This window comes from Trachurus trachurus (genome assembly GCF_905171665.1).
Source record: "Trachurus trachurus genome assembly, chromosome: 16".
Taxonomy (NCBI): domain Eukaryota; kingdom Metazoa; phylum Chordata; class Actinopteri; order Carangiformes; family Carangidae; genus Trachurus; species Trachurus trachurus.
Window position 1 is genome coordinate 32,683,408 of NC_139902.1, and position 68,591 is coordinate 32,751,998.

Consider the following 68,591-nt stretch of genomic DNA (forward strand, 5'->3'; position numbering starts at 1 on the left):
AGAGCGTTGACGTGACGACATGACGACATGAGAAGCAACAACAGCGGTCGACAGGTGTCACACACACACACGTCTGTAGCGTCTGATTGGTCGGAGGGTTTCCTTAGCAACGTAAACCTAAAACATTAACAATAGTAACCACGACAACGAGGCGGGAGGAGGGGGAGGGGGAGGGGTCACGTGGCGGCGGCAGCGGCGAGGGGGGCGGAGCTTCTTCTCAGCTCGATTCAAGTCCAGTTCACCAGCTCGCCCCCCCCCCTCCCCCCTCCCCCTCCCCCACAGGAAAATCCCACAATCCCTTGCAGCGTCTCAACTCGTCAGTGCCGTCGACATCACGCCACCACGTCACCTTCATCTTCATTCGCCTCCTCGTCTTCCTCTAGGAGGGGAGGGGGGCGTGTCCAATGGGGCGGTGGCGTTGGCGTTGGGGTCGTTGAGGGGGGAGGGGTCATACCTCGTGGAAGCAGTCGCTGTGCGGGGCTTTGTCCCCCCCGCCCCTCAGCCGCTCCACCTTCTTGATGACCTCAGAGACGACGCAGACGGACGACGTGAGGCTGATCAGGAACAGCAGGTCTACACACACACACACACACACACACACACACACACACACACACACACACACACACACACACACACACACACACACACACACACACACACACACACACACACACACACACACACACAGAGAGAGCAGAATCTCAGAGGTCAAAGGTTTCCAAAAACATCAACACTGTAAATCAGTTCATTATTTTTTTATTAAAGGAATAGTTCACCAAAAAATTAAAGGGGAACTAAACCCCTCAGTTTTGGATGACGTGCTCTCAGCTTGAAATTCAAAAAATGCCTTGATTATGGGCGGGGCTCCAGGAGCACTCTCCGATCCCCCCTCCCCCCTCCCCTGCGCCCCATTCACACCCGCGAAATCACACAAAAGAGAAAAAAAAGTAATAAACACACATCGACACTTCTGCTAGCGCTAACGAGCTACTAACGAGCGACTCTAACAGCACTAGTAGTGTGGACACTACTAGGAGCCCTGACACAGTGCATCTACAGCTGATCCGCCGGCTCGTTAACGGCTCGTTAGCGCCGGCAGCCGGCCGCACTAACGATTCCCATCCAGGCAGCTGTTAGCAGCCGTTAGCCGCAGCAGAGCAGCTAGAGTGCTGATTGGTCGGGGAGCTGGTGGCCGGTGACGAAAGCTGCCTCGAAAACGTCATCTGCCTCCATCTCAGCCAATAGAAAAATGTGATTGTAGTAGCCGTGTTTCAACCCATAGAGGGCAGTCACACTGCATTTTTACTACAAAATACACCAAATTGAAATATTTTGACTAAAATGTCAAAAGTTGGACCAGAATCAACCAACAACACTACCTTATACCCAAATACATTTGTTTTCAGCAGAAAAAAGTGGTTTGGGGGTTTAGTTCCTCTTTAAATTCAGTTTTTTTATTCCTCAAAGTGCATCTGGGGACCCGGGAGGCCGGTTCCTAGTCCAACCAAACTTTATATGGGAGTAAATAGACAGAATCTCCTTGTTGTTTACTTTCTACTTCCAGGTAGAAAACCAGCACGTAAATTGAATGAGAACAGTAGTAACGCGAACGAGAGTTTAGCTATATATCATGTTTTTCACGTCATTTAAACAAATCTGAAATGATTGAAGAAACATTACTATTTCTGTGTGTGTGTTTCGTGTCGATGTGTTGTATTTATTCAGTTTGGGGGAATCACGGTGTCTAGAAAGCATCAGTGGCTGCAGCTGACAGCTAACGGCAGCTAAGCTAACGGCGGTAGCTAAGCTAACATCAGTAGCTAAGCTAACAGCGGTAGCTAAGAAACTACTCCAGTTAGCTCAGTCATGTTGGAACTCAGATATCCGCTGGAGAAAATATTTTTTCATGGAGCGTTTATTGAGTCACTGAGTTATTAAAGTTAAACAGGTAGCTAACCGTTAGCCAGGCTAATCTCTGATAACCATGACTAATTACAAAAATGTGCACACGTAAGTAGTAATGTTTGTCCAATCATTGGTTTTATAGACTTCACAAACATCAGATTTATCTAAACGGTGACATAGTGACATGAAAAATTATATATATATATATATATATATAAATATAGTGAAACTCTCGTCCGTCACTATTGTTCGAATGCTGGTTTTCTACCCGGAAGTAGTTGTAAACAACAAGGAGATTTGTTCTATAGGGCCCGACACAAAAACGTCCATAAAACTACACAAAAACATTTAATATTCCTCCACACTGCTCGTCCACTGCAATCCAAGTGTCCTGAAGGGAGATAGTCCAGAGTTTACTGGAAACTACCTCATTACTGGTACTGTAAAAAGTAGCGCTGTGTGCAGCTGTTCCTCACCGAAGATGCTGAGGCTCTCGGTCTGGAAGACGTTCTGCAGCGGAGGGAAGTAGATGACCAGCAGCTGCCCCATGATGGAGGCCAGGACGGCGTAGCAGAAGGTCCTGTTGCTGCACAGCCCCATCTCATGCACCATCCGCGTCTGACCAGCACAATGGATCAATACATCACAATGCATTCAATACGTCAATAGATCAATACATCAATACAGCAAGGATCACTCATAACCCGTCGTCATAGAGACTGACCTGCGAGCGGGAGCTGAGGGCGTTGAACATGTCGAAGAAGACGAAGCAGGTGAAGGTCATGGTGGTGTCTCGAGGAGTGATGACGTTGTCCTGCAACTGAGACAAACAAACAGACAAACAACATGTTCAGGTAAAAGACTCAGAGAGAGAGGCTCTGTCACACTTTTTGGAGAAACTTTTGGAAAAAATTTAATATTTCTGGAAAAATAGTGAACTTTTAAGTGAACTGTTTTTTTTTTTTTTTTTTACCAAAAAGTGAACTTTTTTCTTTTTACCAAAGTGAACCGTTTTTTTTTTTTTTTTTTTTACCAAGGGAACTTTTTTTTTGTTTTTACCAAAGTGAACTTTTTTTTTTCTTTTTACCAAAAAGTGAACTGTTTTTTTTTTTTTTTTACCAAAAAGTGAACTTTTTTCTTTTTACCAAAGTGAACCGTTTTTTTTTTTTTTTTTTTTACCAAGGGAACTTTTTTTTTGTTTTTACCAAAGTGAACTTTTTTTTTTCTTTTTACCAAAAAGTGAACTGTTTTTTTTTTTTTTTTACCAAAAAGTGAATTATTATTTTTTGTTTTTGTTTTTTTAACCAAAAAGTGAACTTTTTTTTCCAGAAATTTCTCTAAATTTTGGTAAAAATTTGGACCCCACTTTGAGAACCACTGCCTTATCATATACTCTTAACATGTGTGTGTATGTGCATGTGCATGTGTGTGTGTGTGTACATTGTAAAGCACCTTGTGTTGCATTTTTATATGTATTTAAGGTGCTGTATAAATAAATAAATAAAGTTTGAAGGTTGAAGGCGAGGACAGAGGACGTGTGAGGACCGACCTCCCTCCAGAAGACGAAGAGCGTCCCACAGACGATGATGAGCGCCGACACCAACACCTTGACCAGGAGGCTGCGCGTGATGATGCTGTCTCTGACGTCACGGGGAGGCTGCCTGATGACATCACGGTCCACAGGCTCCACCCCCAGACTGCACACACACACACACACACACACACACAGAGAAACACACACACACACACACACACACACACACACACACACACACACACACACACAGAGAAACACACACACACACACACACACACACAGAGAAACACACACACACACACACACACACACACAGTTACAGAGCTGAACCCATATAAACGCTGCAGCAGTCTGACAGAACTACAGTTCCCATGATGCACCTCTGCGCCGGCGGGCCGTCCATGATGATGTTGATCCACAGGATCTGCATCGCGTTCAGCGGGTTGGGGAAGTTCATCAGCGTCGCCAAGGAGATGAGCGTCAACGCCGCGATGCTCCTGGAGGGAGAGGAGGGAGGAGGGGGGGACAAGGGTGAGATGGAGGAGGAGGAGGAGGAGGAGGAGGAGGAGGAGGAGGAGGAGGAGAAGGAGGAGGGAGGAAGAGGAGGAGGAAGAGGAGGAGGAAGAGAAGAGGGGGAGGAGGAGGAAGAGGAGGAGGAGAAGAAGAAGAGGAGGAGGAAGAGGAGGAGGAGGGAGGAAGAGGAGGAGGAGAGGAGGAGGAGGAGAGAGGAGGAGAGGAAGAGGAGGAGAAGAGAGGAAGAAGAGGAAGAGGAGGAAGAAGAGGAGGAGAAGGAAGAGAAGAAGAGGAGGAGGAAGAGGAGGAAGAAGAGGAGGAGGAGGAGAAGAGGAGGAAGAGGAGGAAGAGAAGAAGAGGAAGAGGAAGAGGAGGAGGAAGAAGAGGAGGAGGAGAAGATGAGAAGAAGAGGAAGAAGAGGAGAGAGGGGGAAGAGGAAGAAGAGGAGGAGAAGGAGGAGGAGAAGAAGAGAAGGAAAAGAAAAAGAGGAGGAGAGAGGGGGAAGAGGATGAAGAAGAGGAGGAAGAAGAAGAAGAGGAGAAGAGGAGGAAGAGGAGGAAGAAGAAGAAGAGGAGAAGAGGAGGAAGAGGAGGAGGAGAAGAAGAAGAAGAGGAGAGAGGAAGAGGAGGAGTTTGTGACTCACGTGCTGAGTTGGAATCGAACAAAGTTCTTGATGTTGTTGTAAATCCCTTTTCCCTCCTCGATGGCCGACCTGCACACACACGCACACACACACACACACACACACACACACACACACACACACACAGAGACACACACACACACACACACACAGAGAGACACACACACACACACACACACACACACACACACACACACAGAGACACACACACACACACACACACACAGAGAGACACACACACACACACACACACACACACACACACACACACACACACACACACACACACACACACACAGAGACACACGCACACACACACACACACACAGAGACACACACACACACACACACACACACACACACACACACACACACAGAGAGACACACACACACACACACACACACACACACACACACACACACACACACACACACACACACACACACACACACACAGAGACACACGCACACACACACACACAGAGAGACACACACACACACACACACACACACACACACACACACACACACACACACACACACACACACACACACACAGAGTTAACCCTTCATTCCTCTGTCCTGATGACGTCATAGCGGCCGTTGCCGTGGCTACGCCCTCTGACTGACATTATGGTCTGGAAGTCGTCGTCCACCAGGATCATGTCCGCCGCCTCTTTGCACACGTCCGTCCCCGTCTGGCCCATCGCCACGCCGATGTCGGCCGCCTTCAGCGCCACCGCGTCGTTCACGCCGTCGCCCGTCATGGCAACCACCGCCCCGATGTTCTGGAGAGACTGATGGGATGGAGGGGGGAGGAGGGGAGGGGGGGTTAGTGATGTCACTAAGGGACAGCTGATGATGATGATGATGAGGTCATCGCTCTCTCACCTTGACGATCTTCAGCTTGTGTCTCGGACTGGCTCGGTAAAACACTGATATCTATAGGAGAGGGGGGGGGGGGGGGGGAGGGGGGGGGGGAGGAGGGGGGAGGAAGAGGAAGAGAGGGAGGGAAAGATAGAGAGGAAGAGGAAGAGGGGGGGAGAGGAAGAGGGAGGAGAGAAACAGAGAGGAAGGGAGGGAGGGAGAGGGGGCATAGAGAGAAAGAGGGAGGGAGGAAAGGGAGGAAGAGGGGGAGGAAGGGAGAAGGAGGAAGAGAGGGTGGGAGGGAGGGAGGGAGGAAAAGGAGGGAGAAAGAGAGAGGAAGAGAGGGAGGAAGAAAGGGAGGGAAAGAGAGAGGAAGAGGGGGGAGGGAAAGAGGAAGAGAGGGAGGAAGAGGGGGGAGGGAAAGAGGAAGAGAGGGAGGAAGAGGGGGGAGGGAAAGAGGAAGAGAGAGAGGAAGAGGGGGGAGGGAAAGAGGAAGAGAGGGAGGAAGAGGGGGGAGGGAAAGAGGAAGAGAGGGAGGAAGAGGGGGGAGGGAAAGAGGAAGAGAGGGAGGAAGAGGGGGGAGAGAAAGAGAGAGGAAGAGGGGGAGGAAGAGGGGGGAGAGAAAGAGGAAGAGGGAGGAAGAGGGGGGAGAGAAGGAGGAAGAGAGAGGAAGAGGGGGGAGAGAAAGGAAGAGAGGGAGGGAGAGGGGGGATAGAGAGAAAGAGAGAAGGAGGGAGGTTGGAGGAAAGAGAGAGGGGAAAGGAAGAGAGGGAGAGGGGGGAGAGAGAAAGAGAGAGAGGAAAAGAGGGAGGAAGAGGAAGGGAGGATGAGGGGGGAGAGAAAGAGGGAGGGAGGAAAGAGAGGGAGGATGAGGGGGAGAGAAAGAGAAAGGGAGGAAGAGAGAGAGGAAGAGGAAGAGGAAGAGAGGGGAGAGAAAGAGAAAGGGAGGAAGAGAGAGAGGAAGAGAAAGGGAGGAAGAGAGAGAGGAAGAGGGGGGAGAGAAAGAGAGAAAGAGGGAGGGAGGAAAGAGAGAGGGGAAAGAAAGAGAGAGAACGAAAGGGAGAGAGGGGAGAGAGAAAGAGAGAGAGGAAAAGACAGAGGAAGAGAGAGGGGAAGAAAGAGAGAGAGAAAGAGAAAGGGAGGAAGAGGGGAGAGAAAGAAAGGGAGAGAGAGAGAAAGAGAAGGAAGAAGAGAGAGGGAGGCAGAGAGAGAGAGAGATTATTATATTTAGAATAAAGTAAATCTTTCTAAAGTGTCTCATTTCATCTTTACAACAGTTTCCAGGTGAGAAGATGCTTTTGTCTGTGTGTGTGTGTGTGTGTGTGTGTGTGTGTGTGTGTGTGTGTGTGTGTGTGTGTGTGTGTGTGTGTGTGTGTGTGTGTGTTCTCACCCGGGACACGATGTGTGAGAGCTGCTGCAGGTCGAGCTGATCGACTTCTTCTCCAGACAAACACTGACAGCCCTTAGAGTAGAGGCCCAGGCGGCTGGCTGAGGGGGGCAGGGGGGTAATAAATAGATTTAGATCATTTCATTGAAAAAAAAAAAAGTGATTTTAAAATGAACCAAGACTTGATGGATGAAATTGGAGAATAAAATCATAATTTTACGAGAATAAAGTGGCAATTTTATGAGAATTAAGTCTGAAATTTACAAGAAAAGAGTTGTAATTGTACCAGTAAGTGGATACGGTCGGTAGCTGCTCTGGTTCTTTCTGCAGAATAGTCCTGATACTGACGACAACGTGGTGCTGATGTGCCAAAACACTAAGTGTCTCCTTGTTTGTGAAACCTGTACTGAACAACAACTTCAAATTGGGTTCAAAATTGTGACTTCATTTTCATAATATTATGACTTTATTCTTATAATATTATGACTTTTTTCTTGTAAATTTCAGACTTAATTCTCATAAAATTGCCACTTTATTCTTGTAAAATTATGACTTTATTCTTGAAATATTATGATTTTAATCTTGTAAAACTATGACTTTATTATCGTAATATGACTTTATTCTTGTACAATTGTGGCTTTATCTTAATATGATTTTATTATTGTAATATGACTTTATCCTAAAATTGTGACTTTATCCTTGTAAAATTGTGATGTTATTCTTGTAAAACTATGACTTTATTCTTGTAAAACTATGACTTTATTGTCATAAAATTGTGACTTTATCCTTGTAAAATTGTGATTTTATTCTTGTAAAACTATGACTTTATTCTCATATGACTTTATTCTTATAAAATTGTGACTTTATTATCGTAATATGACTTTATTTTTTATAAAACTGTGACTTTATTATCGTAATATGACTTTATTCTTATAAAATTGTGACTTTATTATCTTAATATTCTGACTTTATTCTTGTAAAATTATGACTTCATTGTCCTAAAATTGTGACTTTATTCTTGTAAAACTATGACTTTATTCTCATAATATTAGGACTTTATTCTTGTAAAACTATGCCTTTATCGTCTGTGTGTCTGTGTGTCTGACCTATGGACACGGCGGTCTCCTGAGAGTCTCCTGTGATCATCTTGATGGCGACTCCGGAGCTGATGAGCGTGGCCACGGCCTCTTTGACCCCCGACCTCGGGGGGTCGATGATGCCCACCAGACCCAGGAAGCTCAGTTTACCCAGCTCAGGACCTGAGGCGAAGGCCAGCACTGAGGAGGAAGGCAAGGCAATTTTATTTGTATAGCCCCTTTTTACCAACAGGGTAACACTTAACTTGAATAGTTATTCATAAGATTGACATAACAGCTGTCATAACCATCAATGAATACTTATGACAGCTGTCGTTAAGTGTCATTCAGTAAGTTATGTCACTTTTGATGCAAAGTTGACATTATTTGAGATGTCCTTGTTATGAGAACTTGACATAATCTTTTAAAGTTTGTCCATTAGGTCTGCTATGACAGTTTAAATTGTCTTTATGTCAAGTTGTCAGAACAAAAACATCTCAAACAATGTCAACTTTGCATCAAAAGTGACATAACTTACCGAATGACACTTAACGACAGCTGTCAGAAGTATTCATTGATGTTTATGACAGCTGTTATGTCAATCTTATCAACACCTATTCAAGTAAAATGTTACCGAAAACAGTTTATAGTTTATGACACAGGAGGAGGATATTGCATATTTATTTATACATATATTCATCTTCCACATTTGCTTTTCTCAGATTTGTCGATTAATTCTTTACATTAACTCTCAGCTCCATTCTGACAACACAAGACACACTGATAAACTTCATCCTCCCTTCTGCACAACCACACACACTCAGTTTTATTTTACTTACAGAGGAATTCTCATCTTCACAAAGCTAAATATCTTCATCTCTGATTAATTATTCAATTTTCTTAGTATAGTTATCATCATCATGTTCACCCACTCATACACAATCATTTCACACTTAAACACACTTTATTATGGCTCTTTTTGTCATAATAAGGAACTTGTAGGCCGGGAGCCAGGTCCACCCCTCAGGATGTTTTTTGCTATCTTTTTTTCCACTATTATTTCTTGTTATCCCATACATTGGGCCATCACAAGTTGATAACCTCCACCCCCAGCAAGGCCCCATGTAATTAACTTCAGATAGTATAGTAGTAGCCTATAACTAAAGTCTTCAATCTTGTTTAAGATACAGTTTATGTGCAAGAAATCGTGCTTAATCCCATTTGGAATGGTAATGCTGAAAGTTCAGTTTTCTCTGATTTGAGGTAGGACACTGGAAGACTTTGGTCACAGCAGGTGTAATCTTCTAGATAGAAAGGTCATTTTGGGCTTAAACTGAGGCTTACAAATGTAGGAAGTTTTTCATATCCATCTAAGGCAGTGATATGTATAATAAAATGCTTGAAAATGATCACATTTGATGAAAATTTGTCAGGCGGAAACACATTTTTTTGTCTTTTGGGATAAACTGAGGGTGATATTTGACAATAGAAAGGCAGTAAGCCCCAGAACATTATTCTGATAGTTTGCAGTATGCAGTTGCAGTGCCCTAATATATGCCATTACATCATTTCGCCAGAAGCTTTTCCCAAAAAGGGTTTTTTTTTGGCCCCTTGCTGGGGGTGGAGGTTATCAACTTGTGATGGCCCAATGTATGGGATAACTAGAAATAATAGTGAAAAAAAGGTAGCAAAAAACATCCTGAGGGGTGGACCTGGCTCCCGGCCTATTGTATAGCTGCTTTCTTTTGTTGTTGTGGTTGTGGCGTATTTTTCAGGGAAGTATTTTGTAAAGAAGCTCATTCAGGGGTTTTAACTTCTCCTGCAGTTTCTATTCTTGTTTAATTTCTGTTTTTGTGACTGTCCTCGATTCTTATGGTGCAAATAGCTAAATAAAACCTAATAAAACAGTGTGTTGTTGTCATGGTTACCTCTGAGGCCGGCCGTGCCCATGTAGCTGATCTGCTGCTGGTACAGCTCCCTCTGCTGGTGGCTCAGCTGCAGGGAACTCCCTCTGCTGTTGTAGGAGCTGCAGAACCGGATCACCTGCTCGTAGGCGCCTTTCATGAAGTACACACCCGCTTTGTCCTGAGGGGGGGGGGGGGGGGGGGGGTAATAAATACCACAGACTGAGAATCAGTACCAGAGAATATTGTAACGTCCTCGCCATGTGATGAGAGCTCATATTATCCGGGAGCTTCTCATCACAGCACCCTGCAGAGTTTGTGCTGCTGCTCAGTTTCATGTGTTTTTGATTTTATTTAAACGAAAAAAACCGAAAATGCCCGTCCCTAAAACATAAAATGCTCTTAAAGGCTGAGGAGTTGTGATGTTGTTGAGAAATTAATGTTTTTTTTACAACAGAATAACTTTAATTATCACACATACACACAATAAAAGTACAGAAAACGGACACACACACTGACCTGCTGCGTGCGGTGAACACAGCGAACACTCATCCACTTCTGCTCCGAGGTGAAGGGATGTTCCTCCAGACGGACGTACTCCTGCTGCAAACCCTCCAGACCCATCTACACACACACACACACACACACACACAACCACAGCTGGATCACAACCACAATCAAACTCTGTGGGTTGAGGGTTAATATTTAATTTGATGGGAGTCTTTATGTTATTCACAAAGTCAAGAGAGTCACATTTGAGATCCCTTTTAGTAATTTGTGACTTGATCCAGCAAAATGAGTCACAGTGACCCAAATTTCAAAATTGAGATTTTGGTATCAATGGAAAGAGAAGAAAATAAGCTTTAAAATGGTACCCTAGTCAAAGTCATATATTGGATGGTTTTCAAGATTATGGTCTTCACTCTCTTTTTCACAATGAAACCCTGAGAAAATTGCGTTTAAACATTATAGAACGTCTCTGGCCAGCGGACTCTGGTGTCTGTTCCTGTACCATGTGATTACACGCACCCTATACAGTCCCTTGTTGTCAAAGAGGCTCTATTCAATGACCCTTGGAAAGCGGAGAATCTCCCAATTCAGATGCTTTTTACAGCTCATCTCTATCATAAACGGTTTGGAAGTTGTAATGTTTTGTTGATGTTTTGTAAAAAGTAGCGTCGCTCGGTTTAGCATCTGTTCCCGTACCACGTGATCACACGGACCCCATCCTTTGTTGTCGCAAAAGCACCATTCAATTACCCTCGGAAAGCGGAGAATCTCACGACTCAGATGCAGTTTACAGCTCGTCCCTATCATGAACGGTTCAGAAGTTGTTTCATTTTGTGCTCGTCTAGAGGGTTAAAAGTTGTAAGTCAACTTTAATCGTCATTAACGTGCCTTTTCTCAATTATCTGGACTATGAAACTTTGGGAGATTGTTTTTGAACGTGATTTCTTTGAAATTAGCTAAAAAAACATTTTGGATTTTTTTATTGGTTTTCCACATTATCAGCTGATTATCTAAAAATAGAACGTTGTGACTTCCGACTCATTTCGCCAGAGCGGGTCACATTTATCTATTTTGTTGGGCGGCGCACAGAAAAGCGCTGCATCAGAGATCGGGGCAACTTTATTCAAATTAAAAACAAGTCAAGACCTGTATTTCTTAAAAATATAAATGAACTAAGCTCTTTTCCTGATAAAGAATCCTGGGCCCAGTTGTTCAAAGGTAATCCAATCGGATTTTGGATAATGGATCGAATCAAATCTTGAAAATGGGTTGTTCAAAACCAAAAACGGATTCTGAGATCGGATTAGATCACGTAATCCAATCTTGGTTTTGATCTGGATAAAACCCTCAGTTTGTGTTGTTCAAAACTTTTCAGTAGGATCGGGATAACTTTGATCCAAAAAATCAGGATTATTCTGATCCCAGCAGTTGGGTGGATTCAGGGGGGATTTCAGGGACAAAATGTAATTTAAATTAAATTCAAACTGGTCAAATAAACAATATTCATAAAGTAGTATATATACAGTTATTGATTTATATTTTGCACCTAATTTTAAACCACAACAGTGATTAGTAAATAATGTTAACTTTTGAATATTCTACAACTGAAAAACTTTTCCCCAACTACTTTTCCCCCAAACTGAATTTAATGAAATTTGAAGTTTGAATTTTAAAACTTGAAGTTTGAATTTTGAAATTTGAAGTTTGAATTTTGAAATTTGAAGTTTGAATTTTGAAATTTGAAGTTTGAATTTGAAACACATGGGGAAATATTCACAATTTCACTAATGTACTGTATATTTGCTTTTTTAAATTTATTTTAACAGCCCAACCAGATGGAGTCTGGCTGTTTAAAAGACATTGAAGAAACAACAAAGAGCACAGAAAACAATACATACACTCCGTTTTCAAATAAACACACTTTGAGGGACCTCATGCTGCTGTTCTACCTGTTAACAGACCAATCAGCCTTCATTGTGATGCACAGTCCCATCGAGAGCACTCATTATCCGGATTTGGTAATCTTGAAAATTTGGATTTGGATCAGACTGATCCAATCCAACTGTGCTTTGAACAACTGGGATAAAAGTAAAACAGATTACGTGATCCTGGATAGCAAAAAAAGGGATTTCAAAATCCGGATAATTTTTATCCAGATTACACCTTTTGAACAACTGGGCCCTGGAGAGTTAATGCCAAGCTGTAAAAAGGCTGCGCTCTCGGAACCTCAGTGAAGTGGTCGTGGTGCGTTGGTACCTTCATGGCGAGGGCGATCAGAGCTCCTTCTGTCGGCCGACCCAGCAGGGTGTGATTCCTGATCACTGAGTCGTTACACACACAGCCCACCTGCAACACACACACACACACGGTCACAGGTTGAACACACATGTTAAAAACACACACACACACAGACACACAGTTTTCCGAGCCGTCAGTGAACGCACCTCCACGATCTTGCTGACGGACGGGCAGGAGAAGCCGTGGATCATTTCTCCGTCCAGTAAAACGTCTCCGGCTCGGTTGTAGCCGACGCCCGTCACCTGCACAGTGACATCACAGGTGGAGGACCAATCACAGGACAGATTAGACAGGTTACTCATCTCCTCTTTATTTATTAAAGGACAATTCCGGGCAAATTCTCTCAAACTCAGGCTGTATGTTCCTAACATTTTAGGTCTAAAAGAAGGAATCTGAAGATTTTCAGTTTAATTGCTCCTGTTTTGCGGTAGTTGTGTCTGTCCCCGCATCGCCACGGCAACGGTGAATGGGAGCGTTTGTGTCATAAACACAGGAATATCAACTCTGGACTTACTTCAAGTAAAAAAAAATCTCTCTGCACATGTTTGAGTAGCCGTGGCGATGCGGGGACAGACACAACTACCACAAAACAGGAGCAATTAAACTGAAAATTTCTTACTTCAGATTCCTACTTTTAGACCTAAAATGTTAGGAAAATACAGCCCCGAGTTAGGAATTTGCCCGGAATTGTCCTTTAAAACTACAGATTCCTGTGTTGTGAGTTTTCTACGGCGGCCCAGAAGGCTCAGCTCACTGACCTCGGCGTGCAGCCCGTCGGACGTGAACACCTGAGTCACCGTCATCTCGTTCTTGGTCAGAGTTCCTGTTTTGTCCGAACAGATCACGTTACAGCAGCCTGAGGGAGAACACATTTATTTATTATTGATTATTGATCATCAGGTTCCTGCTGTTCATTCCAATCAAGAAAAAAAAAAAAACGTTTAAATGTTTGTTTGAATCAAAAATAATATACATGTGTAATTATGTAATAAACTAGTAAACTAATAAAGACGATAGGGATCAATAAAGGTGATCGATCGGTCTCGTACCCAGAGTCTCTACGATGGGAAGCTTCTTGACGATGGCTCTCTTCTGCACCATGCGCATCACGCCGAGCGCCAGCGTCACCGTCACCACGATGGGTAAACCCTCTGGGATGGCGGCCACGGCCAGACTGACGGACAGACATCAATAATCAATCAATCAAATAACAATCAATAATACAAGATTACACCTCATCTATTCACACATGAACCAAACACATCAGACCTCCACTTCCTGTTCTTCTGACTCTGTTTTTATTCTTTTTTAACTTTTATTATAAAAAAATGGAATTAGTTCGATGTTGTCGCTGCAATCAATCAACTCATTATTGATTATTATTTTGCTCTATAACTCCAGTTTATATTACATTTAGCTTTTTTTATTATCTTTATTGGTTCACACACACACACACACACACACAAATATAAATAATACAGGCTAACACACGCACATGGATAATATACTGTAAGTTGTGATGGGGCAAAGCTGTCTTCTTGTTTATCCATTAAAATTGAGCAAATGAAAACTATATTATTATTAAAACTGGACAATTGAATGTGATATAATTAAATATAAATACAGTTTGATCATGATTTTCTGTGACATTTCACGTCCCAGCGCTACGTTTTCCCGACGCACCTGAAGGCAACACTGCTCTGACTGTAACACACCTGTTGTGTTTGACAGTCTGAGGTGAAAGTGTTGGTGGTGACAAAGGGCGGAGTGTGTGTGTGTTTGTGTTATCAGTGAAATCTGATAATGGGAGTAAACCAGCTTCAATCATTCACACACAGACACACACACACACACACACACACACACACACACACACACACACACCTGTCTGTGTGGTCACGCCTGGAGAGAAGCAGCTTCTCTGTTTTCCCAAACTATCGAGTGACAGCGTTAATCGCGCATTAAAAAAATAGTGCCGTTCACTGAGACTGTACTAGTTGATCCGCGTTATAAGGATCATTACTGGGATGTGGGAATAAAACATGCCGGCTCTTATCCCGTTTCCCGAGCGAGCTGTTTGCTCGCGTCATCACAAAACTTGTTTGACATGAATTGATAAAGTAAAACGCATCTTTTTCCACGTATTAATATGCATATAATAGGCCTAATGTGGTTGCTGATTTGCATTGTGTAGCCGTTTGTTTTGTGTAATGTAAGCTGTTCAAAACGTTTGACATGCGCTGATAATAAATACAGGCTACCGCTATAAGTCCATCTCTTGGAGAAAATATGAAAAAATTGAAATTCAATTTTCATTCGAATATCTGTGTTTTTTAAGAGTTAAGTTTATTAGTTTAATAAGGGACAATGTGCAATTACATTAATCATTTAAAGGAAAAAATGAAAAGATGGTTGCACCAGATTTAGCTCCCAGCTAATTTCCATCTGTAGTCCCTACACATAACATAAAAGTGATACAATACACAGAATACAAGCTACTATACAAAGATGAGGCATAAAGAGGCAATATTCATTGCCATTGCCATTCATTGACAGCCCTAACACACACACACGCGGTACCTGACTCCGATGGTGAACATGTCGAGGATCCTCTTGCCCTGCAGCCAGCCCACCAACATGATGACACCTGAGAGGAGACCATGACATCATCAGAGAGACCATGACATCATCAGAGAGTGACGTCATGAGGAGGATGAGGAGGAGGAGGATGAGGATGATGAAGGTGAAGAAGGAGTGAAGAACTCACCGATGATGCAGAAGGAGTAGAGAGAGAGCTGCTTCCCCAGGAGGTCCATGCTCTTCTGGAGAGGAGTCTTAGGAGCCTGAGGAGGAGAGGAAGAGAGGAGGAGAGGAGGAGGAGGAGGAGGAGGAGGAGGAGGAGGAGGAGAGGATCAATTCAACCATCCATCTATCCATCCATCTGGTTGAACCCACTGAGGGTTATTTATGGTTCAGGCCTCAGGTTGTTGTTTGTTAGTTGTTAGTGTTGCTCAGTGTGACCTCTCACCTCCTCCGCCTGCATCATCTTGAACACCTCCCCAAACTCTGAGTTCTCTCCTGTTCCTATGACGATGCCCTGAGGAGGAGAAGGAGGAGAAGGAGGAGAAGGAGAAGCTTAATCTCTGGTAAATAGGGATGGGTACCGAATTTGGTACTTTTTTTGGTACCGACCGAACTCCCACCAAAGTACCGAGTACCGATTCACGTGAAGTCAAACGGTACCACATTTCGGTACCTGAACGCATGTTGTAATGTCGCGTGCGTCAGCGAGAGAGTTTCTTTTTTCTTTTACAGAGTTTCACACAACTTTCTGATCTTTCCATGTTTCTCCTTCTGCCACAGGAACAAGGGAACATACATATTTTCAGACTAGATCTCATGAACTATTATTTATTTAAAAATGTTTTCATTGAATGACTATTTGATTATTAAAAAATCATTGACCATCTCTAAAACATAAACTACCCTTAAAGGCTGAGGAGTTGTGATGTTGTTGAGAAATAAATATTAAAAATTCAGAATTTTGACTATTTTTATAGACAGAATAACCTTGATTACCACACATAAGCACAAAAAGTACCGAAACAGGTACCGTTGAGTACCGGTACCGATTCCCAGGTACCGAGTATCGGTACCGTATCGATTCAAATGTGAAAGGTTCCCATCCCTACTGATAAATATCTCTGATAAATATCAGGTGTTGTCTGAGGATCCTGGTTCTGGTTCTAGTTCTGGTCCAGGTTGTGGTTGTGGTTGTGGTACCTTTGCCTTCCCGCAGCGCACCAGCGTGCCCATGAAGGCGACGTTGCAGCGGGAGGCGATGTCCCCGTTGGTGGACGGAGGCTGGTGGGACGTGGACTTGGAGCGCGGCGTCGTCTCTCCCGTCAGACTGGACTCGTCCACCGACAGGTCTGTGGCCTGGGGGGGGGTCAGTCTTTATGATTCACATTATATTTAAACATTTAAAGGAATAGTTCACCAAACCAAACCAAACCCGGGAGGCCGGTTCCTAGTCCAACCAAAACTTTATATGAGAGTAATAGGGCCGACACAAAACATTTTTGTGTCGGCCCCTCATATCTGTCTCCAGATGCACTTTGAGGAATAAAAAACTACTCTAAAACTACTTCTAGTTAGTGAAAGTACTTAAGTTATTACATTTTTACAATGTTTTATTAATGTGCATTGTCCCTTTTTGTCCCTTTTCAAATAAACTAAACTGAAACTAAAACTATTCCAGTTGAGACAGCTAAACTCTAACACATTTGGAACAAAAAGGATAAAAACTCAAACTCTGACCCCAAAAGTTTGTCGTCTTCCTAAAGGAGGGGTGTGTGTGTGTGTGTGTGTGTGTGTGTGTGTGTGTGTGTGTGTGTGTGTGTGTGTGTGCACCTCGAACAGCCTCAGGTCTGCTGGGACTCTCTCTCCCACCGTCAGACACACCGTGTCTCCAGGAACCAGCTCTCTGGCCAGCAGGTGCTCCAGGTTTCCCTCCCTCACACTGACGAGCACAAACACACACAACATCATCATCATCATCATCATCATCATCATCATCATCATCATCATCATCATCATCATCATCATCTTCCTCCAGGTCGACAGGCCCAATCCCATTTCCCCCCTTGGCCCTACCACTTACCCCTAGCCCTCCGTTTTGCGCGTTCACGTGTTGGGGTAGGGGGAAGTGGTAGGGCTACATACCCCTCCAAACGGAGATTTTTCAGAGGCACACTCCAAACGGAGGGGTATGAAAAGTTTCCCAGAATGCATCTTGCGGCAGCCGGCAGCGGTGGCTGTAAAACGAAAAGCTTTTTATTTCTCACTGTAGCGCTGTTATTACGTCACTTTATAACGTTTTTTATTACGTTTTTTTTTCATGCGAGAAAGTAACTGTTTAGGTCCCAAATGTGCGGTCGGTTTATCCAAATTATTTATTTTTTTTTGGAGAAGTGAAGCTCCAAGAGGAGCGGCTCCTCACAGAGGCAGCAGCCGGTCTGCAGAGCTGCTCGGCCGGCCAACCTCCGTCGTCATCCCGGGGGAGAAAACGATCGCTAATTAACTTACCCACAGGTTTTTAGAGGTTTACCGCCGGCTGGTTAAATTATTTTTAGGAGATAAATGCTGGTCTCATTGATGAAATCTGACAATTGTGGCAGTCGCATTAGTTTGTTTGAATGAAAAGTGAAGCTTCATGTGTATTCTTTCTTGGATAGAGCTCTGTAGCCTACGTACAGAAATCACCACATTTACAAAAATAAATAAATGTTTTACAATGAACCGATCAGTCTTCATTAAGTTTTATTTTATTATCCCCTGCTTACGTAAAAGCCAGTGGAGACTACGTGATGACGTATGTGATTGTTGAAGTGGTGTCCCAATTCGTAGGGGTTGACTTTCTACCCCCACGAATTGTAGCTCCGTTTCAAGGGCAAGGGGCGAGGGGTAAAAAAGAGAAATGGGATTGGGCCTTTGGTTCATTAGATTCAGAAACAACATCAACATCATGATGGAGAGAAACAAAGTGAGAGGATTCACAGCTGCTGACACACTGTACAGCTCAGGTGTGTGTGTGTCAGTGTGTGTGTGTGTGTGTGTGTGTTGTGTAACAGTGTGTGTGTGTGTGTGTGTGTGTGTGTGTGTGTGTGTGTGTGAGGTGAGGGAGCAGCTGCTCCTCCACCTGCTGCTGTTTGAAGTGCAAATCAGTCGAAGCCGTTTCTGTTTAAACTTTAGACTTCATCGTCTCTGAGGAAAAACTGATATTAGAGGAGGAAGAGGAGGAAGAGGAGGAGGAAGAGGAGGAAGAGGAAGAGGAAGAGGAGGAGGAGGAGGAGGAGGAGGAGGAGGAGGAGGAGGAGGAGGAGGAGGAGGAGGAAGGTGGTCTGCTCCTCACCAGTGACATCCTGGAGGAACCAGCTTCCCGAGCTCCTCCAGAGACTTTTCTGACCGATACTCCTGGACGAAGGCAACGGTCACTACTATGATGATGGCCTGAGAGAGAGACAGAGAGACAGAGAGAGAGAGAGGATGGTAATAAATATAAATATTTCATCAAAGTAAGATTTTTATTTTTTTTTATACTGTATGTTTTTGCTTTTATTGTGAAAATACTGGTTTTATCCCCTGATATTAAAGCAGAAGTAAGCGATATTTTTGTGTTAATATTAGTCATAAATAGTTGTATCTTCCGACAGCAATCACTTACATAGAGTGTTTGGTCTGAAACACGGGTCTGTCAGTCACTCTGCTCTGAGCCCAGGAGAAAACATTTATCGTATCCTACAACCTTTATCCAATGAGGAGAGAGAACGGCATAAAGGGGCAGTCCTCTCTGTGTGTGCAGCCAAGGGATGTGCCTGAATGTGGTGACGTAGGGACGAGGACCAATAGATCCATGACGAGGGCGGGGGCTGCTAACTCCATCAGCTGACAAGAAGTTATGGTGCGTTCAAGGCAACCCGTAACTCGTGTTTTTCCGACCGTGAAGTGGTACCAGTTCGATCTGGTACGAGTTCACGGGTCAGAAGTTACGAGTGGCCGTTATAGTGACTTTCACCGGTAAAACAGGTCGGAGAAACACGAGTGGGTTGCCTGGAACGCTACAAAGTCGTGACTTGAAGCTGTAATTTACGGTTTCAAAAGCCTGCCTGGAACGCAGCATTAGCGAAAACGACCGGATCTCTTACTTCTGCTTTAAGTAACCATGGACAGCTCCTATGCAGATTGTTCTGCTGTGTCGTTGTCGTCACCGTCATCCCCTGAGAGTGTCGGGCGGTGTAGGACAGTGTAGGACGCGGTGTAGTAGAGTGTAGTAGAGTGTAGGACAGTGTTGTGTGTTGTAGGACAGTGAAGTAGAGTGTAGGACGTACCACAGTGATGCTGATGGCGTCATCAAACTGGTGCATGAGGATGCTGATGACGGCCGAGGCCAAGAGGAGCAGGATGAGAGGATCTTTGAACTGAGAGAGAGAAGGAGAGAGGTTAAGATCTCATTATGGAGTGTGTTAAACGATGAGTGCCACTCACTGGTCACATGACAACCTAATATAATGTATGTGTGTGTATGTGTCTCCTCCCCACTCTTCCTTTCCTTCTTCCTTCCTTCCCTCAACTCCATCCTCCTATCCTTCCTTCCTCTCCTCCAGTCTTCTCTTCTCCATCCTCTGAGTTTCCTCATCTCCTCTTCCCCCTCCCTCCCTCCATCCCTTCATCCCCTGCAGCCTCAGATCATGTGGACGACGACACTCTGTGCATCGTGTATGTATGTATGTGTGTGTGTGTGTGTGTGTGTGTGTGTGTTCTTGATTTATTATCTCTGACAAAATTATCAATAAGAGAGAGATTAAAATCAATACGTTACAATCTGTGGGACACAAACACACACACACACACACACACAAACCACCACAGCACCTTTATGTAAACTGTACATGTGCCATCAAAACGGTGGAATTTACGCAAATTTATGTAAATGTGCTCATGTTAACAAAGAATTTCAAAAAACTTGTAATACATTTTTTGTTTGCCTTAATGTAAGTAATCAACTCAGTAATTTTCATGGAGATATCTAAAGGTTAAAAATTTTACCCTATTCACAATCTCAATAAATAGGCGTATGAATGGGATATATTTGGGTCTTTTTCTAAACTTTCCCCTAATGGGATTCTTCGGGGCTTTTTTTCCCTCACTCAGGACATGTTGAGGATACAAAATCAGTTGAGTTTGCTTCTGTTGCAATTTGTTCAACCTTTTTTTTTTGATAAAATGACTGGACTATACAGTATATAATGATAGTACAGATATGAACGGTGACATCCTGGACAGTGAACGCCTCACACCACACCAGTACAAACAGGATAGGATCAGTATCACTGTGTTTAATGTTGGTTTATTCTAGTTTGTATAAAGATCTTCACTGTGTGCGTGAATGTGTTTGACTCACATGTTACATAATCACATGTCAGACTGTTTTTCTTCAGTAGCAACATGACACCTAAATAAATATTTTATCTAAATATGAACTGAGAACATAAACTGACATGTGCGTGTGTGTGTGTGTGTGTGTGTGTGTGTGTGTGTCTCTCCTGACAGAACAATGAGGCTGTGGAACGTGACGAGCCTCCAGACGTTTCATCAGGCAGCAGATAAAAATAGTGAGTTGGTTTTTATCCCGAGCTTCAGGCTTCAGGCGGCTGCTGCTGCTGCTGCTGCATGAGTGAAGGACACACACACACACACAGACACACACAGACACACACACAGTGGTTACCTGTGAGATGTATTTCTTCCATAGCGGCTCCTCTTCGCTGATATCGAACTCGTTCCAGCCATGGTAGGCTCTCCTCTGGTTCACCTCCGCCTGGGTCAGACCCAACTGCAGGTCAGCCTGACACACACACACACACACACACACACACACACACACACACACACACACACACACACACACACACACACACACACACACACACACACACACACACACACACACACACACACACACACACATATTAATAATAATAATACATGTAATTATAGAGCACTTTGCATCAAAGTGCTTTACAGAGGTTAAAAACAGCAAAAAGCACAAGCATATTAAAGCTCCATACGGTGTAACAGTAGACGATGTAGGACTTCCTGTCACTTTGTGATGTCACAACTAAGCCCCGCCCCCTCACCAGCTGGACAACACCATCCAATAACTTGCAGGATTTGGTTTCTCTGAGTGTTTTATTCTGAAATCTGCTCTATATATTTTTTTTATCGCATCACTTTAGAAAAACAGTCAGCCAATCAGAAGAGAGGAGGAGGTTCAGAGCCTCCTCCTCTCTTCTGATTGGCTGACAGCGACCTGTTGTTCTTAGAGCTCCAGAGAGAAGCTGAGAGAGAGAGGAGATGGAAAACTACACCGAGATGGTTTTTATGGATCAATCCTTCAAAATAAAAGACGTTATGAAAGAGGAAGAAACATGGAGCTTTAAAACAAATGTTAATTTCTCATAAACATCATACATCACATTTATGTTTTCAAACATTTTCTTGTCTTCTTTTTTCTTTCCTTGCAATTAAAAACATATTAAACAAATGTAATTTTTAAACCCATAATTCCTCTTGTCTTGGTCTCAGACAAACAGACCATAACTAGAAAGAGCATTTCTTAACGGAAAATGCGTGTGAATACTGAAAGCCATTGCTGAAGCCATGCTGAATTAGCAGTAGAAATTGGCAAAGACAGTAAGTACAGGAATGGCATGCAACACATGCAGCTAAGGCAGGAATCGAACCCTGGACCTCATGATTGGCAAACTAACCTCTCAACCACAGAGAAGATGAAACATACTGAGTTTTATACCATGATAAATCAAACACTGTCCGATGATAGCTGAATAGTTGAAAGTGTTATGAAAATGTTTAGAATAAAGTCGTAAATTTACGAGAATAAAGTCGTACATTTCCTACGAGAAAAAAGTCATAACATTACGAGAATAAAGTTGTACATTTACGAGAATAAAATCATACATTTCCTATGACAAAAAAGTCATAACATTACGAAAATAAAGTCGTAAATTTACGAGAATAAAATCGTACATTTCCTACGAGAAAAAAGTCACAACATTACAAGAATAAACTCGTAAATTTACGAGAATAAAGTCGTACATTTCCAACGATTAAAAAGTCATAACATTACGAGATAAAGTTGTAAATTTACAAGAATAAAGTTGTAAATTTACGAGAATAAAGTCGTAAATTTACGAGAATAAAGTCATGCATTTCCTACAAGAAAAAAGTCGTAACATTACGAGAATAAAGTCAGAAAATTTACGATAATAAAGTCGTACATTTCCTAAGAGAAAAAAGTCATAACATTACGAGAATAAAGTCGTAAATTTACGAGAATAACGTCGTAAATTTACAACTTTATTCTCTTATTCTTTTGTGATTCTTTTATTTGTCAATGTGGCCCTAATACTCCGTCGTATGCTGAGTGCTTTCAGCATTCACACTAATAATAAATATAAAGAAAATGGCCGACACGAAGAACAATAGTGTAATGATGATGATGATGATGATGATGACGATGATGATGACGTCATACCTGCAGGATACACACGACTTCGTTGACGGGGAGTTCACTGGCTTTTCTGGAGGTTAGTACTGGGACCATGGTCTCATCTTCACTGGAGGGTTGTCTGTCGGAAAGCTGCACACACACACACACACACACAGAGAATAAAAACACATTAATATAACGACAGCAAACAGAGAAAGGTGTGTGTGTGTGTAGGTGTGTGTAGGTGTGTGTGTGTGTAGGTCACGGCAGAGTCAGATACTGAGCTCTTATTCCTGTGTCAACATCCAGACCACACACACACACACACAGACACACACACACACACACACACAGACACACAGACACACACACACCTTGGGTATTTCTCGTCTTCTGTCAATATTTCCTCGGCCTCTGTTTGAGGAGTCGTCACCTGACAGACAGACAGACAGACAGGTGGAGGAGCTGCTGAGGCCCAGGTGCATTCTGGGTAGTAGTTTTACCACCGAGATGCTGAATGTGATGAACAAACAGAAACGAACGCGCTGAATCAGCAGCAAGTGAACGCACCACGACACCGACGCTTCCCATGACAAACGAGAGAAAGAAAAACCTGAAATACTGTTGTGAACGCATCACAGACACACAACAGACACACAAACACAAACTGAGTTCAAATTTGAGATGGAAAAATCTTAAAATGTTCAAATGTTGAATGTGAAATTGATAAAACAGAAACTAGAAACTAAACAGCAGCAGAACAAACGTCATTAATCACATGAACTTTATTTTCCAAGCTGATTATTTGTGAATCAAATCTGACTTAAACACAGCTATGAGTCTGTCTGAGGATCGCTGTTCGATTCCTTTGTCAGGCCGACCCACTGAACCACAGGATGACTGTTCTGTCTTTTAATGCACTGACTGATAACAAAACATTAAAAGTTATAGTTTTTTCACTTCTTTCTGACTTTTTTTTAGTCAAATCTTTTAATGGATCGATTGAAAAACTAAAAATAATCAGATCGATGTGATTAGAATCTGTGTGTTTGAACAAAGTAGCAGCACAGATTTAATTAAACTTAGATAAAACAGATAAAAAATAAATTAATATCCCTAAATATTTAAATGCTGCTGCAGATTTAAGGGTTAAAATCACAGGTATAGTTAATATCTCATTGAACCATTTAATGATTTAACTAAAAAAAAAAAAAAAAAAAAGTCTCAAAGAAGTGAAAAAAGTAATTTTAAATGTTTTGTTTTATCAAAACCAAAAAAATCTGTCAGTACAATAAAAGGTAGAATTTGAGAGCAGAGTCAGTTGGATTTCCATCTTAAAAACATTTTCAAACATTTCAGATTCATATCTAACTCGTGCAGGTTCAGCAGGTCGGAGTCTGAATCATTAGAAAAGTAAAAGACGTTTGGGAGAAACTGAAACATCCCGATGCCTCAAACGCAACACCAATTTTTAAAGGGACAATGAGGAGTTTTGTTAAAGTGAAGTGTTTCCTCACTACATTTATGAGCCTCCGCACCGTGAAATTCTTTGACCGGTGCAAGACAGACTCATGTTTTCATTCATCAAGAATTAAAGTCAGAGGTTGGAAGACGATCACATACCGTCGTAGTTCCCACCATAAACGGAGATTCGGCGGCGTTATTCTCATGACTCGCCACGAAACCGAAAGTAAAGAAACGCTGGTCGGCTCGCCCAGCATTTCCACCACTAATAATAACAAAATAACCATAGAGACAAAACCATAGATTTATCTAAAAAGGAGCCATTAACAAGTGGTAACGGAGATTCATCCACATTAATATGAGACTTTTTTATAACCGAATAGAAACTCCTCGTTGTCCCTTTAATGTAACAGTTAATTATTTATGGTGAGTTCACTGTCACATCTGAGAATCTGAACGGTAAATATTCAACATGTTGAAAACTGAACTGAACTGACTGTTTTTTAGTCTCTGATGAAGATCAATGGACTGATCAATCAATCAATCGATAAATCAATCCAGTGTTTCCTCCAGGATTTTTTTAAAGAGTGGCGGTGAAGGTGGTCGGATCGACGGGGGGGTGGGGGGAATCGGACCGTATAACGCCGGGGCCACACTGGACGCAAAAGCGCAGAGAAGCGGGGCATTTTCATTTCGGTGTCCAAATCCTCCGCGGCCGGCTCGCGCCCTGCAGCGATCGTTTCGGCGTCGCGAGCGGTCACGTCAATCTTGGCAGGAAGTCACACAAAGAAACACGAGAGAATCCGGTCAATTTTCAAAATAAAACACCGCGATTGACAAATACGTGAGGCCAATGTTGTAGCTCATTTGTGGATGCGCTGGTTGATCAGTTTTGTTTTTACTGAGGAGGAACTATGTAGAACTGAGCTGTGATTGAAGAGCGCCGAAACCGAGTCGAGAGTTGTAACTGTGTAGTGGAAAGGGGCAAAGTAACGGTAACTGGTAGTGGAAACCCTGCTTTACATTGTTTTAACATTTAAAAACATTTTTTATTTTGCCGCGGCGGTGCGCCACGATCAATTACATGTAGAGGAAACCCTGCTATCAATCAATCAATGGATCAATAGATGGCTGGTTCTCCACAGGGCGTCCTGCAGCAGGTTCATCACCTCTGATCAGGACGAGGACGGACGGCATCTCCATCTCCAGACCCAGCTGCTTCAACTCAGCTCCACACAACCAGAACCAGAACCAGAACCAGAACCAGGACCAGTCTGAGTCCAGACCGAACCAAACCCTCGGTGCCTCTGAGCAAACATCAACTCAGCAGCAGCAGCAGAGTGGTGAGGCGTTCAGGTGCAGCTCAGAGGATTAGCTGTGTGTGATTAGCAGCGACTTAGAGCTCAGAGGAGGATCCGCTCTCTCTTCTCTTCCTGCCTCCACCGGACCAGGATTATCACAGCTCGCCCCCTTCAGGACGGGAGGACAACTGCAGGACCGGACTCATCTCAGACCAGAACCAGGACCACCAGGATCAACACACAGTTCCTCTACGAGCTGCGGATGACACCTCGTCTCATTTCTATGTTTCATTTCACTTTCAGAAATCTAAACGTGATGATGAGCCGTGTGTCTGAGTAGGGCGGTAACCATCAGAGATTTCCTTGGTAAATTTCTAGGTAAATTCATGCAAAACCACTGATGCTCGTTGCCTTCAGGGACAGTTTTTCATCAACAGTCTCTGTATTTCCCTCTAAAACAACTCTGTGTGGTAACGTTGTGTTATTATCTCATAGCGTGGTGAATGTGCAGCTCACAACTTGTCCACCAGAGCGTTGTGGAGTTGTTGGATTGTGTATTTGATGAGTTTGATGAGTTTGAAACCAAGAAATCCCATAATGATCCTCCATTAGTAGCGTAGCTCTGAGCAGCTCACGGCTCTGCTCCGCCGTTCTAAAAACAGCTTGCACCAACAATTAAAGGTAACGAACCTACTGCTATGACTATAGGGATTATGGCAATGGGCCAATTTGCCCAAAATGTTGAACTATCCCTTTAATGATTTCCAGGAAACACACGGTAACTGAACCGGGTCCAACTGGGAAAAAAAAAACAGGACGACTGTTAAAACCAGGAGACGGTTGCTAGGCAACAGGAGCAGCCAAACCCTCCGCGGACCAGACGTCGTCGTCTCATTTTGAGTTCGACCTTCAGATGAGAGGACGTCCTCTCCTCCGGGGGGACGCGCCGTCCCCCCGGAGGCCCTGATTGGACCGACAGACGTAAAGTCACATGGTTATAACTATTTACTGTTCAGCAGTGGTGGACAGTAACAGAGTAAATTTACTTCAGTACTGTACTAAAGTACATATCCAGAGGATTTGTACTTTACTGGAGTATTAGATTTATTTGGTACTTATTACTCTTACTTGAATACATCTCCAGGACAAATATTTTTACTTTTACTTGAGTTAATTTCTAGGAAGGCTGAAAAGTACTCGTTACTTTCAGGTCTGCATTTTTTTTTTTTTTCTAAAATCCTATTGGACACAAGCCTCGTAAACCAGCCTCTCGCGGAAGTGCATTTCATTTCATTCCGAGGGAGAGTCTGGCCTCATCCCCGCTGTAAGCGTTTGGCCTGAAACCCTCAGAAGGCCGAGCCAATCAGCGTCGCCCGCTGTGATACGTTGGCCAATCAGGGACCGACTGGTGCAAAGCCCCGTCACTACACCAACTTGCTGATTGGCTGAATGGGGTTGTCTTTCAACGCTACTACCAAAGATTTTAAACCGTCTTTGCTACTACTCCCGCCAACTCCCGCCCACCCCCAAACGCTTAGAGGGGGGATGAGGCCAGACTCTCTGAGGAATGAAATGAAATGCATTTCCAGGAGAGGCTGGTTTACGAGGCTAATTGGACACCACGTGAGAAAAAATAATGAATAGGCGTATGAATGGGATATATTTGGGTGTTTTTCTAAACTTTCCCCTAATGGGATTCTTCTGGGCTTTTTTCCCTCACTCAGGACATGTTGAGGATACAAAACCAGTTGAGTTTGCTTCTGTTGCAATTTGTTCAACGTTGACCCCCATCTTGGCTTAAAACTACTGGACTAAATGGCCGACGGTCATTTCCCTGTCTCCTCCTCCTCATTTGACTCCTGAAACATGCAAACTCTCCACAAACCAACAACAAACACAGCCACCTGACTCTAACCAACTCTCTGCTCCTTCGTCCTCTTTCCTCTCTGCAGCTCTTTATCTCCGTTTCCCAGCAGCTCCAATTAGATCCAGGTCAGACTCTATTAATGGGCCGAGCTCACGCCGCTGGGAACGCCGGCTGGGAACGCCGACCGGGCCCCGAGCCAGCAGCCAGGAGGGACGCTCAGCTCTCCCGCTCCGAGTGTTTGCACTCAAACGCCTCACCTCCACATGGCAGCGAGGTGACAGACCTGCTGCTGCTGCTGCTGCTGGTGACCAGGATGTAGGTCGACGTGTCCGAGGCGTCACGCTGCCTCAGGAGGGTCAACGGTCACGTTTTTATAGTTTCTATATCCTATCTAAATGGAGCAAGTCACAGCAGGACTTAGCTCTATTATTATTATTATATATTATATTATCTAGTCTTTACTCTGACCACGTTAGAGAAGCAGCCTCCTGGTTTCTGATTTTTATCAGTGAATGAGTCCAGTTTGAGTCTTTATGACTTCATGTTGGTGCTTCACAGGCTGTAAACAGCTGAAGAGTTTGTTCAAGCAGCAATAAACAAGAGCTCTGCACCTGAAGGCGTCTTAGGGTCCGTTTCCACTCGTACCTGGTAGTGTTTCAGTAACATCTCAGCCCGGGTTCAAACCGAGCCGATCCGATACTAAAACATGACGTCAAGCTAAAGAAGATGAAGCTTCATCCCCCCGGCCCCTAACCCTCTGAGAGGAAAAGAGCCTGGGAACTGTTTTAATTTGTGGAAAAGGGGCAGAATATGTCTCTGTTAAGTGTAGGAGTTGCAAGTCGGTCACCTCTTCTCTGTTTTGGTCTCTTTTTTTTCTATTTTTTCCCAGAATTTTTAATAAAACTTTTACTTCTAGAAATGTTTTAACGTTTTATTTTTGTTTTTGTTTGTTTTGTTTTTTTGGGGGGGGTTACCACTTTTTTCTATGCACGTTGCCTTCAGGGACAGTTTTTCATCAACAGTCTCTGTATTTCCCTCTAAAACAACTCTGTCTGGTAACGTTGTGTTATTATCTCATAGCGTGGTGATAGCGTGGTGTGTGATGTTTTAAACAGGTAGAGGACATATTTTTTTCTCATGGCGCAATTCAATCGGATCACGAAATAAAACTTTCAGTCCCGTTCATTTGTATGGCGAGTTTTTCAGAGTTGAGGTCCCATGGCGCCGTTACTTCCTGCTTCCGCTTAGGCTCTCTATAACTATTTTTGAGAAAATTTACCACTTGTTAATAAAATAATACCGTAATTTTTTTTTTTACAACTTCTAGAAAATTTAAAAAAAACAAAAGTTTGCCAGTTTTTCCAAGAAATCTTTAAAGTAAAAAATATATATATATTTTACCACTTTTTTCCAGAAATTTCTCTAATTTTTTTCTTTTTCTAAATTCACGCCATTGGCCCTAAGAAAGTAACGTTATTCAGTCTCAAAACAAATATTTGTGTATTTCTAGTGTTTGTTTCAAAATTTTGTCCATTGAGGGTCTGTACGGTCTAATTGGTTTCAATTTCAGTCCTTGATGTAGAAAAGTTTCAGAACCACTGGTTTACAGAGTCACATACAACTGGATTTTCTGAGTTTTTCTTAAAAATAGACTTGAGGTGTTTGTGTCAGTAAACGGCTCTTATCACGGTGTCTTTGGCGCGTTCACACCTGAACTCAGATCAGCTCCACGTTTATAAACCCAGTTTAAAGTGAAGATGCTGATTGGCTGCGTGCCAGAGAGGCTGTTAACGACTTCAATCCCCAGCGGACCGTGCTGCCTTCAAGGTCTGCAGGAAGGACACAGACCGCCGAGCGCCGCCTGGTTTATCAGCAGCTACGACATGAAGATCAGCTGAGCTCTGTTCCCTGAGGTCACGGGGTCGATGTTCACCACCGGCGCTCGACTCGACTCGACTCGACTGATCACAGCCGCAGAGGAAAAAAAAAACCCTCAGCCCCAGAGCAAAGTGGGTCAAAGCGACCGGCCGACACCAGGCTGCGACTTTCAGAGTGTGGAGGTTATTTCTGGAGTAAAGATAGTGATGAATAACTTCCTATGTCTCTGCTCTCACTCAGAATACACAAAATTATTCTAAATATTCACACACTCTTTGATTTTAAGAACCAGTAGAACCAGTACTGGTCTACAACTGGTACCAGTTTAACACTGGACTCACTGGCTAACTGTGCTATTTTAAAGATGCTAACTGTTTAGCATAGTTAGCATATAAATTTCAACCTTTTTTACCCCTAATCAGGCAACGTATTCTGGGAGATCCTTACATTTCTATAACACTACAAACATAGTTTAAAAAAAAATCTTCATTAGAATATTAAGACAATAGTCCTATTAGTTTAATGAGTTAAATATTGATGTTTAAGGGACAAGTTTAAGGGACAAGTTTAAGACATTTGAACGCATCGCTTGCTTTTGGTTTCGTTTTTCCATTTTCCAAACGACACAACTAATGGATTTATTGAGAAAGAATGATCGGTATCGGTGTGATCAATAATGCAGTTAACAGTTGTCTGCAGCTGTAATGGACTCAGTAAACCCACATTAGTGCTGAAACAGAAGCTCTCGGCCCATTTGTCTACAAAAGCGGGATAAAACAAAAAGCTCTCGGAACAGATGTGCACCGCTGGACGCGAGCGACGCACTGCATTATGGGATAGATCAGGGTCATTTCCTGCGTCTGGCGTGTCTGGTGTTTAGACTCTGGGCTACTAACAGATGCTAACTTTTCTAAGATATGCTAACTATGCTAACAGTTCAAAAAGATGCTAACGGTTCTAAAATATGCTAACTGTAGCTACTAACAGTTCTAAAAGATGCTAACTGTACTTTCTGTTCTAAAAGATGCTAACTGTGCTACTAACAGATGCTAACTTTTCTAAGATATGCTAACTATGCTAACAGTTCTAAAAGATGCTAACGGTGCTAACAGATGCCAACAGCCCTGCTCCGTCCTCTCTAGTATCTTTGAACTAGGGTTAGACAGAGATGTTCAGGGCTGAGTTCACTCCAACACCAGACCAGATCATTAATAAACTTAAAAAGAAACTGAAGACTGATTACAGACACAGCAAAAAACCAAACAATTTAAGTGAGGCAGAGTAACATTTGGTTCCAGTTAAACCGATGTGAACGCTGCTGGTTCCTCACCTGGACCCAGCAGGTGGATGTGGATCAGGTGGGCGGAGCTTAACGCCTCACACATGTTTCACTACCAGGAAGTCAGAGGAGTTGAGCTCCAGAACCAGACTTACTTTTATCTTAAACAAAACAAGACTGGTGATGATAATCAGAGTGAAAAACCACATCTGGTCGTCTTTATTCTCTCCTTCCTGTCGCTCCAACATCAGAGCGGTGGACGACGCCTTCCACTTCCACTTCCTCTCTTATTCTTCTAAACGTCTTTAAGCGCTCAGAGTCCAAACACCAGACACACCACACGCAGGAAATGACCCTGATCTGTCCCATAATGCAGTGCGTCGCTCGCGTCCAGCGGTGCACATCTGTTCCAAGAGCTTTTTGTTTCATCCCGCTGACAAACACACACAAAACAACATTATCACATTTTGTAGACAAATGGGCCGAGAGCTTCTGTTTCAGCACTAATGTGGGTTTACTGAGTCCATTACAGCTGCAGACAACTGTTAACTGCATTATTGATTTCACCGATACCGATCATTCTTTCTCAATAAATCCATTAGTTGTGTCGTTTGGAAAATGGAAAAACCAAACCAAAACCAAGCGATGCGTTCAAATGTCTTGTTCTGTTCAGAAAGGGACCGACTGGACATTTTCAATGATGTTTAAACCCTTAATCTTCCAATAAAACATCAATATTCAACTCATTGAAGACTATTGTCTTAATTCTAAAGAAGATTTTTTTTAAACTATGTTTGAAAAAAAGTTGAAAATTGGTCGATGAAATCAAAATTTAGTATCAAATTGGAAGGAATGTTAATATCGATTACAAAAAACATATATTATTGTGCAAAATCATGTACATTACAACAGTTACACTTGCTATAATTACTGTTTTGCATTGATGTTTAGGTTTAAATTGCACTTATAGTAGAAAGAAGGCGGCAATGCACTCCTCTAAATGGAAAAATAAAGTGGTTGTTTTGCCTAGATGAACATTAATCTCCTGAAAACAAAATTCCACACAAAATTATTGTTTATGGATATTAGCCTATAGGGGTGGGGGAAAAAATCGATTCATGTAAGAATCGAGATTCTTATTTTCTAAGATTCTGAATCGATTCATAATCTTCAAAAATCGATTTTTTATTCATTTTCCTCCGTCTCAATACGCGCCCTCACAGCGCCGTAGACAGCGCTGCAGCACGCCATGGCACTAAAAGACGCTTGTTAACCGCCTACAAACTTTAACTGATCTGATTTAAATGCTCTATTGAATGTCTGTGACTAGGCTTGTGTACATCAGCAACCCGACCCTCTATTGAGGAGAGAGGACGATCGCTGTTTTTCTTTTTTCTTTTTTTTTTGCCGTTAAACACACGCGCGCTCCAGCTGAGCAGCCACATCCACTGCGCTCTGGATCAGCTGATCGGTGCTCAGGTGACGTTAGATCTTCACTTTTTTAAACTCATACAAAGTGCAGCCAAACACCAGGCTGAAGAGAGAGGACCAGCAGCAGCAGCAGCTCTGACAGCTCCTCTGTGGCGCTGCAGACAGGCTGCAGGTCAGCTGGCGTTTTTTTTTTAAGCAGCGACTTTGTTACAGGTGATACATGTCTATGTGCATGTGCATGAGAACTGATCTTGAATCGAATAGACACCCAAATACTCACATCCCTTCAGTCCAGGCTTTTGAAAAGAGAGTAGCCTATAAAATCAGCTTCATGTAGCAGTTTACTTTAAAATGGTTCAAATATATTGCTGCTGAATAAATCTGAAACATGTGATGTGCATTTTTTTTTGGGGGGGGGGGTATGGCTTCTGATATAATAGTCTGTAGACATCATCATCATTCAACTTTTTCACATGGTCTGGTGTTAATAAAGCAAACTAAAAATCGCAAAAATAAAATCAAGAATCGGTTGAATCGAATCGATTTGTGAATCGAATCGGTTGAATCGAAAATCGATTTTGAATCGAATCGTGACCCTAAAAATCGGAATCGAATCGAATCGTGAGCCACCCAAAGATTCACATCCCTATTAGCCTACGCCTTGTTTCTTTTGTTTCTTGTGATGTTTTGGGGCAGTTGCTATTTATACTGCAGGAAGCTGAACTGATAAAACTGAATTAAAATCTTTAAAAAAAACAAGATGTAAATGACCAATAAAAACAACAATAATTAGAGGTAAAAAAAATTGATTAGATTGATTTTGGATCAATTTCACTTTGGTTTTGCAACATTGATTGACAGGGCACCTGCAGGCTACCTGCATGGGACCGCACTGTGTAACTGGCTCATCCTGTAAGTCCTCCTGTGCAACTTTTTGCTGTGAAATATGACTGGAGGCACGAGTGGAAGTCTGCAAAAAAAAAACCTGATACTAATTGGTTAATAATAATAATTATGATAATCACAACACTGCGATTATTCCTCTGTAGTATTCCTCTGACTGTAATCTCTAATTGTGACGTCACTGTTCACTATTACATTTTCTATTTTCCGTTCCTGCCTGTGTTAGAGGTTAAACGGTTAAAACTACAGCTCAGTTTCTCCACAGGTCGTCAGAGGAGCAGGACGGGCCCTGACCCTGAACGCATCACAGCAGCAGCAGCAGCAGAGTGTGAAACTGATCTGAGACAATGTTTCTCACCACTCACAGACTGAGACACACATCTGTCCTCCTCCTCCTCCTCCTCCTCCTCCTCCTCTTCGGCAGGTACAGTATAACAAGAGCAAACACACACACACACACACACACACACACACACACACACCGTGCGCTGAGCTGCTGGATTAAACGGTGATTCACATCCTGAACGCAGCCTCACATCCTGGTTACGGTCTTGTTATCATCATCATCATCATCATCACCACTACTCAGGATAAGCAGCTTAGAGTCGTGTTGTCTTTGTGGCTCACAGGAATCAGCAGCAGTGAAGCTCCTCTCTGCTTCCTACTGGACTCTACTGACTCACTCTCATAAAACCAATCATCATACAATAGAATGTAATGTAATATATAGAGCAGGGGCTTTAACGCGTTAATTAAGATTAATTAATTACACAAAAATTAACGCGTTAAAAAAATTCACCACGCTATGAGATAATAACACAACGTTACCAGACAGAGTTGTTTTAGAGGCAAATTCATGCAAAACACTGTGTATAGACCGAATCTCCTTGTTGTTTACATTCTACTTCCGGGTAGAAAACCAGCACGTAATGTGAATGAGATCAATAGTAACGAACGAGAGTTTAGCTATATATATCATATTTTTCACGCCGTATCACTGTTTAGACAAATCTGAAATGATTGAAGAAACATTACTATTTCTGTGTGTGTGTTTTGTGTTGCTATGTGTTGTATTTATTCAGTTTTGGGGAATCACGGTGTCTAGAAAGCATCAGTGGCTGCAGCTGACGGGGACAGCTAACGGTAGCTAAGCTAACGGTGGTAGCTAAGCTAACACCAGTACGTCAGCTGTTAAAACCCTCCCGTTGTGGGACACGACATGAAACTACTCCAGTTAGCTCAGTCATGTTGGAACTCAGATATCCGCTGGAGAAAATATTTTTTCATGGAGCGTTTATTGAGTCACTGAGTTATTAAAGTTAAACAGCTAGCTAACCGTTAGCCCGGCTAATCTCTGATAACCATGACCAATTACAAAAATGTGCACACGTAAATAGTAATGTTTGTCCAATCATTGGTTTTATAAACTTTACAAACATCAGATTAGTCTAAACGGCGATATAGTGACATGAAAAATGAGATAAATATAGTGAAACTCTCGTCCGTCACTATTGTTCTCATGCTGGTTTTCTACCCGGAAGTAGTTGTAAACAACAAGGAGATTCGTCCTATAGCTAAGTTTTATTCTATTTTTGTTAATAACTGAACATACTCTTGAAATAATTTGGTCCATAATTGAATTTCTCGCTCTTTTTTTTTTCTCTTTACCTTGTTTGCTTCTGTAACAACCACATTTCCCATGTGATGAATAAACAGTCTGATGTATTAAAACTCTGCAGCACAATAACAACTGTTTATTTAACATGTCGTTAGAGCCACATTTAGCAGCTGTGATAATTTAATCTACACATATCAGATGTAATTGTAATGTCAATATTAACTATATATAACTGTATTGTTTCTTTTTATAATGATCATCATCAGAGTGTATGAATGAATGAATGAATTAATGAATTTATATTGTCGTGCACCAATTAAGGCGCCCAGCCTAAAAGGGCTTTACAAGACACATTATCATCATATTTAGACACCAAACAAAATCATCAGAGCTCAGACAAAACAAAAACAAAAACCACATGGAATTTACATAAATAATTCACTTTTTCTTTTTGACCAGGCACTTTTTATGAAAGTAGCTCTAGTAAAGACTTCCTTTCTGAAGAACCATTCCAACTTTACCTCATCATTAACCCAAAACAACTCAGGTCATCTTAAAGAAATCCTACTTTCTCTTTTCCAACTCTTTGTTTTTCCACTGAATCACTGCGAGTTTGACTTTTTCTTTTCTTTTAAATCCACTCGACTACAACATCAAAGTGTTTCTATAGAAAGTCAGAGAGAGAGTGCGCATAACAGAATGGTTTAAAACGATTCAATCTAATTGGAGAAAGTGTAGCCTACATCCCATCTAAATGAGTTACTGATTTCTCTTTATTTAACTTGATTAGTTTTCAGTAATAAACTCTCAGCTGAGTGGAACTCCACATGATTCACTGTTTTCTGACGTTTAGTAGAAAAAAAACCCGGAATAAATCCATATAGATGTGAGTGTGTTTATGAACGTCTCACACACACACACACACACACACACACACACGATGATGTCATGTTTGTTGCTCGCTTTACATCTGAGGATAGGATTTGTTGTCCCGGGCGTCTCCATAGCAACACACACACACACACACACACTGATGATGATGAACAACAATGTTGAGACACATTTTACTTTTATCAAATATTGATCTGGGTCCTATTTATATTTAATTCAAACTCCTAAACTTTATTTATAAAGCACATTTAATGCTCAATGTGCTTCACAACAGGTTGTTATTACAATACAGTTACAATAAAGTGATTACAGCTGTTAGTGTTTGTCTTGTGTTATATTGTGTAATGTTTTTGTTTTTGTGTGGTGTTATATTGTTGTGTTATATTGTTGTGTTATATTGTGTAATGTTTTTTGTTGTGAGAAACAAGCGTCTTGGACAGAAGAGAAAACTTTCAGAAGAGTTACTGACAGATAAAGCAGGTCGACTCAACTCAACCAGCTCAATTAAATAATGATATTGATAAGATTGTGATGAGTTGTGCAGCTGTGTGTAGTTCAGCTGCTTCACTCACATCAACACCAGTGAAACGTGTGTGTTACTGCTGATTAGATTAGACAGTGTGATGATAACACACACACACACACACACACACACACACACACACACACACACACACACACACACACACACACACACACGGTGCTTTAACACCAGTATTGATTCCTCTGCATTGATTTTCAGACTCTAACCAGACAGACTCTGAACCCCCAGGCAACACACACACACACACACACGCTCAGAGTGTGTGTGTGTGTGTGTGTGTCGTCTTTACACACTCGTCTGACTGAACCAGACCGACCTGAAGGAATCTTCCTCAGTCCTGGTCTCAAGCTCAGTTGAATATTTACTATTCATAGTGTCTAAGTGCGTTCACACCGACTCATACAGGACGAATCTCCTTGTTGTTTACAACTACTTCCGGGTAGAAAACCAGCATGAGAACAATAGTGACGGACGAGAGTTTCGCTATATATATATATTAGGGGTGTCACGATTCTCCAAATCCTCGATTCGATTTGATTTTCGATTTTAGGGTCACGATTCGATTCGATTCTCGGTTTCTTTTTCTTTTTCTTACAGCACAGACACCTGTGCTATTTTCAGACTAGTCTAGTCTACGATCATTGGTTTTATTCATCAAATTTTGTACAGTAAATCTTATTTCAAAAGATGGGCTACATATAAGTGATGCAATTTCCATAATGTATCACATTAGGCACTAATGGTCACATTTAAATAATTTCTTTACAATATAAAGGTAACATGCCCCCAAAAATCATGATCCAGGGGCCAAAATTGCCCCCAAGGTTTTGAAACAAATATATTTATATCTGTACATTATCATAATTTTATTTTCATTAATTTACCGTCGTTATTCTCCTGATGTCGGCTTAATGTAATGTAAACGAGATTGCGCTGATACGGAGAGTCATGTGACAGCGGGGCAGAGCTGCAGCTGCAGCGCTGCGATGGACCTGATGATCAGGTCCTGATCAGACTGGCGGTGGCCCACAGTGAATCAGTCCTGATCCTCCACCGTCACAGATCCCCCGAAAGCCCCCGCAAATAATACATCGACAAAAAGTGGCAAGTTGCACCTTTTCGTCGGCTTATTATTTGCGGGTTGTTGTTTGATTTTTTTAGTCACTGCAACATGCGGCTCTCAGCGCTTGTCGGTGCTGTGTAGTTAGAGCTGTGTCTCCCTCCTGTTCCCCAGGTAGGAGGGACAATAGCCCACCAGGGCTGGGTGATAAAACGCTATAAATTGTGAAATAACTTTTCTTCGATAGAAATATGAGACGTTGTCGACAGATTTTTTTTTTTGGGGGGGGGGGGGGGGGGGGGCGGGGGATCGTCGATCCTCTCTTTGACTTTGATGCTCGAGATCGTGACGTAATTTCGATCGATTTCGATAAAAAATCGAAATCGTGACACCTCTAATATATATATATATATATATATATATATATATATAATTTTTCATGTTACTATATCACCGTTTAGACTAATCTGATGTTTGTAAAGTTTATAAAACCAATGACTGGACAAACATTACTATTTACGTGTGCACATTTTTGTAATTAGTCATGGTTATCAGAGATTAGCAGGGCTAACGGTTAGCTACCTGTTTAACTTTAATAACTCAGTGACTCAATAAACGCTCCATGAAAAAATATTTTCTCCAGCGGATATCTGAGTTCCAACATGACTGAGCTAACTGGAGTAGTTTCATGTCGTGTCCCACAACGGGAGGGTTTTAACAGCTGACGTCCTGCTGGTAGCTTAGCTACCGTTAGCTTAGCTACCGCCGTTAGCTTAGCTACCGTTAGCTGTCCCTGTCAGCTGAGCCACTGATGCTTTCTAGACACTGTGATTCCCCCAAACTGAATAAATACAACACATAGCAACACAAAACACACACACAGAAATAGTAATGTTTCTTCAACCATTTCAGATTTGTCTAAACGGTGATAGGGCGTGAAAAATATGATATATAACTAAACTCTCGTTCGTTACTATTGATCTCATTCAAATTACGTGCTGGTTTTCTACCCGGAAGTAGAATGTAAACAACAAGGAGATTCGGTCTATAGAGTTGGGTTAAAAAAAAAAAAATAGATTTTACGATTCCTGTCGATCTAAATTTAAAAGATCCGACATTAATTGATAAAATCCCTGAACTTATCTTTTAACGTAGCTTCTCCGTTTCCTGTTTCCTATCGTGTCAGATCTGTGGGATTGGGATGAGATCTCCGTCATAACCGGGTTAAACTGGTATTAAAGCTAAAGCTGAAGTATCTCTGAATAAATCAATATAAACTGTTTTTAAAGCTAAAGCTGAAGTATCGCTGAATGAATCTATATAAACTGGTTTTAAAGCTGAAGTATCTGAATGAATCAATATCCAATCGAACTGAATGGTGACTGAAGTGAATCAGTGAATCAGCAGTGATTCCCGGCCTGGATGGATGAACAGTCAGAAAGCCGAGTGTGGAACGATGGACACTCCCACCCTCAATGATCAACGTCTGAATATATTATATAATATTGGGGTTCGGGTTTAAACAAATGGATTTTCCCAACTTATATCCATCTTCATCTGAAAGATCTGATATTGATTCATAAAATCCTTATCGATCTTTTGATTCACCACTGCACTGTTGCACTGTTGACTTCTGGAGTGGGTCACGTTAAATAAATGTGCATTAATGTAACTGCCTTTTCTGTAAATGTAATAAAAACATGAATATTTTAATAAAACAACAGGTTAGAGAGTTTCATCTTGGTACAATTTGCAACATTAGTTTTGTGAAAATCTCTTTCATAACCAAGTAAACTCGATATCGAATTGAATCGGGAGCTTGGGAGTCGTAATCAAATCAATACAGTAAATCAGTAGTGATACCCAGAGTCTAGATAGATAGATAGATAGATAGATAGATAGATAGATAGATAGATAGATAGATAGATAGATAGATAGATAGATAGATAGATAGATAGATAGATAGATAGATAGATTTCATCTTATGTTCCTCAGATTCACTCACCATCAACAACCAGAACATCGGACAGAAACATCCCATAACTCTGTGCAGAAGCTGTGGAGATCTGTTTCCTACCAGAGAACAACAAACTAACTAAGTCACACTCCGACGTCCTAAAGTTTCCTCAAAATCTCCACTCAACTGTCTTTGGAGTTTCAGATAAAATTATTTCTGTCGACTTGAAGCTTCATTTTCATGAAAACCAAAAAAAGAAACACGTGAAAACTCTGTCACGGTTTCTGCTGCTGCTGCGTAAACGAGGTCTGAGTGACACTGGAACATCTCACAGGAGTTCAGAAGAACTGGGTTTTAAACTCTGTCTTTAGTTGGTAGCAGCCTGCAACAATATCAACACTGATCACCACCACCGATTGATTGATTAGTTCAACTGTTTCAGATGAATAAAAGCTCATCTGACTGCAGAGCCGTCACACAGTTTATGTCTTATAGTCAGTCAGTACGTTTACATGCAGAGCTTAATCGAGCTATGCTCAAAATTCGATTTTGGCGTCAAGTCGGACTTCTGTCCTTGTCTCAATGTATGCAACTGAGAAAACCGAATTACTGGGGCGGTGCGTGGCGCAGTGTTTAAGGCAGCCGCCCTATGTAGAGGCTACAGTCCTCAATGCAGGCGTCCCCGGTTCGATTCCCGCATCGGGCAGACCTTTCCTGCATGTCATTACCCCTCTCTCTGCCTCCCCCTTTCCTGTCTATCTCACTATGTGCTGTCAAATAAAGGCAAAAACGCCAAAAAATATACAAAAAAAAAAAAAAAAAAAAAAAAAAAAAGAAAACCGAATTACTGACGGGGTCCATCGCCTCCTCATGCGGCGTCAGCCGTTGTTTCAGCGGGTTAATGCGCCCCCCTGTCCTGTTGACTTCTCTGTCACCTCGTAAAAAACTGGATATAAACAATTTAGTAGCTTAATAATAAATTCTCAACTGCAGTTCCCGACCAGACGCGTCAGTCTGAGCTGGATGCGCGCTGAGAATAGGATACGGGCTTCCTTTTTCCTCTCCCCCCCTCTCTCTCTCTCTTTCTTTTTTAATAAAACACTCTTGCTGGTTGCGCTGTGTGAAATGCATTGACTCGGCGCTGATGTTGGGTTTTTTTCTTTACTTTGCAGGGTTTGGGCGGCTTCTCTGCTCCACTTTGTGCCGTCTCTACTGTTGTGGAGCATGCGCACATGCATTGTCCAGTTATACTCCGGTTAAGCTGTTTACATGACGGAGAAAATCGAATTCCAATCGCATTATCTGGGTGTCTTAATCGGAGTTCTCAACTCCGATTTCAGTCGGACTAAGGTGTTTACATGCACTTCAGTTATCCAGTTATAGTCGGATTAAGGCAATAATTCGGTTTTTTCAAGTGTCATGTAAACGTACTCACTGACTCCAAGTATTTTGATTTATTTTTACCCAAACTTCTCTGTGCAACTTAATCTCAACTTTAAATGTCATTTCTTAGGTATTTTAACAATATAAACATAAATAAATGTTATTTCTAGCCTTGCTCTGGTTGATTCAGGTACATTTTTATAGGAAAAATTAGAAAACTAAGATTACCAGCAGGAATGTGAGCACGTTCACCTGTGAGACTGTTTCCTTGTTTGTAGCTCAGCTGGTGTTGTTTTGTTTGACTGATATCTGATCTGCAGCTGCATCTCAATAAATTTGGATATCATGTAAAAGTTTATTTCCTGTAGCTAGTTCAGGTCAAACCGGTCCAACCAGGTGTCGAAGGCATAGAGATGGACAGACTGTTCAGAGGAACAACGTTTCCTTTGGTCTTTTGAAATCTGAGATACTGAATTTTAGGTCTTCATTAAATGTGAGCCACAATCATTACAATTAAAATAAATTAAAAGGTATTTATTAAGCCTTTATCTCGAACATGTCAGGTATGAAAGAAACTGAAGACAAAGCAAACAAAAGTAGTAATAGAAAACAAATAAATATAATAAATGATATTCATCAACAGTCTTAACATGCTTGAAAAGGAGTAGGAAGAAGTAAAAAAACATATATGGTCCTTTAAATTAATAAATAAAGACATGAAATGTTTCATTCTGTGTGTAATGGATCTACAGTATATAATGTGTTAGTTTCACTTTCTGAATTGAGTCACTGACCTAAATAAACTTTTCCATGATATTCTAATTCATTGAGATGCACCTGTGTATAGCTAGTCCTATATTTTAAAATATTTCAAGTAGGCCATAAGAATAAATTATTATCATCATTATTGTTATTTTTTTGTATTATATACATAGGCTATATATTCTTTTGTTTTTTAATCATTGTATTTTAAAGTTGCAACGTGCCTTATGAATAAATTATTAGTAGTAGTCATTCAAAAAACCATACACCTTGCAGTGAATGGATGGACGAACAATAGAGCTATAAATTATTATATATAGGCTAAATTATTATAAAGACAGGAATTATGAATTATTATTATTATCTATGGTATGTATTTTATTTTAATTTTAGTAACCTATAATTTCCTTGTGGCTCTCAGCTCCATCAGCTGGACACGCCTCTCTGTCCTCAGGTGTCTCAGTCTCTCTCAGGTAAAAACACTGATTTAAGTCAAACCGACGTGACGTCACCTAAGACTCACCTGTAAAATCTCATCATATAAAATAAAATAAAATATAACCTGAGAATGACGCACCTGCTGCTTCACACACAATACACACACACACACACAATCACACATGTTTATGTTCATGTTAGCCTCGTTAGCTTCTGTTAGCTGCTAGCCGTTAGCCACCGGCGGCTAACTACTAACTAACTGACTGCTAGCTCAACGGTTCTGGACTCGGACTCGAACAGGGACTCGGACTGGGACTCGAACAGGGACCGAACCCCCGGCCGAGCTGCCCACCACTAACGTACAACCACCACCACCACCACACTACGACCCATCCGCCAACACACAGCCGAGACAGCGTCGCAGTCAGCGGGGCTAACGTTAGCCTCCTCTGGAGCTCCACTTCCAGAGGGGGGGGGGGGAACTCAGCCGAACCAAGCCGCTTAAGGGCTCCGTTCTCCGGCTTCTCTCTCTGGCTGCGGCCGCTCGGTGCTCGGTGCTTCGGTGTTCAGTGTTCAAATGGAAAGATGTTGTGTGTATGTTTGTGTGTTTGTGTGTTTTTTGGTGAAGAGTTTGTTGTGTTTTAGAGCAGGAATCCACTCGACAATCCGCCAGAGAAAAAAAAAAGTCTGAAGAACGTAAATAAAGTCTTACCAGCAGCTCCCGGTTCTTCAGCATCTTCCGTGAAATCCCACCGAGGAGCGATTTTCTCCGAGCGAGCAGCGGCCACCATGACAGCTCCACCTCCGCTGCTACGACACGCTTCCGGTACACCTTTCACAATAAAACACAGGGGCTTTGACATCAATAACAAATGTACCTTTTGTAAAATTGAACTTGAAAATGTAACCCATCCGTTTTATGGTTGTTCATATAGTAGTAGGAACTTGAGAATTATATATTGTGTCAAACAAAACACAAAATCAACATTGAGGGGAAGAACGTTAATCAATCAAATCAAATCAAATCAAATCAAATAGCCTTTATTGTCATTGCAACAGACAAGTGCAACGAAATTTGTGGTGGTGCCACATCCATTCCAGGGCTAAAACAGACTAAAACAAGCTAAAAAGGACAACCTCAATGACACACACTCACACAAGAAAAAAAAAAATAAGTAAGTCATCCAGTATTAAAAATCAGTACTATAATAAAACCTGTAGGAATAAATAGATATTGCACGATAACATTAAGAAAGTGCTGTTTGTTATCACTTATTTTGATTTCAAAGAAAAAAAAACTATGTAGGCTACTATAGTAAACCTGAAATTGAACTTGAAAATGTAACCCATCTGTTTTATGGTTGTTCATATAGTAGTACATTTTGGAAAGAACTTGAGAATTATATATTGTGTAAAACAAAACACAAAATCAACATTTAAATTGTTTTTGATTGAAGTGGATTATTATTTTAAGTCTCTTAATTTAGTTACAAACCGGAAATGTATAGCAATAATGAACATACATTCAGAGATGTTTGGTGAATGATCTTGTCACAATGGCCATGATTGTGGTTTGCATGGGATAGGACAACAAGGTCTGTCACAAAAAACAAAAAAAAAATGTTTTCCTTTATTGTTAAAGGTTGACTATGTAGAAATACAAGAACAACAACAGAAAAAGAATTCCAGCAGTCGATTGCCAGACCGTTGCTAGGTAAAACGGGCCGTTGCTAGGGACTCCGCTCTGAACAGAGGACAGCAGAGGAGGAGAGCTAAGCAGGATATTTACCTTATGTTTCATTTTTACCGTCATTAACAGCATAATAAATGACTTGTAGCTTGTTACAGGGACAGTGGAGGCTCTCTGCCTTCCACACCGCTGCTGCTCAGAGCCTCCGCTGTCACTGCTCTCCTCAAGTTGGAAAAAAAAAAAAAAAAGAGCTCCGTGGCACCGAAAGTCCGCGACGATAAACGTGTTTATGACAGATAAGACTACACAAATACACCCATCCTAACAAGTATATGATAATCCATTGATCCACCGATTGATTATTAAAAAGGCTTGGTTGGAAACAAACGCATAGGACCGGGAGGAGGCAGGAAAACAGCTGAGAACTGAGCCACGTGTCGGCTACAGGCAGGTACGAATGTAAACAGAACGTTGACAGAAAGTCAGTTGTCGAGCCCGTCAAAAAAATTAAAAATAATAATTCAGACTAAAAAATTTTTTTTTGTGGAAAAGCAATACTTTCATTCTGTACCCCTCTAAAGGCCCCATGGATGTATTATTTTTGAAAAAATATAGCTTTTAATAAATATTCTACATATTCAACCTTTAATTTGACTGTTTTTTTTTCTTTCTTTTTTTCTTTCTTCTTGTTGTGCTGTCATAATTGTAACTTTATTGTTGCTGTTGTAGCGAATGTGGGCTGGAAAGGCTGAAATGTTGTTGTTGTTGTTACAACTTGAAATAAAACTTTGAAAATAAATAAATAAATAAAACACAGAGGCTTTTAAAAAAAAGAAGAAAGAAACGTATAAAATACATAGAAATATATGAATGTTGTGTGTTCAATCATCTTTTCTCTATTAGCCTTCTTTTTTTTTTAGATATGTTTTTTATTTATTTATTTTTTATTATATTTTTTCTTAATGGGACATAATGGTAGACAGCAACATTTCCATATAAATATGAGATTGTAATCAACAAATATTATCCCTTTTTTTTGTATATTTTTGGGGCTTTTTATTGCCTTTATTCGGCAGTACAGTGGAGAGAGAGACAAGAAATGGGGAGGCAGAGAGGGGGAATGACATGCAGGAAAGGGCTGCCCCATGCGGGATTCGAACCGAGGCCGCCTGCAGTGAGGACTAGCCTGAACATGGGACGGCAGCTCTACCATGTGAGCTAAAGGAGAGTCGGAGCGCTGAGGAGAATCACTGATGTCAGTCCTGCACCCTGACCTCTGACCTTTTAACTTCTGATCAAACCAGCTGCTGTTTTTAAAAAAAATATATTATTCCATTTAATGAACGGTTGGGGGAAAATGACCAAAAATAGTCAGATATGAACAATTGATTTTCAGACTGAACAACAGGGAGGAGGTTTTCATGAAACCTTGGGGTCCCTATTTGTCTGTTTTGTTTTTTCATGTTATGTTGTTTTGTTCACATTCATATATGTTGGTCCTTTTGTTGGACTGTTCAAAAGCAATAAAAAGTGAATTACATAAGTATGAGATTGTAGCCGAGGTTCATTTCTGTTTCCAGTTCCACTGATTGATTGATTGAGCTTTAATATCCCCCAAGGGGCAGTTCAGTGTACAGCAGCGGTTGGCACAATAAATACACCGGATAGAACATAGTATGAAGTATAAATAGATAGAAATACATCATATAATTAATACATAACAGTACAAGAAATACCAGAATACATGATAAAATGATTACCTACAAGTTACAGGTAGGGTGGCATACATATAGAAAAAGGCAACAATTAGATAAATGTTAATAAAGAAGGAGATAAAAGAAACACAAAAGCAATAAAATTACAGGCCAGGCATCTTCCATGTTGCTGCAAGTTGGTAAAATGTTAAAGTGCAAGGTGCTGAAGTGCTACTAGAGCTATAGTTTAAGTGCTCAGTGCTGATATTATTACATACTGCCTGATTGCACATAGGCCTAAGTGTATTAAAGTGCTAGTTAAATTGCACAATAATGATGTTTTCAGCCAAATGGTCCAAGTTTGAAAATCTACCGTGCTGCTCTGTTCTGTAAACTCCACATCTAATGTAATTTCTTAGATTTTTCCCCTCATAGGTTGTTTCCCATGGGCTGATCTGTGACACTGGACTGTATATAAATAAAATATGACTTTATTAAGCTTCACAAAGTCGCACAGTGAATTGTAAAACCAACAGGGGGAAGGTGACACCTTTTTATATTGGGCCCTAATTCAAGGAAAGGAAGATAATTCTTCATCATCAGATTGCAGATGGGGATGGAAAATTTTAATATAGCTACATAACCTACATCTCTGTATTCTATTTGCTACAGAAAAGGCAGCACATATCTTTCTCCTCCACATACACATGTTGGTATGAATTATACATTTGAAACTAAAATATTTACCATAAAATATAGGATCTTTAGCTTTTTACCCCACAACAAACCACTGTTTGCTGTGTGTCGTGTCTTTTATTTTGAAAAGCCGACTTCCTCTCAGGTGTCGGACCACTCAGGGCCCAGAAAGTTCCGCTGGCTCCAAACAAAGATCGTGTGGAGTGAAGATGACTTGACTCGTCGTCATCGTTGTTCTCATGGAAGAAAACGTGTTTCCTGAGGTTTTCATAACATTTACTATTTAATTCAAATTTAAAAAAACATTTACTCAAGTTTTTCTACTCATCTAAGTACTCATCTTCTGTTCTGATACTTTGAAGTACCTCCTGCTGTATTACATCTATCCAACCTGTTCAGCTCTACATACTTGGATTTAGGCCTGTTGATAATTGATAAGAAAACATCACATTTTATAAGATCCTCACATATGTTTTAAATGTGAGACTCTTAATTTGAAGGAAGGAGATCAAACACAACCTGCAGATCAGAGAAAGTGGAGGATTGTCTGTAATTAGTGTAATTATTGTTAGCCTACTTCATAAAGTGTTGACATTACACGTGACACATGTTTCACCTGGATGAGTCATCGTTGTTCACTCCCGACTCAGTTATGTTGCATTCAGGAGCAGAGAATCATGACAAACCAGTTTCAGGTGCATAGCGTCAAGTTCTTCACGCTAAAATGGTTGTAGATAAGATTACCAACTCAAACATTAGGTACACCCAAAAACTACAATAGACATATGAATTAAGGAAGTAGCAACTGATAATGATGAATAATACTAGACTCTAATAGGATTTGCACAACACAAATCAATGTAATAGACCTTTAACTATATTAATCCAGATGGTTTTTCTACCAGATGGTGAAATGGATTGATTTTCATAGAAATCACCAACTTTTACTTCATTTTGCCTGGTTGCGTCCGTAAATGCCTCATAAATTCACCAAAAGTTGGTACTTTTTGCACAGCTGTACAACACTGAGACTGTCTGTGTGTAGTTGTGTTCATTTCATATGAATAACTTCATGCTGTGTTGTTCAGTTATCAGTCGTGTGTTCAGGATGTCTGTTACTAATGCTTTGATTAGGTGTTGTGTTTGTAAATAGCAGTTTAAAAAAAATGTATTGAATTTTACAATACAGAACTTTCAGGCCGTTTTCTCAAAAATGAATCCACATTTCTTCCTGTCTATGTCCTGCTTCTTTTTACAGAAAGGTTTGTTGATGTATCATTCACAGCCATTGATTTTTTATGACTGTAGACGGTATTTCCTGTTGTATCGGGGCTGATAAGAGGACGTAGCCACAATCCCTTCTGTAAAAAGTTGCTTGTGGAATGTATCAACAAAATGAAACCAAGCTTTTGAATCTGGCAACATCCAATGTTGGTGATTCTGTTCTTGGCGATATATGCTAATCAGCGCATATTTAACGAGCTAGCACCTCATTTGCATATATAAACATAAAATTCAATTCAATTTTATGTACAAGAAACTGGGAAAGTTAGTGATATCTATTAAAATATATTTTTTGCCTATTCATCTAGGGCAGGCTGTCTTGCCTTGTGTTAACTTCCCCTGGACACTATTTTCTTTCTTTAAAAAAAAAAAAGAGTTAAAGGGATAGTTCACCCAATATTGAAATTGCACTCATTATCTCCTCCCCCTCATGTGGACTAGGAGAAGTTTCAGAGTCCTCCGTGGCTTCTCTGAGTTACAGGGGGTCTCGGCGTAGCAGTGCATGTCCATATAACGGTTGCAAATGGATACCAACTGTCTTCGTAACAAAAAGACACACCAAAAAACATCCAAATACCTCCATGCTGCTCGTATGTAATGTCCCTCTTGTATTGAAGCCCCGAAATGCGAAATTGTCCCGAAAAAAGTCTATATTTCAAGCTTGTTTTGTAGCGGAAGCTCCTCTTCCTGGTTCGTCCAATTTGGATGTTTTTTGGTGTGTCTTTTTGTTACGAAGACAGTTGGTATCCATTTGCAACCGTTATATGGACATGCACTGCTACGCCGAGACCCCCTGTAACTCAGAGAAGCCACGGAGGACTCTGAAACTTCTCCCAGCCCTTAGTCCACATGAGGGGGAGGAGATAATGAGTGAAATTTGAATTTTGGGTGAACTATCCCTTTAATTTTTTGTTTAAACAAATCTTTTAAACGTAGTGAGCATCTTCTTCTCCATAGACGACCTTTGTAGTTCCGCGCTCTGACCCGGAACCATAACAACGGTGGACGGCTAATCGGTTAGCCTGTTAGCTCGGTCAGCTCCGTGAGTCAGGCAGCAGCAGCTTTTCCGTTATTATTCCCGGTTACCGTTAAGTTTTATCTCCCCCACGTCGTTTCAGTTGTTCACTGAACAGGCAGAGGAAGATGTCGTCTGATTGGCTGCTGTAAGCGACGCACGGGGACACGTCATGAAGACGGTTTATCTGCGCTCAGGCTGAACGTTTCTCACCGTTAGCACCGCTAGCCTGCTGAAGCTAACACCACAACAACAACAACCACAGACCTGACAACAGAAGCTATAAAGTTGTCCGAACTGAACTGAACATTAACTGGTAATAACATATTTACAATGTCTTTTAACTGTTACAACATGTATATTATTGTTGTGGCTGTTGTTAACGAGCAGGAAGAGTTTTAAAGAGCTGATGACGGTTAGCTGCTAATGCTAATGCTAAGTTAGACTGGTGTTTGTTTCTGGAGCTGAATCATGTGACAGCTGCTGCTCGGTGGAGGTTTTTGCTGCTGCTGCACAACATCTGCTTCATTCTGCGTGTAACCGGGGCTCCCCAGGTGTGAATCCAGGTGTTTTACAGCTGTTTAAGACACAAACACGTCAGAGATGTTAGATTTATGTTACTGTGCAGCTGTGGAGAGATGGAGGTTAAAGGGATAGTTCAGCATCTAGTTAGATTCTCCTCTCACCATAATCCCTATAGTCACAGCAGTAGGTTCATTACCAATACCTTTAATTATCGGTGCGGAATTGAATTTATTTATTTATTGAATTCAATTAGGGCTGCAACTAACGAGTATTTTCATTATCGACTAATTAAGTAAACGAATAATCGATTAGGCTAGTTGTTTGGTCAATAAAATGTTAAAGCCCCAGTCTGTAGGAATTCCCCCCGTCTAGCGGTGCGGTTGCATATCTGAACGTATTCTTGATGCTGCATTCACCTGAAATGGGGCAGACGTCAGACAGACAACAGATGCTGCATGTTAACAGGATAAACAAGCGTCTATGTAAACAAGTGGTCCGTCAGCACGAGGCAAAACAATACAGGCCTGACAACATGTTGTCATGGTGATGTGGTATTGTTTTACCGTCTTTCTCTGGTGGAGTAAAACGACATCCGGTTGGTTTGCCGACGGCCGTCTGCCTGGCTGCACCTGAATGCAACACCAGTGCCTCCGTCCTTCCTCACACTACACAGTGGTGACAGTTTTAACAGGCCGAGCCCACAGCTCCGCTGAGTTTCCGTGGTTACCTACGGTCACGCTGCCACTCAACGTAAAAAATGGCGATGCAACATGGCCGCCCACGATATATTTATCGAAAATGGGCCCATTAACAAGTGTGGGTAGCATAGATTCATCCACATTAACGTGAGACTTTTTTATAACCAAATAGAAACTCCTCGTTGTCCCTTTAATGGTCCATTTTAGATAAATCTATGGTTTTGTCTCTATGGTTATTTTGTTATTATTAGTGGTGGTGGAAATGCTGGGCGAGCCGACCAGCGTTTCTTTACTTTCGGTTTTGCGGCGAGTCATGAGAATAACGCCGCCGAATCTCCGTTTATGGTGGGAACTACGACGGTATGTGATCGTCTTCCAACCTCTGACTTTAATTCTTGATGAATGAAAACATGAGTCTGTCTTGCACCGGTCAAAGAATTTCACGGTGCGGAGGCTCATAAATGTAGTGTGAAGGCACTTCGCTTTTCCAAAACTCCTCGTTGTCCCTTTAATTGATTATTCTAAATGATTTTATTCGTCTGTACATGTTGTTTTGTTCTGTACTTTCCTCCCCAGACAGTCGTGTGTGGGAGCGATGGGGAACCAGCTGGCCGGCATCGCCCCGTCCCAGATCCTCTCGGTGGACAGCTACTTCTCCGACATCCACGACCATGAGTACGACAAGAGCCTGGGCAGCACGCGCTTCTTCAAGGTGGCGCGGGCGAAGCACCGCGAGGGCCTGGTGGTGGTGAAGGTCTTCGCCATCCAGGACCCGTCGCTGCCGCTGACCAGCTACAAGCAGGAGCTGGAGGAGCTGAAGATCCGGCTGCACTCGTGCCAGAACTGCCTTCCCTTCCAGAAGACCTCGCTGACGGAGAAGGCCGCCATCCTGTTCCGCCAGTACGTCCGCGACAACCTGTACGACCGCATCAGCACGCGGCCGTTTCTCAACAACGTGGAGAAGCGCTGGCTGGCCTTCCAGATCCTCAACGCCGTCGACCAGGTAGGACTTTCATATTCCAATAACCGACTATCAAAACCACTATTCGACGCTGTGAGTCATAGTCGAGTATAGGGATGTCACGATTATACATTTTCTTGGTACGATTATTGTCAGAGAAACAATCACGGTACTACGATAATCACGATTATTATGCATTAATTAATTTCACAACACTAGAAATGTGTAAAATGATCAAATGTAGTCAAAATATAATTACATTACTCATTGTTTACACCAGTATTTATTAGTATAGGAATATAGGACCAATTCTTAATCCCCGGTTGAAATGTTTGAAATATTCAGGTCATAAATTGTCGTCTATACCAAATGTTTATGTTTATTTTAATCCTTTTTGTTTTGTTTTGCTTTGCTTTTTTAATTAAAAATGTCATGTTAACATCTAAATTCCTTCCAATTCAATGTTACGTTAGTAAGGGGTGGGAGAAAAAATCAATTCACATAAATATCGCAATATCTTTTTTGACGATTTTTAAAGCAGATATCAGCTTCACGGCCGTTTCGGCTAATGCTGCGTTCAAGGCAGGCTTTTGAAACCGTAAGTTACAGCTTCAAGTCACAACTACGACTTGGTAGCGTTCCAGGTAACCCGTAGCTCGTGTTTTTACCATCCTGTTGTCTGTGAAAGTTCCCTATAACGGCCACTCGTAACTTCCGACCCGTGAACTCGTACCAGATCGAACTGGTATGACTTCACAGGAAGGAAAAACACAAAGTACGAGTTTCTTTGAACGCACCATGAGTTAGCAGCCCCCGCCCTTGTCAGGCATCAATTGGTCCTCGTGCTACGTCACCACATTCACGCGCATCCCTTGGCTGCACACACAGCCCTTCATGCCGTTCTCTCTCCTCATTGGATAACACTTGTATCCCACAAGGAAAATTTTCTCCTCGGGTTACAGCAGAGCAGAGTGACGGAGAGACTCGTGTTTAGGCTGAAATACTTCATGTAAGTGATTGCTGACGGAAAATAGGACTATTTAGGACTTATATTAACAAAAACATTCCACTGATATCTGCTTTAAATCGATTTTTTTTTTTCAAAAATTAATTTTTTTGTGGAATTTTTTAAAATATTGTGCAATGTGCATTTGTTCGCCTTTTTTTTTTTTTTTTACATACAGAGAGTCCAGCTTTTGAAAAGGGTTTAAGTTCACTTTATAATGGAGTATGTTGATTTATAGGGTCCTACAGTATTTGTGTGCAGATAAATGTTAGAAATGCTAAAGACTAAAAATCCAGAGAAAAAATTCCTCAGGAGAAAAATATTAAATACATGTAAATGCTTATCCACAATGGATGACAGCGAATACATTGTGTATTTACAACAGAAGCAAACAGTGTAGGGTTTAGGGGTGGGAGAAAAAAATCGATTCACATAAATATTGCAATGTCTTTTTTTTGACGATTTTTTGACGATTTTTAAAAAAATGTTTTTTTTTTAAAAATGTGGATTTTTTTTTTTTTGTGGAATTTTTTAAAATATTGTGCAATGTGCATTTGTTAGCCTTTTTTACATACAGAGAGTCCAGGTTTTGAAAAGGGTTTAAGTTCACTTTATAATGGAGTATGTCCTACAGTGTTTGTGTGCAGATAAATGTTAAAAATGCTAAAGACTAAAAATCGAGAGAATCGGCAATATCGTAGAATCGCAATTTAAATCGAATCACCATCCAAAAAATCGTAGAAGAATCGAATCGGGAGAAAAGCATATCGTCCCAGCCCTAGTAGCTTTTAAATTGTTTTAAAAGCAATAAACAATTATAATTTCATATTTATTTTTCTGCTAATTGCTTTATTTTTATATGTTGCATTATGTACAGCACTTTGTTTCAGCTGTGGTTGTTTTAAAGGGCTTAATAAATAAATTTGAGTTGAGTTGAGTTGAATACTAAAATCCAGTATTGGTCACTGCCCTACTCCGACCAGGCGCACAAGGCGGGCGTGCGGCACGGCGACATCAAGACGGAGAACGTGATGGTGACCAGCTGGAACTGGGCGCTGCTCACCGACTTCGCCAGCTTCAAGCCCACCTTCCTGCCCGAGGACAACCCGGCCGACTTCAACTACTTCTTCGACACGTCGCGGCGCCGGACCTGCTACATCGCCCCCGAGCGCTTCGTGGACGGCAGCATGTTCACCACGGAGAGCGACCAGAACCAGAACACGCCGCTGGTCGACCTCACCAACAACAACCAGAGGAGCCGAGGGGAGCTGAGGCCCGCCATGGACATCTTCTCTGCAGGTAGGATTCTTCTTTTAAAGGGAAAGTTCAACATTTTTGGCAAATTGGCCCATTGCCATAATCCCTATAGTCATAGCAGTAGGTTCGTCACCTTTAATTGTCGGTGCAAGATATTTTTAGAAGCTCATGGGATTTCTTGGTTTCCCTCATCAAACTCATCAAATACACAATCCAACAACTCCACAACGCTCTGGTGGACAAGTTGTGAGCTGCACATTCACCACGCTATGAGATAATAACACAACGTTACCACACAGAGTTGTTTTAGAGGGAAATTCATGAAAAACCAGCTGATGCACGTTGCCTTCAGGGACAGTTTTTCATCATCAGTCTCTGTATTTCCCTCTAAAACAACTCTGTGTGGTAACGTTGTGTTATTATCTCATAGCGTGGTGAATGTGCAGCTCACAACTTGTCCACCAGAGCGTTGTGGAGTTGTTGGATTGTGTATTTGATGAGTTTGATGTAATAATACATAATGAGCCTCCGTAGCGTAGCTCTGAGCAGCTCACGGCTCTGCTCCACCGTTCTAAAAACAGCTTGCACCGACAATTAAAGGTAACGAACCTACTGCTATGACTATAGGGATTATGGCAATGGGACAATTCGACAAACTGTTGAACTATCGCTTTAATATAGCTGTTTTTAAATATGTTGTCTCTAGATTTATCCGCTGGCGTCCGGTTTATTGATAATCGATCGTCACAGATCAGACATAATCGATCACGTTAAATGTTTTAATTCAATGTGTCTCTGTGTCTGCAGGTTGTGTGATCGCTGAGCTCTTCACCGAGGGCGTCCCGCTCTTCGACCTGTCTCAGCTCCTCGCCTATCGGAAGGGACACTTCCAGACGGAGCACGTCCTCCTGAAGATCGAGGACTGCAGCATCCGAGAGCTGGTAACACAACACACACACACTTTACACACACACACCCGTCCTGCACAGCAACACACACTTCACCTGTGATCATCTAGAGCAGTGGTTCTGAAACATTTTTACATCAAAGGGGTGTCACGATTCTCCAAATCCTCGATTCGATTCGATTCTCGATTCTTTTTCTTTTTCTTACAGCACAGAGGCCTATATTCCATTTTCAGACTAGTCTAGTCTACCATCATTGGTTTTATTCATCAAATTTTATACAGAAAATCTTATTTCAAAAGATGGGCTACATATAAGTGATGCAATTTCCATAATGTATCACATTAAGCACTAATGGTCAATGGGGGGGGGGGGGGGGGGGGGGGGGGGGTCGTCGATCCTCTCTTTGACTTCGATGCTCAAGACCATGACGTAATTTCGATAGAAAAATCGAAATCGTGACACCCCTAGGTATCCGTAAATTGAAACAAATTAGACCAATATTTGTTTTACGACTGCATAACGTTACTTTATGTTCAAACTAGGGCCAATGGCATGAATAAAAAAAAAACAAAAAGAGAAATTTTTGGGAAAAAAAAGGTAAAACCTTTTTCTTTTTTGTAAGTTAAAAGATTTCTAGGAAAAACTGGTAAAATTTCTAAAAAGTAAAAAAAATTCTAGAAAAAAGTGGTAAAATGTCTCAAAAAATGTTGAAAAATCTTTTAGAAAAAAAGTGGAAAATCTAATACCAAAAAAAAAAAAAATTGAAGTAAAAATTGTACCTTGAATTACCTAAAATTAGGAACCCCCTTGAACCCTCTGACGGACCCCACTTTGAGAAGCACTGATCTAGAGCAGTAGAAAAAGTCTCCGTTAATCAGTAAAATCTGTGTCAGTGAACGCACCTTCACCTACATCGTCTTTACGTTGATCCGCCGTTATCCTGAGTCGTCAGTGAGTCAATAACTGATCAGAGGAGTCAAGGTCATTGATTAATCATTGATCTGCAGCGTCATTCATGGACTCATACAGATGTGAACAGCTGCTTCTGCTTGTGTGCTGCGTTTAAGGGACCACAGTGATCGTAGGAAAAGACATTGACGGTCTGTGTGTGTGTGTGTGTGTTTCCCCAGGTGGCCCAGATGGTGCAGCGTGAGCCCGAGAAGCGCCTGTCGGCCGAGGAATACCTGAAGCAGCAGCGAGGCCGGGCCTTCCCCGACATCTTCTACACCTTCCTGCAGCCGTACATGGCTCAGTTCGCCAAGGAAACCTTCCAGTCGGCCGACGAGCGCGTCCTCGTCATCCGCAAAGACCTGGACAACATCCTGCACAACCTGCGAGGAGGTGACTGCAACATCTGGCAGCTTCCACACTGAAACATCTGTGTGTCCCACCAAAAAAGTTAAACATTTCTAGAAAAAAAGTGGTACATTTTCACAACAACAACAAAAAAGGTAACATTTAAAAAAAAAAAAAAAAGTAAAAGATTTTTATTTAAAAAGTGGTCAACATTTTCCAAAAAAATAAAATAAAATAAAAAGATTTTAAAAATTCTAGACGAAAAGTGGTACATTTTCTCACAAAAAAAAAGTAAAAAAAGTAAAAAAATCGTTCTTTAGAAAAGTTGTACACATTTAAAAAAAAAAAAAGTTTTAAAAAATTCTAGAAAATAGTGGTAGATTTTCTCCAAAAAAAAAGGGAAAAGTTTTCGGAAAAAAAAGGAAAAAACTTTCTATAGAAAAGTTGTACAAATTTTTCAAAAAAAAAAGTTAAAAAACATTCTAGAAAATAACTTGGTAAATTTTCTTTAAAAAAAAGTTTTTAAAAATTCTAGAAAAAAGTGGTAAATTTTCTCAAAAAAAAAAAAAAGAAGTTAAAAAAATTCCCCAAAAATTTGGTAAAATTACAAGTAAAAGTCGGGGACCACCTTGAACCCTCTCAACGACCCCACTTTGAGACCATGTGTTAAACATATGGCGGTCTATCCCTTTAAACCATCTGTCTCTCCCCAGGCCCCGCCCCCTGCTCCTCCTCTGTTAGACCATGTGTTAAACATTAGCCAGACTGTCCCTTTAACTCACCTGTCTCTCCCCAGGCCCCGCCCCCTGCCCCTCCTCCTCTGTGTTCGACCATGTGTTAAACATTAGCCAGACTGTCCCTTTAACTCGCCTGTCTCTCCCCAGGCCCCGCCCCCTCCTCCTCTGTGTTCGACCATGTGTTAAACATATGGCAGACTGTCCCTTTAACCCATCTGTCTCCCCCCAGGCCCCGCCCCCATGTGTTAAACATATGCTGGACTGTCCCTTTAACTCACCTGTCTCTCCCCAGGCCCCGCCCCCCATGTGTTAAACCTATGGCAGACTGTCCCTTTAACTCACCTGTCTCTCCCCAGGCCCCGCCCCCCATGTGTTAAACATATGCTGGACTGTCCCTTTAACTCACCTGTCTCTCCCCAGGCCCCGCCCCCTGCTCCTCCTCCTCTGTGTTCGACCATGTGTTAAACATATGCTGGACTATCCCTTTAACTCACCTGTCCCTCCCCAGGCCCCGCCCCCATGTGTTAAACATATGCTGGACTATCCCTTTAACTCACCTGTCTCTCCCCAGGCCCCGCCCCCTGCCCCTCCTCCTCTGTGTTCGACCATGTGTTAAACATTAGCCAGACTGTCCCTTTAACTCGCCTGTCTCTCCCCAGGCCCCGCCCCCTCCTCCTCTGTGTTCGACCATGTGTTAAACATATGGCAGACTGTCCCTTTAACCCATCTGTCTCCCCCCAGGCCCCGCCCCCATGTGTTAAACATATGCTGGACTGTCCCTTTAACTCACCTGTCTCTCCCCAGGCCCCGCCCCCCATGTGTTAAACCTATGGCAGACTGTCCCTTTAACTCACCTGTCTCTCCCCAGGCCCCGCCCCCCATGTGTTAAACATATGCTGGACTGTCCCTTTAACTCACCTGTCTCTCCCCAGGCCCCGCCCCCTGCTCCTCCTCCTCTGTGTTCGACCATGTGTTAAACATATGCTGGACTATCCCTTTAACTCACCTGTCCCTCCCCAGGCCCCGCCCCCATGTGTTAAACATATGCTGGACTGTCCCTTTAACTCACCTGTCTCTCCCCAGGCCCCGCCCCCTGCTCCTCCTCCTCTGTGTTCGACCATGTGTTAAACATATGCTGGACTATCCCTTTAACTCACCTGTCCCTCCCCAGGCCCCGCCCCCATGTGTTAAACATATGCTGGACTATCCCTTTAACCCGTCTGTCTCTCCCCAGGCCCCGCCCCCTGCTCCTCCTCCTCTGTGTTAAACCTATGGCGGACTGTCCCTTTAACTCACCTGTCTCCCCCCCAGGCCCCGCCCCCTGCCCCCCGGCCGTGGAGGCGGCCCCGTCGTGGCGGGAGGAGCAGGGCCTCATGGTGCTGGTGTCGGTCATCAGCTCGTGTCTTCAGACTCTGCGGTCGTGCGACTCGAAGCTGGCGGCGTTGGAGCTGGTGCTGCAGCTGGCGCCGCGGCTCGGCGTGGACGTGCTGCTGGACCGCGTCACGCCGTACCTGCTGCACTTCACCAACGACCCCGTGCCGCGCGTCCGGGCGCAGGCCGTCCGCACGCTGGCCAAGGTGCTGGCGCTGGTGAAGGAGGTGCCGAGGAACGACGTCAACATCTACCCCGAGTACATCCTGCCGGGCATCGCCCACCTGGCGCAGGACGACGCCACCATCGTCAGGCTCGCATACGCAGGTGAGACATGACAACGGCACTGGAGCTGTGGTCGCTTACTAGTACCCAGGGGGCAAAATCCCAGTTTTTTGAAAACAGACACGGAGCGTTGTAAAAGGTTTGACACCAGAAATGATCTGTAGGAAGTTGAAGGATTAAAACCTGGGTGGACAACCCGGTCAACTAGCTGCTGGAAAGCTACAGGGGCCAAAACCCCTTTCTGGGGTCATTCTGCTGGTGAAATGATGTAAATGCAAATATTTAGGTACTACAATGGCATAAATAGTCATACAACTATAACATTTGGCAGAGAGTATCTTGACACATAGGGGGAGGCATGAAAAAAAGATTCTGGGGTTTGTTGCAACTGGATTTTAAGATATCACCCTCAACATCCCAAAAAAGACAAAAAAAGTACTGTTCGCCTGACAAATTCTCATGAAAATTATTATTTTTCAGCACTTTATGGAGAATATCTATGTCTAACATGTATATAGAAAACTTCCTTAATTCATAAGCTTCCATTTGAGTCCAAGATAGCCTTTCTATCTCAAAAGCCCCACGTGCTGTGGCCAACGGTCTTCTCTATCTATCTGTTCACTTTGGGGAGACCAGAAATAGAATGGTTTCTGATCATGTAGTTTTTCACAATAGGTGTTGCATTGTTTGGAGACAGCCTGTAGCTTTCCAGTAGCTAGTAGGAAGGCTATCTGGGACTCAAATGGAAGCTTATGAATCGATTCACATAAGTATCGCGATATTTTTGTTGACGTTTTTTAAATCGATTTTTTTCTTTGAATTTTTTTTTTTAAAGGGACAACAAGGAGTTTCTCCAGCGGCAGAACGAAAAATTCCGCGACAATAAAAAAGTCTGATATTAATGTGGATGAATCTACGTTACCACTTGTTAATGGTCCATTTTAGATAAATCTATGGTTTTGTCTCTATGGTTATTTTGTTATTATTAGTGGTGGTGGAAATGCTGGGCGAGCCGACCAGCGTTTCTTTACTTTCGGTTTCGTGGCGAGTCATGAGAATAACGCCGCCGAATCTCCGTTTATGGTGGGAACTACGACGGTATGTGATCGTCTTCCAACCTCTGACTTTAATTCTTGATGAATGAAAACATGAGTCTGTCTTGCGCCGGTCAAAGAATTTCACGGTGCGGAGGCTCATAAATGTAGTGGAAACACTTCACTTTAACAAAACTCCTCGTTGTCACTTTAAATATTGTGCAATGTGCATTTGTTCGCCTTTTCTACATACAGAGAGTCCAGGTTTTGAAAAGGGTTTAAGTTCACTTTATAATGGAGTATGTTCATTTATAGGCTCCTACAGTGTTGGTGTGCAGATAAATGTTAAATGTAGCAGTTTACCTCAGTCTAGATCTCATTTTGTCAGAAAGGTTTCAGAAGCCGGTTTTTTCTATACCCTTTTATTTTTGCCTCTTTTATGCAGTCCATGCTTTTGAAAAGAGAGTAAACATACAATATATATTGCTGCTGAATAAATCTTAAAAACTGACTTACATGTGATGTGTATGTGTAGACAATCATAATCATTCAACTGTTTCACTGCTGTTAAAAATGCAGACTAAAAATAAAATAAAATCGTAGAATCGCAATTTAAATCGAATCAGCATCCAAAAAATCGTAGAAGAATCGAATCGGGAGAAAAGCATATCGTCCCAGCCCTAACATTTACTCACACGGAGACTAATGACATGTTTCTACCCTCCTGTCGCCGTGGTAACGCCCAGAGAACATCGCCCACCTGGCCGAGAGCGCCCTGAGGTTCCTGGAGCTGGTTCAGGAGAACAACGTCAACACTGAGACGGACCTGAGCGGAGAGGAGACAGAGGAGGCGCTGCACCCCAACGAGAACTACGACTCAGGTAACACACACACACACACACACGCACACACACACACACACACACACACACACACACACACACACACACACACACACACACACCTGCTGACCTGAAATGGGCTTTACATTTAATCTTTTCAAAACTTTAACAGTTATTTGTGTCTTTCTTTCTTCACACACTTGCACTGCAACTAACGATTATCGTCATTATCGATTAATCCGTTGATTATTTAAACGATTAATCGACTAGTTGTTTGGTCAATAAAATGTTGTAAAATGTCTTGTTTTGTCCACAAACCAAAGAGAGACTCAGTTTATTGTCATAAAATAAAAATTGTCATTATTGTCATTTAAGAAGCTGTTGCAGCGAGGCGAGGCAATGCACCTGTTCTCTCACAAGTGGTGGCCGTGCTGCTCTTCTGTCCAGCAATACACACCTGAAGCTTCACTTTTCATACAAACTAACTAACGCGACTGCCACAGTTGTTAGATTTAATCAATGAGACCAACATTAATCTCCTATAAAGAGTTTAAAGGGACAACAAGGAGTTTTGGAAAAGCGAAGCGTTTTCTCATTACATTTATGAGCCTCTGCACGCACCGTAATATTATTTTGACCGGCGCAAGACAGACTCATGTTTTCATTCATCAAGAATTAAAGTCAGAGGTTCAAAGACGATCACATACCGTCGTAGTTCCGACCATAAACGGCGATTCAGCTGCGTTATTCTCATGACTCGTTGCGAAACCGAAAGTAAAAAACGCTGGTCGGCTCGACCAGCATCTCCGCCACCACTAATAATAACAAAATAACGATAGAGACAGAACGATATATTTATCGAAAATGGGCCCATTAACAAGTGTGGGTAACGTAGATTCATCCACATTAACGTGAGACTTTTTTTTAACCGAATAGAAACTCCTCGTTGTCCCTTTAACCAGCCAGCGGTAAACCTCTAAAAACTTGTGACTTGGCTCGTTATTGCCAGCGGGAAGTAGGGGTGGGCATTGCCAAGGACTTTAAAATACGATACGCATCACGATACTTGAGTCACGATACGATATGATATTGCGATATCCAAATTTTGCGATATATTGCGATATTCTACGATATTCTACATAGTTCACTGAAAAATGTAAAAGCATTATGCATCTTAAAATCCGAGTTGTATGTACATCAGATGATAGTGATAATTTATGGGACAAACTGAGTCAAAACATTGTAATTCTAATGATCCATGCCATTTTATACAAGTGCAAGTTACAACAACATATTTGCACGTACAACACACTGTCTGAGGTAGCAGTACAGTGACACCTCGCGGAGCAGAGGTGCGGAAGTCGTACTGGATTTACGTCTGAAACATGATTTATTATTTGAAAAAAATCGATATATATCGAAATATCGATATATCGACATTCAAATTTTGAATATCGATATCGTATCACGATACAAAATATTGCGATATATTGCCGTATCGATATTTTTGCCCACCCCTAGCGGGAAGACGACAGAGTCGGCCCCGGGCTATCGGTTCAGCAGACCGGCTACTGCCTCTGAGACGAGCTGGTAGCATGGATGTAGCCTACTAGCTCCCGGTCGCTGCTCCCTTTGTATTTCTCCTAAAACAAACGTCGGAGCAAATTTCCTAACAGGCGGTATCTGGATAAACTGACCACAGACTGGGGATTTAACAGTGACTTTCTCACATGAAAAAATATTAAACCTTTTACCAGCTAGCAGACCTTATGCCTAGTTGTGATGCTGGCCGTGTGTGTTTTGAACGTTGTTTCAAACTATGTGTGTTTGCTTGAACATCTTTTAAATACATATTGCCGCTTAATATGTTTTATGTAGCCTATGGCATTTTTAAGCTTCATGTGTGTTATTGGACAGAAAGAGCAGCGCTGCCTCGGCGCATAGCCTACGTAGCCTACAGAAAACACATTTACATCAATAAATAAATGTTTCACAATTTAATTTAGTTTGAAGGCAAGGTTTGCAAGGTTCATCTGATGGACATCTAGGGACAGATTCACTAAGGTTTGCACAGCTTTTGCTCATGCTAAACCTGCATAGGCTGAGCAATCTGCCCCTCTGTTTGTCTTTCACATGTTTCAAAACCAAACACAGAGAGACAGATTGTGCAGGTTTAACACGAGCAAAAGCTGTGCAAACCTGAGTAAATCTGGACCCTAGTCTCATGCTAAAATTGACTGTAAATTCACCTTTAAAGTTGGTTTAAAAAAAAAATGGGTCGGTATCTCGTCTCCTTTTTTACCCCTGATGAGTTTGCACCCCTGAAATGTACTGAGTGTGACTGACAGGTGTGGTGTGTTCGATTCCCCCCAGAGCTGCAGGCGCTGCATGAGATGGTGCAGCAGAAGGTGGTGACGCTGCTGAGCGACTCGGAGAACATCGTCAAACAGTCTCTGATGGAGAACGGCATCACGCGGCTCTGCGTGTTCTTCGGCCGCCAGAAAGCCAACGACGTCCTGCTGTCGCACATGATCACCTTCCTCAACGACAAGAACGACTGGCACCTGAGGGGCGCCTTCTTCGACAGCATCGTGGGTAAGAAACACACTCCGTCTGATGATGGAGCTCTCTATTTAGTTTCATCGTCTCCATTTTTTTCTAAATTTTTCATAATTAACATGTTCATTAAAGGGATAGTTCAACATTTTGGCAAATTGGCCCATTGCCATAATCCCTATACGTAGTCATAGCAGTAGGTTCGTCAACTTTAATTGTCGGTGCAAGCTGTTTTTAGAACGGCGGAGCAGAGTTTGAAGTTTTCCAATTGTATTTCACATAAATGTTCCCAAATGTTTTAGTTTAGGACCATGTCTGTTTTACATGCAGTGAGCTACCTTTTATTTGTTGTAATGTAAACCCCTATAGAGTCTTTTTATTTTTTGGCCTGGGCCTGAAGTATACGCGTCTACAAAGACTTTTAATAAAATGTTATCCCAGTGCTCTTGTTGGATCTCTTTCCTCAATATAGAGACAAACCTGTAGAAATCTATAGAAATCAAAATGATTTCAACCGAATTGTCTCGTCAGGTTTTTGGAAATTGTTCACTGACCCGTTACACAACAATGTGTTGTAAATATGCTGTTAATGAGTAATCGCTCCCTCAAATTTAGGGCCAATGGCGTGAATTTTTTGAAAAATTTCAGAGAAATTTCAGGGAGAAAAAGTGAAAAATCGTTTCCTTTTTTTTTTTAAGTTTGAAAATTTCAAGGATTTTTTTATTTTTTTTAGAAAAAAGTAGTACAATTTTTAAAAATGCTTTAAAAAAGTGGTAAATTAAACTCTCTCCTCTTCCTCTCTCTCCCCCCCCTGTAGGAGTGGCGGCCTACGTGGGCTGGCAGAGCTCGTCCATCCTGAAGCCGCTGCTGCAGCAGGGGCTCAGCGACACGGAGGAGTTCGTCATCTACAAAGCTCTGAACGCTCTGACCTGCATGTGTCAGCTGGGGCTGCTGCAGAAACCGCACATCTACGAGTTCGTCAGCGACATCGGTAACACACACACTCTGACACACACACACACACACATACTCTTCTGCTAGCACGTACTGATTTGGCCAAAATGTAGTATGCAGTATGCAAACAAAAGCAAAATCTGCAATATGCGAAAAATTCCCTGATGTCGTACTGATTCAGGAAACATCTCCAGTATCTGACCAGTCTACATTGCGTACTGTATCCCACAATGCAATGCGCCCCTGACGTCTAACCGTAACCAAAGACTGATCAGTTCATTGTAAAACATTTATTTATTGATGTAAATGTGGTGATTTCTGTACATACAGAGCCCCGAGGCAGCGCTGCTCTTCTGTCCAATACACACAGGAAGCTTCACTTTTCATTCAAACTAACTAATGCTACTGCCACAATTGTTAGATTTCATCAATGAGACCAGCATCTATCTCCTAAAAATAATTTAACCAGCCGGTGGTAAACCTCTAAAAACCTGCGGGTAAGTTAATTAGCGATCGTTTTCTCCCCCGGGGTGACGACGGAGGTTGGCCGGCCGAGCAGCTCTGCAGAGTGGCTGCTGCCTCTGTGATGTCGTGGTGTCATCGCTCCCTTCCTGTGTTGTGTGTATATATATAATCTAAGTTTGTCCCTGCTGCTCTCCGTAGCTCCCTTCCTGTGTTGTATATAATCTAAGTTTGTCCCTGCTGCTCTCCGTAGCTCCCTTCCTGTGCCATCCCAACCTGTGGATCCGTTATGGCGCCGTGGGCTTCATCACTGTCGTGGCTCAGCACCTGAACGTGGCCGACGTCTACTGCAAACTGATGCCTCACCTCAACCCCTTCATCACCCAGCCCATCATCCAGGTGAACTTTTCCACATTACAACCACAAATTTAAAGGGGAATTGCCTTTTTTTTTTACAACCTGGACCTTATTTCTAGCATAAAATCCGATCATTTCCTCCCCCAGATAACTTTGGTGTCATTACGAGTGGTTGTGATGAAATGAGCTCCAGCCGAGAGGCGCGTATATCCGTATAATGGAGTCTACAGGGCAGCAGAATGTAGCCTCTATATAACACATTATCTGCAGAGAAACTCCTTCATTTCACCAAGATTTAGTTCTGATAGGCTAGTGCTATTCCCCTCTGAGTCCGGGGTTAGCTGTTATCAACATCCGGGGTCTGTAGGTTGACCTGCTGACCTCTGACCTGGATGATGTCATCTCCGAGCGCCGCGATATTTAGGTTTTGTGCATTTCTAGGGGAAATGGAAACACACCGATTGTGAATTGGAAGGAAAATGACTCACCAAAATTGAACTTTTTGTTCTCCATGCAAATTGCTGCAATGTGTGAAGATGGACGGAGCTAAATACAGAACAATCCTGGAGGAAAAACCTGTTTGAGGCAGCAACAGACCTGAGACTGGGACTGTTGCTGCCTCGAACAGGTTCAGCTTCCAGCAGGACGACCACCCTGAACACACAGCCAGAGACACAGTGCATGAATCATTCTCCTTCCACTTCACAGTGATGCTCTAAAATCTCATTAAAACACATTGAAGTTTGAAGAGCTCAAGGTTTTAAGTTGTTATTTTAATGTTTGCTCTGTTCTCTTATTGTCGTTTTTCCACATTGGATGTTGTTATGACTCTGTATCCACCTGTTGTGTAGCACTTTGGTCCACTGCTGTCGTTTTAAACGTGTCTTAAATGTGCTTTTCACATTTCCCCGTCAGATCGATAAGGAGCTGGTGCTGCTGAGCGTCCTGAAGGAGCCGGTGAGCCGCTCCATCTTCGACTACGCGCTGCGCTCCAGAGACATCTCCAGCCTCTTCAGACACCTGCTGCTGCGCCAGAAGAAACGGGCCGGGTCCATCCCAGAATGCCCCACACCTGACGACCCCGCCATCGCCCAGCTGCTCAAGAAGCTGCTGTCACAGGTCAGACACACACACACACACACACACACATTATTTTGTGCACCTGATTTTTAAACCATTACATTGATAAAGTTAATAAACTTAACTTTTCATTATTCCACAAATGAAGAACTTTTCCACAACTCCTGGATAATTAAATGAAGATTGAAGTTTGAGTTTGAAACACATGGAATAATATTCACAATATATTTGATTGATATATTGTATATTTGCTTTTTTACAACAGCCAGACCAGATAAAATAAAGTCTGGCTGTTTAAAAGACGTTGAAGAAACAAAAAACAGCTCAGAAAACAGTTTGTATCTGAATCAGACTGTTTCAATTTATTTATTTATTTATTTATTTAAAGCAGATATCAGCTTCACGGCCGTTTCGGCTAATGCTGCGTTCAAGGCAGGCTTTTGAAACCGTAAGTTACAGCTTCAAGTCACAACTACGACTTGGTAGCGTTCCAGGTAACCCGTAGCTCGTGTTTTTACCATCCTGTTGTCTGTGAAAGTTCCCTATAACGGCCACTCGTAACTTCCGACCCGTGAACTCGTACCAGATCGAACTGGTATGACTTCACAGGAAGGAAAAACACAAAGTACGAGTTTCTTTGAACGCACCATGAGTTAGCAGCCCCCGCCCTTGTCAGGCATCAATTGGTCCTCGTGCTACGTCACCACATTCACGCGCATCCCTTGGCTGCACACACAGCCCTTCATGCCGTTCTCTCTCCTCATTGGATAACACTTGTATCCCACAAGGAAAATTTTCTCCTCGGGTTACAGCAGAGCAGAGTGACGGAGAGACTCGTGTTTAGGCTGAAATACTTCATGTAAGTGATTGCTGACGGAAAATAGGACTATTTAGGACTTATATTAACAAAAACATTCCACTGATATCTGCTTTAAGGAGGACAGTGCACATTAATGAACATAATAAAATGTAAAGGTGCCAGTTTTAGCCAACGGCTAGTTTCCCATTGTAGTCCTCCTGGCAAGGTGTTAAAAGCCATTAAAATGAACACAAAGGACATAACAACAGAATTCATAAAACAGGAAAAAACACATACAACACACACATGTATCCAACAGAAACCAACAGACATAAAAACTACAAAGAAAGACAATTAACATGACACTATTATAAAACAAAAACAGAAATCCAACAGAGATGAACAGTTTGGATAAAAGTAAAAATGGATTACATGATCCTGGGTGGAAAAACAAAGGGATTTAAAAATCCTCATCATCATTTTGATCCAGATTAAACCTTTTGACCAACTTGGCCCAGGCGATCTAATAAATATATAATATAGATCAATATCTATAGATTAAAACAGTACCGTTTGTCAAAGTGCTGGACTCTGCAGCCTGTTTTCTAGTTGTAGTTTTGTGTTTGTTGCAGCTCGTTTATCTGCTCATTCTTCTTTATAATGACTCCTATACTCCTTCCAAATGAACCAATCAGGGAGCAGAGCAGCTGTGATGTCACTGAATCTGAGGAAACATGAAAACTGAGCTCAGAAAAAAAACATTTGTTCTTTTCTCTTCTTTTGAACGTGTTTTCACTTAAAGATCAGAGTCGAGTGAAGCTGATTCCAGATCTGTGATCAGAGGGAAGTGACATCGAACCTGACAGGAAGCAGAGAGAGAGGGGAAATAATCAATAATAATCAAACCAGTAATCTATCTGGGTTTGTAGTGAGTTTGATCAGCTGCAGACAGACACAGAGATGAAACAACAAGACATCAACAAGTTTTATTATTAACGATCTGTCTGAGCTGCTCCAACTCAACACAAACAACACGTTTCCTGTTGGTCTCAGTTTCACAGTCGGTGTTTGTTGCAGCAGAGTCCAAGGTGCATCTGAAAAACCAGGAGTTTCCACGAGTTTTAGTTTAGTTTACGCTAGAGGGCGCTCTTCCCCACTCCGTGACTCATTCTGGTGTTCCTGTGATGAAAGGAAGTCATGTGATCACGCCATCACGTAACCATGGCAAACAAGTGTCTCGCCAAACCTACTGTATATGAACTCTGGTTGAACCCGTTGTTTTCATCTTAGGTATTCACTGTATCAAAACAAACGGACTCTCTCAACATGAAGGCATCTTGTCGTGTCACTGTGACCCGTATCAAAGGCTTTGACCCGCCATCCCACCAATAAAAAAAAAAAAAGATAAGCCTATTCAGGTAATTAGAGAGAGAGAGAGAGACAGACACAGAGAGAATCACCACAAAGTCAAAACTAGTCAAAAATACAAGATTCAAAAGAGAGTTCTGTCTCCTTCACTTTTAACCTGTTTTTCTCAGAATAATCCTCCCAGAGAGAAAACACCCTGTATTCAAATGAGGATAACTAAAAAGTGGAACATGCTACCAACTCACTTCTATTCCTGGTGAAAGTAGATAGTCTCCTCTTTCATTTGAGACATTCTGTGTCATTTTAGTCGCAGCACAACACATTGTGTGGCTGTTTGAAAAGTAGTATCTTTCCATCAAAAGTGCTGGCGCTGGCTGTACACTGAGGGAAACAACTCTGGCACTGAATGAGTTAATTTGGTGTTTTTCACAGGAAAAAAAAAGAGATAATAATAACCTTTGGATGCAGTAGTGTTAATCTCCTTGATGAAATATATTCAACTAAGACGAGACGATGAGGAAACGGCACAGACGTCCTCCAACAATAACGATAATGTAACGATAATCAACATGCGATATCGCTGATGAAATAAGACGAGACGACAAATCTAAACTTTGTCAAAATCTCTCTTCACTTTCGTTGATCAAACACAGATACTTTTTTCCCTCAGTGCAGCTGCTCTGTTTCCTGTCTGCAGTAAACGTGAACTATACGACCGGGAGAAAAGAAACGACGCGACGTTTGGGCTCATTTTCTTCATAATGACCGAGAAAAATGTAAAATGCAAGCAGATTGTGTGTGTGTGTTCATGACAGTATCCTGTGTTGTTGAGAACAACAATGAGTCAGTGGTTTAAAAATAAATTTCCATGTCTGGATGTTCACATCAGCAGTTTTCATTGACTAAAACTAGACTGAAATATTCATATTTTCTTTGACTAATATGAAACTAAAATGCTCAGAGTTACAGTCGACATTTGACAGAGGACTAAGACTTTATAGAAGAAAAGTAGCACAAAGAGCTTCACATTATGAACTATGAACATTATGAATGAACAGAAGACACTACAGATAATAATAACTTAATAAATGCATCTGTTATTAACTACAGATAACAATAACTTAAAGGAATAGTTCACCAAAAAATGAAATCCAGTCATTATTGACTCCCCCTCATGCTGATGAATACTCTGGAGTAGTTTTTTATTCCTCAAAGTGCATCTGGAGACCCGGGAGGCCGGTTCCTAGTCCAACCAAAACTTTATATGAGAGTAATAGGACCCGACACAAAAACGTCCATAAAACTACACAACAACCATTTAATATTCCTCCACACTGCTCGTCCACTGCACTTGTGTCCTCACTGCAAAAACTCAAAATCGTACCAAGAATATTTGTCTCATTTCTAGTCAAAACAAATCTAATTCTACTTAAAATAAGACTCATCACGTTAAAAAAGTAGCTTGTTTTTAGACACTTTTTACTTCTTTCAAGCTGATTTTCACTTGAAATAATCTGATAGTGGAGCAAGTTTTTCTTTCTTATTACAAGCACAAAAAACTTCCTTTCACTGGCAGATTTTTCTGCTTATTTCAAGTGAAAATTTGTTTGAAACAAGTGAAAATATCTAAAAACAAGTTAATTTTAAGGTGATGAGTCTTATTCTAAGTGGAAAAGATTAGTTTTTACTAGAAATGAGACAAATATTCTTGGAAAGATTTTGAGTTTTTGCAGTGCTGAAGGGAGATAGTCCAGAGTTTACTGGAAACTACCTCATTTAGGACATTTTTACAGCCTAAACAGTCCTGTATTCTGGACTATCTCCCTTCAGGACACTTGGATTGCAGTGGACGAGCAGTGTGGAGGAATATTAAATGGTTTTTGTGTAGTTTTATGGACGTTTTTGTGTCGGGCCCTATTACTCTCATATAAAGTTTTGGTTGGACTAGGAACCGGCCTCCCGGGTCTCCAGATGCACTTTGAGGAATAAAAAACTACTCCAGAGTATTCATCAGCATGAGGGGGAGGCAATAATGAATTGCATTTTTTGGTGAACTATTCCTTTAATAAATATACAGAGAAACGTGTTTTTCTGCTTCTCTGAGCAGCTGAACCAGTGGAGCAGAGAGACGCTGTGGTTTCAACTGTGAACCACAGGGGGCAGCAGAGCACAGCTGGTTATTAACACACTGCAGACACACACACACACACACACACACACACACA

The 68,591-nt window shown here is 41.9% G+C and overlaps 2 protein-coding genes across 2 annotated transcripts in view; one reads left to right on the plus strand and one right to left on the minus strand.

The window, feature by feature from the left end:
* Positions 1-441: 441 nt before the first annotated feature.
* atp2c1 (ATPase secretory pathway Ca2+ transporting 1) lies at positions 442-42,293 on the minus strand. Its single transcript, XM_083989295.1, has 26 exons — positions 42,204-42,293; positions 22,761-22,865; positions 20,934-21,050; positions 19,534-19,623; positions 18,558-18,655; positions 17,057-17,165; positions 16,427-16,582; positions 15,672-15,740; positions 15,411-15,486; positions 15,224-15,290; positions 13,693-13,817; positions 13,402-13,499; positions 12,790-12,885; positions 12,602-12,691; positions 10,355-10,459; positions 9,860-10,016; positions 7,962-8,132; positions 6,859-6,956; positions 5,493-5,543; positions 5,232-5,398; positions 4,602-4,670; positions 3,826-3,942; positions 3,458-3,605; positions 2,633-2,728; positions 2,385-2,526; positions 442-573 (listed from the first exon to the last, which is right to left on the minus strand). The coding sequence occupies exons 1-26, from the start codon at positions 42,225-42,227 to the stop codon at positions 449-451; spliced, it is 2,766 nt and encodes a 921-aa protein (XP_083845421.1). The 5' UTR covers positions 42,228-42,293; the 3' UTR covers positions 442-448.
* A 5,574-nt stretch (positions 42,294-47,867) lies between these two features.
* Positions 47,868-68,591, plus strand: part of pik3r4 (phosphoinositide-3-kinase, regulatory subunit 4) — a 38,993-nt gene continuing 18,269 nt past the window's right edge. Inside the window, exons 1-11 of the mRNA XM_083989284.1 lie at positions 47,868-48,186; positions 49,670-50,096; positions 52,044-52,359; positions 53,125-53,258; positions 54,356-54,566; positions 56,570-56,956; positions 58,695-58,829; positions 61,164-61,385; positions 62,164-62,337; positions 63,016-63,161; positions 64,035-64,238. Of these exons, the coding sequence (XP_083845410.1) occupies positions 49,689-50,096; positions 52,044-52,359; positions 53,125-53,258; positions 54,356-54,566; positions 56,570-56,956; positions 58,695-58,829; positions 61,164-61,385; positions 62,164-62,337; positions 63,016-63,161; positions 64,035-64,238 (2,337 nt within the window). The 5' untranslated portion in view covers positions 47,868-48,186; positions 49,670-49,688. The remainder of the gene's footprint in view (positions 48,187-49,669; positions 50,097-52,043; positions 52,360-53,124; positions 53,259-54,355; positions 54,567-56,569; positions 56,957-58,694; positions 58,830-61,163; positions 61,386-62,163; positions 62,338-63,015; positions 63,162-64,034; positions 64,239-68,591) is intronic.

Bases quoted from the DNA above. Each gene is read 5' to 3' on its own strand.
- atp2c1 (XM_083989295.1), bottom strand. From the start codon at position 42,227: ATGCTGAAGAACCGGGAGCTGCTG. The intron at 4,671-5,231 runs GTCAGTCAGAGG...GTGTGTGTGCAG, and splicing joins GACGACTTCCAGACCATAAT to GTCGGCCATCGAGGAGGGAA. The intron at 2,729-3,457 runs GTCGGTCCTCAC...TGTTTGTCTCAG, and splicing joins TCTTCGTCTTCTGGAGGGAG to TTGCAGGACAACGTCATCAC.